This window comes from Miscanthus floridulus, chromosome 1 (assembly GCF_019320115.1).
Source record: "Miscanthus floridulus cultivar M001 chromosome 1, ASM1932011v1, whole genome shotgun sequence".
Lineage (NCBI taxonomy): Eukaryota > Viridiplantae > Streptophyta > Magnoliopsida > Poales > Poaceae > Miscanthus > Miscanthus floridulus.
The window spans coordinates 5,965,367-6,037,455 of record NC_089580.1 but is presented as its reverse complement, the minus strand read 5'-3'; the positions used below and the strand labels follow the sequence as shown (position 1 = coordinate 6,037,455).

General features: G+C 43.6%; 2 protein-coding genes across 2 annotated transcripts; both read left to right on the top strand.

Annotated features, from left to right (window-relative positions):
* Positions 1–30,130: 30,130 nt before the first annotated feature.
* On the top strand, positions 30,131–34,707 carry LOC136531007 (cytochrome P450 85A1-like). Its single transcript, XM_066523981.1, has 9 exons — positions 30,131–30,464; positions 31,006–31,327; positions 33,025–33,174; positions 33,266–33,514; positions 33,608–33,694; positions 33,780–33,858; positions 33,953–34,059; positions 34,147–34,271; positions 34,364–34,707. Exons 1-9 carry the CDS (start codon positions 30,274–30,276, stop codon positions 34,449–34,451), a joined length of 1,398 nt encoding a protein of 465 aa, XP_066380078.1. The 5' UTR covers positions 30,131–30,273; the 3' UTR covers positions 34,452–34,707.
* A 3,757-nt stretch (positions 34,708–38,464) lies between these two features.
* On the top strand, positions 38,465–43,867 carry LOC136531880 (fructokinase-like 2, chloroplastic). Its single transcript, XM_066524794.1, has 6 exons — positions 38,465–38,622; positions 38,857–39,149; positions 39,268–39,923; positions 41,058–41,529; positions 42,545–43,518; positions 43,621–43,867. The coding sequence occupies exons 1-5, from the start codon at positions 38,561–38,563 to the stop codon at positions 42,805–42,807; spliced, it is 1,746 nt and encodes a 581-aa protein (XP_066380891.1). The 5' UTR covers positions 38,465–38,560; the 3' UTR covers positions 42,808–43,518; positions 43,621–43,867.
* Positions 43,868–72,089: the final 28,222 nt, after the last annotated feature.

The window sequence follows — 72,089 nt, the reverse complement described above, 5'->3', positions numbered from 1 at the left end:
TGGAAACCATATGCAAACATTGTGATGAGCTAACTAATAAAGTTGCTAATCTTGAAGCCGTTAGCACAAACCCCACCAAGGCATCTAAAAGGAAAAGTTCTATCTTTAACATGTCTAAAAAGGATGCCTCTACTTCTTGTAATGATTTATGTTTAGACTCACCTTTGTGCAACCAAGTTTGTGTTGAGAAAGTTATTGTAGATACATACACACAAGAGGTTGCAAAGGAGAATGAGCAACTCAAGCAAGAAGTAGCTCGCCTCACCAAGGACTTGACTCAAGTGAAAGGCAAGGCAAAGCAAACCCAACTTCATCAAGATAACACCGTTAAGGGAGTGAAGAAGCTTGATGAAGGACAAACCGTGGTTTGTTACATGTGCCACAAGGAAGGTCACAAGTCCTATGAGTGCAAGGTGAAGAATGGGGGAGGAGCAAAGAAGAAGGAGAAAAAGCAAACAAGCAAGCTCTCCAACACCTACACCAACAAGGTGGACAAGAAGGCCTCCACACCTTATCTCTTGAAGAAGAAGAAAAATGACAAGGTGGTGGCCATCAAGGTGAACAAGCAAGCCAACAATGGGGTCAAACGCTTTTGGGTGCCAAAGGAAATCATTTCCAACATGAAGAGCACCTAGAAGGTTTGGATTCCGAAAGGGAAGTGAGAAGTCCGTCGGATGTCGGGGAATTTGGAGACTTGGCAAAGTTTGTGTGCATTTAATGGGGTGCATCATGATGGACAAAGTCATTGCCATGTAGGTTAGAGAATACTATGGACCCAAATTTCCCCTTCCCATGTTAGGTAACTAGATGTCATTACTTTCAATTAGTATTCACTTCAATTAGTATTGTTTTTCAATTGATATACTCTTAAAGCATCTAGTTATCTTTCATGCCTATGTTTGCATTTACATGCTTAATCTTCTCTCATGCATTCAATAGGTATATCATATGGTAGGCTTGCTCGGTTTCATTATCAACCCTTGGAGCAAACCTATATGGTTTAAAATTGTTTAGGAGCACGGCACGTAGCTTGTTTTACAATTATTTATCTAATATGTGCCAAAGTCCAAATTGTAGATAATCTCTCCCAAATATCATCTTTCAAGTGGTATTTTGATACTTAAATCAATGTGCACAAATTTTACAAGTATTCAACACTTGTGTGCACAAATTTAGGGGAAGCTTAATCTACAAGTTGGATGCTTTGAGACTAACACTTTTTCAAGATTATCTTGTGTGTAGTAGTCTCATTGCAAGGAAAATAGAGTCCCCGGAGGAAAGCATTATACTTCAATTGATAGAAATCAAATTGATTTTCACATGTGGTATTTCTAAACCGATATCACCATGTTGATCTCACTCTGATATTTATTTGCTTTCTCCATGCATTATATAGATTAACCTCTCTTGTGCAATAAATTGCTAATTTTGCATATGCTTTGCTTTTTATCACATGTATGCATATATTTAGGGGGAGCTTAGTCTATATAATGTGATAGTCAAATTTTGTGATCCATTTCACTCTATATACAAAGGATCATGAAATTTGACCCTCCCTTGTGCTACTAATGTCTTCCTTTTCGGTGTTTGATGCCAAAGGGGGAGAATTTGAAGGACCAAAGGTAAGCATCAAGTTGATGTCTACAAGTGGTAATGGTCCGAGAAAGGGAGGAAAGTGAATTATGGATTAGTCTAAGTAATGGGAGAATTTTTTTAGAAAGCTAGGCTTTAATCCATAATATCACATGGGGATATTTGCAAGGGCAAGACAAGCTTTTAAGTAAAGTTTCAATTGGTATCTATCAATTAGTATCATATAACCTTGCCCTTTGCATTCCATCCTAGTAAGTAGGTAGTTTTTATCTTTCAAATTCTTATTATTTGCTTGCTTTGGTTGTATTGGCATCAATCACCAAAAAGGGGGAGATTGTAAGGAAAATGGACCCTTGGCCCATTTACTTTGGATTTTGGTGTTTGATGACCAACACAACCAAATTGGACTAATGAATTTGCAAGTGTTTGTTTTGTAGTTCAATAGGGTGCAAGACGTAACTTGGACGAAGGCGACGTGACGATCCGATAATCAACACCTCAAGCAAGACCTTAGGAGCACAAGAGAAGACCCAAGAGATCAAGCAAAAGTCCAAGCATGAAGATTGGAACCAAGTCGTACGCAAGATCGTGAAGAAATGAGCTCACTGTGGTGACTGGAAGCTGGATAAGCGACCGGACGTTGCGACCGGACGCTGGGCAAGTGGCTCGGTAGACAGATGACCGGACCCTGGGGGTTCTGCGTCCGATCGAGTACAGTAAGGTTCCAGAGCGGCAAATCTGCGACCGGACGCTGGCCAGCGTCCGATCAGTATATTGCTGGCTTAACGGTCGGGACGACCGGACGCGTTCAGTCAGGACGATTCAGCATCCGGTCAGTAGCAGTTTCGCGGGAATTCGACCCCAACAGCTACTTTCTCAGTGGGGCTTATAAATACAACCTCCAACCGGCCATTTGAGAGTAGTGGAGCTGAGGAAACATACTAAGGGTGTTGATACACCATTTTAGTGATCTCCACATGCATAGTGCTTAGTGTTTCATTAGGTGATTAGCATAAGTGCTTTGCGAAGTGCTTAGGTTGATTAGACCACCGCTTATGTGCTTGCTCTAGATTTATGCCTAGTGTTTAGTGAGGTTTGCATACCTCTTGCCACCCCATGCTTGGGAGCACAAGTGTTGTACATCGGAGGGGCTTGAAGTCTTGCGAGATTACACCAACCGCGTTTGTGGTGTGGCCGCCACCGTGTACCGGAGGGAATAAGGCCCGCGGCGTTTCGGCCAGAAGCTTGATAGTGAAGATGGCGGGGAGCATCTTGGAGAGGCTTGCCGAGAGGCACATCGGAGACCCACTTGCACGTGGGGAAGGCCCGAGGCTATCCACGGAGGTACCCGACCAAGAGCTTGGCCTTTGTGAGGAATTCCTTGCGAGGGGCTCTAACGAGGACTAGGGGGAAGCTTGCGCGCTTCTCGATACCTCGGTAAAAATACCGGAGTCGTCCACGGGAGTTTGCATATCTCTACCTTGCTCTTTAGCTTCCGTATTTACCTTAATTGTATTACTCCTTTTTGCGGTAGAGATAGCAACACACTAGCAAAACCGTAGTTGCACATCTAGATAGTTTATCTATTGCATAGGTTTTGCTAGGGTTAGAAAAAGAGGCCATAGTTTAGAGTTAGAATTATAAGTTGCCTAATTCACCCCCCCCCCCCTCTTAGGCGTCATGGTCCCTTCAGCCCCGGAGATTGAAGCCCCTCTGGAGAGACGTCATAACAGAGAACACGTGTTCAGAATGGTGAAAAACATATGCGTCATCTATGGAAAGAAGAATCCGGATGGGACGAATAGAGATAGAAGCACACCTCCTGTCGAAGGCATACCTTTCAAGAAACAATCGATCTTCTTTCAGTATCTGCCTTATTAGCCAGACTTGGAGGTCCACCATGCCATTGATGCTATGCACGTGCAGAAGAATGTCTTTGAGAGTCTCATTGCTACCTTGATGGATACAGGCAAGTCAAAGGATGGTCTAAAAGTATGGAAAGACATGGTGCAGCTAAACGTGATGCCACAGCTTCACCCGGTACCTGAGGCTAATGGAAAATACACTCTGCCCGCGGCGTGCTTCAACCTAACACCAGACGAGAAGAGAGCTATTTGCACTTTTCTAAGGGGGATGAAAGTCCCAACTGGGTTTTCAGCAAATGTGAAGAAGCTAGTGTCGATGAAGGACTTGTCAATAACACACTGCAAGGCTCACGATTGCCATGTGATGCTAACAGTGTTTCTATCTATTGCAATCATGGCTATAAAGCTAGAGTTCTTGAAAATGGCCATCACCCGCATGTGCTACTTCTTTTTGAAGATCTCACAGATGACGATTGGTAAGCAAGAGCTGAGTGACCTACATGAATTTGTGGTGGAGACACAAAACCAATTGGAGATGTGTTTACCTCCTGCTTTTTTGATATAATGCCACATCTCATGATTCACATGGTTCATCAGATACAGGCGTTGGGCCCTTGCTACTTGCATGAAATGTGGTCCTACGAGCGGTTCATGTCGGTTCTAAGTCGATACGTGCATAATCGAGCATACACAGAGAGTTCCATGATAGAGGGTTACAGTACTGAAGAAGTCGTCGAGTGCTGTCAAGAGTACCTAAAAGTACAGAAAGGGATTAGTAAACCCAATTCTCGTCACAAGGGTAGGCTGGCTAGGAAGGGCACTAGTGGTAGAAAAGTGTTCATCGGCCATGATTATAAAGAGGTGAGTCGGGCGCATTACAGTGTCTTGCAGAGTACACAACTGATGCAACCGTACATTGATGAACACTTGGCTATCATTATGGCGGAGAGAAATGACCGTTCAGATGATTGGGTCATGAAACAACACAAGCAACGACTAACTACATGGTTGAAGGACCAAAACATACCGCCTGGAGAAACCATAGGCTCTATTACCATCAGTAGGTTGGTGGAGGGGCCATCGAGACAAGTGACATCTTAGAATGCTTATTACATCAATGGGTATACGTACTATACCCACACAAAGGATAGTAAATATGTGAACCAAAATAGTGGCGTTCGAATCGAGGCTCTCGATGGATTGGGGCGAAAGATCCAATACTTTGGCATCATTGAAGAGATATGGGAACTTGACTATGGAAGGGATATAACGGTGGCCCTGTTTCAATGCCGCTGGATCAAACAACACCAATTGAACGAGATCGGATTGAGAGTCCTAAACCTCAAGAATCTAGGCTACCAAGATGACCCTTGGGCGCTCTTGGTCGTGGAAGGTCAACCGGCATCACTGTCATGTGGTAGCTATATATGTGTGTGGAGGAGCCCCAAGCGATGTAGCTTGCTACTATTGCACGACATGTCACCTGTCGCGCATGTTTACCATATGTATTTGGCATATATATGGTTGCCCTACATGTAATGTTCTATCGTGTCGACAAGCAAGTATATCACGGTGATATAAACATGCTACGATTAGACCTTATTGGGCACGGGTTCTCCATCGCTTCCTGAAGCCATTTGGTGCCAAACGAGGGTAAAATCAAAAGGCTTCACCTATGAAGCCCCCTAAAACCTGCTGAGACAAAGGATAGATAGAGGGTGAACCAAAAATAGTGGCTTTACCTCGCCATGATGGGCCCTAGCGAGGCTACTGGACCGATTTGCCCCCAGCCAAGGCGCACGGGCATGGGCGTGGCCGCCGCGGCAAAGGCGTGTGCAGCCACCGAGGCACATGGGACCGTCGGGCGCGCAGACATTGCCCATCGGGGCGTGAGGCCCGGCCATAGCCGTCGAGGCGCGGCGCTCAGGGCGCACGGGCTTCTCTCATCGGTGAAGAGGAGGGTGGGAACGCGGGCGTCGGTTAGATGCATGAGGAAGAAAGAGAGGTTGTGAGGAGAGGAGATGGGAAAGAATAGAGGAGAAAAAGAAAACATAAGTGTATTATAGTCATTTTAGGGTTTAGGAGCTGTTTTGCCTAACATGAGGAGCTATTTTTTCAAACACTTTACTAAAAATAGCTCCAGCTCCAGCTCTACTGGCAGAGCTATTTATGGAGCTGAAGCCCAAATAACAACTTCGTTAGTGAAATGGAGCCATACCTGTGGCAGAACCGCCCGAAATAACACACCTTCGGAGGCGCTCGTCTTCCGCTAGACACTAAGCACCCTAAAAGTTGGCTACATTGGATAGTTCCATCGAGCACACTCCAAGGGAGAACTCGAACAATCCACATTTTTCATCCAGAATCCAATAATGAGAACAAGTTTATAATACTTAGTCCATTTCATACAACAAGAGTTCTTGGAAATACATTATTACAATACCAAGTTCAGAGTGAAGAATTGAAATAAACATCTAACGATAAGATACAAGGATCCGTCTGTGCCCACCAAAAGAATCCTCCACATAACAACCACTCCTCAAGCTGCACCTGCAACAGGGGTAAATAAACCCTGAGTACACAATGTACTCACAAGACTTACCCGACTAGTGGGAATAATTTTCTGACTCCAAAGGATATGATAAGCTTTATAGTTTGCTAGGTTTCCTTTTTGTGAAAAGCATTGCTAGTAGTGAATTCTTATGTATGTGTTTTATTAGCAGTCATGATTAGTTCATTAGTTAATCATTCTATGTAAACACATGTTCTACTTTCAAGCAAAAGTTGAGCAATCAGATCCATTCATCCCCTTTCATCTTCTAGTTCTTACTATGGTGCTAGACCATAGCCAAGTCGTACCGTATCACACGGCGATTTGCGAACCAATGTATCACAACTGGGTACCCCGAAACACACGCCCCGCTTATACCCCATGCACAAGCAAGACCAACTCACCACTCTCCTGTCAAGGGGTCTAGGCCCCCGTCCAAACTTGGACTCCAAGCCCCCACTCCTGAGTTCTCAACTCAGTGTGGTGCTTAGACCTCCACCATCCCCACCTCCAATCATCCGGTCCGAAAAGTGCCAGAACCCACGACAAGAGAGCAACGAGCCTTCCTGCTCCCATAAGCAAGTATGTGCTCAGGATAATAAGTTTGTGACCTGACTATCATCCACAGCAACGGACGGTCCTTAACCAACACGGATAGGGAAAAACAGTGTAACCAAGCTATGTCCCATTGGCCGCGGGATACAACCTATTACACCCACCAATACCCGTACCATATCCCTGCCCGGTCTCTATTTCGTTTCACCATTTTATCATGAGAGTAATAATAATAATCACCTGTTGTGAGTAACGGTAGATTACTCATGCTACCGATAGCCTAAGCATAGCGGCTACTCGACCTATGCTAGTAGGACTCATAGGTAGGTTTATCTATGCATGTAGTTTCAATATAAATCCTGGACCATGCCGAGGTGACAGTTGGGGAGGAAGATGACGGAGGAAGGCTGGCCACATGCGGGCGAGCCGTGCGGCCGTGCCATCAATGGCAAGGCGACGTCGACACGGCCACGTGCGCGCAGCGTCAAGGCGGGCCAGCGGCGCAGCTTAGCGACAGGCGTGCAGCGTGGTGATGCAACGGTGGCGGTAGCGGCGTCGTCGCGGCGCGGGCGCGGAGGCAGGGGCGGTCAGGCGTAGAGTGGACCGGCGGCCTAGCGGTGCGGCTAGAGCGGCCAAGCCGTGGCAAGGCCACGGCAGCCACCCGCGCGCGCATGGCACAACCGCGCGGCCAACGGCGCCAGACAGCACAAAGCTATGACATGCACGAATTTTAAAGCGTTGATTACGACCAAACCGTTGCTCCTAAACCTAAACCGGCTTCACTACACTCAAGATGGCATATGGAACTACTAAATTGAATCATAGCACTACACCACTCCTCAACCCAATCTCTCCTAATAAATTGCTAAATATAGCAGCGTCTAGCTGTCCACAATCTTAGAATTTTTCTAAGTGTTTGAGCTAATCTTAATTTCATATTGCATTTCTAAGCTACTGAAAATATTACTTAGCAATATTCTTTTTCAATACCAAGTATTTCATTGTCATCTATAAAGTTTGTACTTCAAACTTTATTTAAGTGACACATACATGTTATATAGCATTTTTGTTCGATAAAAAATAGTTTACACCCCTACTCGTTAAGTGTACGAATCGTGGAGCAACTTTCGTTTCACATTTTTGTTGATCGTTTTAGTTGCAATGCATTATCTACTCACTTTACCACATGCATTAACACACAAGTATGATGCTCATGACATGTTTTAGTAAATGATTTAGGGTGTAACACTGAGGGTGTTACAATACCAAACGGGGCCTTAATAGTCGCTACATCATAATTCAGACTAGTGATAAGTTTGAGGAGATAGAATCCAGAGCATGTTGCAATCTATAGCTAGCTTCTATATACAAACTCCAATAAGCTTTGTAAGAGAATAAGGTACGGTAGATCAAGTGTTGTTGGGTAGTCTATCTGTAGTCAATTATTATATTATATTAATTGGCTACTATAGTAACTTACTAACTTATTAATATGATATGAAACAATATATATAGCCAGCAGTACTCAAAATAACTTGTGCTGGACATATGGACACTACCTTTTGTCTTGAATTGTTAGTGGAGTTTGCACTATACAGAGGATACTTCTAGGCTCAGTAATAAAAAATAAAAAAGAGTACTTCACAATTGACATGTTTCATGCAGCATATGCATGGTTTTCCATACATATGTCAATAGTGAAAACATTGAAGATTTAATTATGTTCTATTTGCTATTTGATAGGAGGTTTATTACCATCCTCAGTGAACCACGTCATCAAGAAACCACGTCCTTTCAATGGAACGCATATATTTTTTGGTTGAAAATATGAACACACGGAATACCACAAACGATGGTAGAGTGGGTGGTGTTTCTTTAGCTCCCAACATGCCACCCTTCTTCATGATACATTACTCTCGTGATGTGAGGTTACGTGCCATCACCATCATGGGTACTAACTCTTGACATGCATGTATGTTATTATCCGGCTGGCCAGTAAAAACAAATAATTAATAATAGTTAGGATTGACCAACATAAGAAAACAGGGTATCGTATTTAGGGATGCAAGTGCCAAGTGGGCTAACCCATGAACTCGTATAAGATCTGAAATGTCCTCTTTTTATAGATGTTTAAAATACTAGTTCCACCATAACTGAACACATTCTTCTATAGTCTGTGCATATTAATATATACACTAGATATATGCCTGTGTGTTGTCGGGGCCACAAATTTTTTTTCCACATCTACGGTGACGGATTTGCAGAAAAAAAAACTAATAAACGATTTTATAATTTCACAAGGACGAGACCTTACTAGATTGATTGTGGAAGGAGACGGCATGAGGGGCTACTGTGCTTGGGGAGGAGGTCTGTTCATATCATACTTTACCCCAGTAATCGGACACAGACGCGTGAGCTCCGAGGATTTCGTATCGGGCACGGACACGTGGATCGATCTGGTCTTTGTATCGGAATTATGTAGGACACGGACGCATGAGCTCTAAGTGAAGGATGATTCGCGTATCAGATGCGGACACATGAGCAGGGGTCGAGACTTGGCATCACCGAGTAGACGATGACATTACAATGTCTTTTTAGGTGTAGAGATCTGAGTCCTTGGCCTAGGAACTCAGGGTCAGAAAATCTTGATGCTGCCCTGTCTTTGTTATGGTGTGGTGCATATATAGTGCTAAAGCTGTTAGAACAGTACATATTACTATCCAGATAAGCTCAAGGTGAGTACTACTATCAAAATAAAGTTGCCTTCACAATGCAAATCAACACACCGAGAGGTGTCTGAGTCCACGTACATGCATCTGTTTGTGTGATGGAGGTTCTAACACGAGTAGCGCCTTGGAACGACACACAACTATCGCCATTGCGTAGATAAACTCTCTTCTTCAGCTTCAATCGTAGCTTTTCTCCTTTATCCTTGGAAAAGGTAGCCAAGCTTTACTCAATTAATGGTCAATTTAAGCATCTTAACGTGTGCACCATCGATCGGTGCGGTGGTGGAGCTGTGGGTGCGTGCATGAACATCCGAATTATATTAAGCCATCTTTGGTATGGCTTCCTCTAGCTCCAGATCCGTGCTATAGTAACGGAGGAATTGGAGACAGAGGAGCCACAAGACATGCAGCATGTTCGCTTGCTCATATACGATCGTAGATTATAAGCTGGAACTGTATTTTTCTCTCACACCAAATCAACCAGCAGTAAATAATCCACGATCGTTTACGGCCTGCCGAACAGGCTGATGATTTTTGCTGGCTCCCAGTTTATTTCGTCAGGAGAAAGAGAAAAAAGGCTCATTTGAATAATACTGCTACAATTGCTGTTGTAGAAGCCAGAACCATAACAAACTATACCAAACAGGCCCTTAATCCTAGTGTATATTTTCATAAATTAATATTTGTTTTGCATCTTATCTTAATGAGCCAAGCTTTCGGACAGAAGAAAAAATACTAATAGATGTCTCGATAATTTTGGACGACACACTAGCTCTTGGACCATGTATAAGAAAACCGGCCCTCAGTGTCAAAACACCATCATTAAATATATTTTCATAGTATGTCTATTTGAAATCATAAATATTGATAATATTTTAATAATTCTGAGAAACTCAGTTAAAGATTTGAATCCGGTTTAAAATTATATTATTTCTAGGACCGAGTATAGTATGGAAGAGCTAGCTAGACGGCTCGAGCTAGTGCCGAGTAGTACCAGTGTGGAAGCTTGGCCGGACGTGAGAGCGAGATGGTTAACCTCAACCAGCAGGCAGCAGCAGCGTCCGTCCGACCGTCCCTGCCCTGTCACTCTCACACGAGTGGATGGGAGGGATGATCCCAATCATGCAATGGCCCCGGAGGAAGTAGCAATTTCATCATTCATTCATGATTGGAAGCTCTCTTGCCACCTTTCTAATTCAATGTGTGATGGTTACACGCAGCTTGCATTGCATTGTTGGTTACACGCGTAGTTAGGAGTATTATTCATTAATTCGGTGATCCACAAGGCACAACTAGCTATTTGCGACGGCCAATCGTGTATCGTACTTCCGCCTCCATCTTAGAAAGAATGCAATTCTTGCTTTTTAACGAGTCAAACGGTTCTAAAACTAAACATATACAAAAATGGAATAATGTTTATAATATCAAATAAATAACATTAGGTTAGTTAATATTTTCTAGAAAATAAATTAGTCAAACTTACTTTTTTTGACTCGACCAAATACAGAATTATTACATCATTATGAGACGGGTGGTACAAATTTCGCCGTGTATTTAAAGACATACTGGCTGGATTTTGGATAGGAACGGCACCCCTACCGTGACCATGATATCTGCTATGTCTGTGTCCATCCATCCGTGCACATATATATGCTGGTTTTGAGAGAGGTTTAATCGTCCAACAGCTCTTTTAGAATTTGTATAGCGAAAAGTAGGCTCGATGTGCTATCTGCCATTGTAAAATAGGAAGCTGATTATCTCTTGATTTTTTATGGCCATATAAAGTCAACCACAGACACGGGCTATCTGAAGACGAGAAATAATAAGACTGTTGTAGATCTCTTCTTTTTAAAAAGTTTTCTATTTTATAAACGGGCTAAACTAGTAGAATTTGGCCACTATTTTTTTATCGCTAAAACGTTGGAGTTGCTCCAGTAGTACTCGTAGTCTAGTCGTAGCATCAGTGGCCAAGCAAATGCAAGCGACAGCACGCACACCGCTTGATCGATCCGATCCTTCAAATGATTTGATAATGATGAGCGCGTCTTCTCGTGACCAATTTAATTCACTTTTTTTTTTGCGTCCATGAAAGTAGCTGTCACGACTTTAATTAATTTTGTGTAGTCTGTGCACACACACTGGTCACTGGAGAGCTTGTTGCTTTCCCTGGCCCGGCCCTCTTGTCATATGTGATCGTCAAACAACCGTGGTTTTTGTTGGTTGCACGCACGCTGCAGGAAGCTGCCTGCCTGCTCCCGTGCTGCTACTACGATATACTACGTACTTAGGTACTATGCGGTGAGTGGGATGTCCATTCTTCTTCTTCTTCTTCTTCTTCTTCTTCTTCATTTAGTTACGTGCTACAAGGCCTAACGTACGGTAGCTTTATTTCTTCCGATCCAGTGGCACCTAATAGTAGCATGACCTGGAGATTGCAACGTGCCACTATACAGCAAGCTTAGCTTCTTGCATCGCATCGCATGCATTTGCTCTGTTTTTTTGCTAGGCCGGCCGGTAGTAGCGAACTTTTGCTCATTTCAAGAAAGCCAGTCTTCCCTTTTGACAAAAATTCATGTAAAATAAAAGCTCGTATATGACCTCCAACGGCACTCCTTTTTTGATCATGGTCCTATTCGGCTGGCTGAAAAAATAGCTGATGCTGATTTATTATGAGAGAAAAATACTATTATTTCACTGAAACGGTACGACTGATAAGTTCGAGCGAACAAGGCCTATGTATTCGGTGCCTCGCTCCATCCGTGCATCGATATGATCACATGCACGGGAATCCTATTCGAGAAAAAAGTTACAAACAAACCTCAGTATGGGGTAGTAAATGCTTCCTTGATGAAGTAGCAGCAGCAGCTAGCATCGTGGATGATGCACGATAGTCTTCTTGTCTTTTACTATAGGTTTTCGTTAGGCCGGCCTCCACGACGAAGCTGGGAAAGAACTGGACCCGTTGCTCATATTTGGCACCACTCTTCGTCTACTCTAGGATCCGGTCACTGAGTACATACAAAAGAATAATTAAATTACTCACGGGTGCATGTGCATGTCAATTGTGAAAGGGAAAAAAAACGGCACGGAATTAGGCTAGAGTTTGTTCCTACCCTCCTGCTAATGGGAAAGGTGTAGCAGGTAGATTTGACCCGTAATTTGTAACGCTCCGCTAGTGCGCGGCGGGCGACATGGATTATACAGTAGTGATTCGGACGAATTGAATGAGAAGGTACGGCAGCTAGTAGTAGAGCTTTAGGGTGGCAAAGTAGGACGAACAGAAAACCCGCAGGTCAGGACGCAGGAGCAGGAACAGATCACAGACGAGATGATGATAATGATGGATATGATAAAATAAAAATCTGCCGGTGGACGTCGCGCTTGCAAGCAACAACTTAACAAGTGGTATTCGGTACTCACTCCACGCCATAACAAGTGCACTTATTTTGAAACAAATTTTAGAATTTCTAGAAAAAACCCATCTAGAAAATCAATTCGGTCAAAGGTATAGCAAATTTTAGGATCTAAATTTGCACTTTTAAAAAAACTTGATGGGTTTTTAAAACTCGGATTGAATTTCTAGAAAATCTCATCAAGATTTTTGACACCAAATTAGTATCATTAGATGTGCCCTAATATATTCATTTTTTGTCGTAGATGCTGCTACTTTTTTCTATAAAATTAGCTAAACTTAATATACTTTGACTTGCATGGATTTATAGTAATTGATTTATCCGGAGACCGGGTGAGTACTACGACTCCTGCATACAGTAGAGTACAGTAGTAGAGGATGGGCACGCATGTGAGTGATGGACGCATATGCTCGAATTTTTTACTATTTAGCCCTTTTTTTGAAAGTTTCTCTCAAATAGACCCCTGGCGGAAACAATTCCAGAAATGGACCCTTGGCTTGGCGCCAGAGTGAGTGGCGCCGAGCTCGGCGCCACGGTGACTGGCGGCGAGGTCCTGGGCACGGGCAAATGGCATGCCAGGGGCTCGGCGCCAGCCACTCTGGCGCCGAGCTCGGCGCCAGTCTGAATGGCGCCGAGCTCGGCCTAAATATCTACCGGCCATCTTCTTCCCCATCTCCGCGCCCTAGCCAGCCGTCCTTGCCCGCGCCGTCGCTGTTGCCCGTGGATTAATGTAACGATGACATACGTGCAGGTTGGATCGTCAGAGGAACAAGAAGATTTTTGACTGGGAGAGGCACCACCGGTCCTACATTGAGGAATGGGAGGAGATGCACGACAACCTGGACGACAACAACGAGCCGCACACGAACCGTGAGTTCAGGCGGTACCAAGCTTGGTACCAGTGTTCGACAAGGTGCAGGCTTAGGCTACAGTGGACCAAAGCTGACTACGCCGATATCGAGTCCTCCGACGATGAGGACACGACGTACGACTGGTCCACTCGTGCAGGAAGGCAGGTGGAGGCAGGACCGATCTTGGACAGAGTGGTAAGCCAATCGACTTATTTTGTTACGTTTAGTTACATAACAATACATTAGGCGTTCTTGGACCGACATTAGGAGTTATCTATTGTAGTTATTGCAACCTTCGAGCCGTATAACCCTTATAATAAGTTACATTCTTGTACAAAAGAAAATAAAACTAAATGATATCTGTTCAGAAGTCTTATTATTGAAAACATTGTTGCAGGGCAATACACTGAGAAGCTCAGTTGAAGAGATCGAGCGTGTTCGGCCTAGAGTCAATGATGACTACATACTTGGCTTCCTAGATGTAAGATTAAAAATATTCTTTCAAACAAATCATTAATACATTATATTCTTTCAGTTAATATAGTTTTGTACAACAGAGGCTGTCACGTCGTCTACGCCGTGCGGCTGGTCGTTGTGGTTGCAGGACAAACACGACGCATGACGTGTACGATCCTTCCGTAGGAAGAGGAGCCTTGGGTTCCTCTAGTCAAGCAGCTACAGGGGACGAGGAGGAGGACGAGGAGGCCGACGACGATGATGACATGGACAAGAGGCACGATGAGCTTGGGCCCTCTCAGCTCCATGACGCTCCATCGACTCATCCTACACCGCCTCTAGGCACTAGGCGACGCCGTCCGCGTGACCCTTATACTCCAGGCACTAGCGCTCTGGGTCACAAGGGTAGGGGCAAGAGTAGGAGACAGTGAGGGACGTGGTAGGTGTTACTATGAACTATTGTGAATTTTGTATTTACTTATCTTTTACTATTCGGGACTGTATGGACATTGTGGACTATTTGTACTTTGCATGACATATTATGTTGGTTGTGATATTCGTTGTGGTTGCATTATGATTGTTGGATGATTAAATATTTAGAATATATATTGATGTCTCTGTTTGTAACTGTGGATGCTTCTAATACAAGACCGTATCTTGCGAATTTTTTGCGTGAACCTTTAATCATACTATACTTGTACAAAGGCACAAATGTAGTACACAGATTAACTATAAATTTATTACGTTTATAATCCAGGAATATTTGTACATACGCTGTGTACAAGAATCTAGGATTACCAAGCAACAGTGAACGAATCTATGCTTTTCAGAGAATAAACATAGACTTTTCAGATACACGGACAGCATCGAATTATCACATCACTGATATAGACCTTTCAGATGCAAGGACAACATGCAAGGAAGCACAACTAAGCTCTATCTCCACCATCCATCTTTATGATTGTTTGATCCAAGGGCTGAGGTAAAGAGGCACATGGATCGCTGACATGGCACATTGACAGGCCTCCATTCCTCCTCTCAACCTATAAATAACCACCCACTCCCTCTCATTCACACAAACAATAAGGAAGAAGAACACTCCTCAGTATTTGCTTTCGTTGTAGTACCAATGTCTGGAGGATCGTCCAGAGGGAGAGGAAAGGGGAAGAAAACTACCTGGGGGTGGGAGGGTCCTCTTGGTCCCGATTTCTTTGAGGAAGGTCTTTATGAGAGGTTCCCAGTTGAGAGCAAAAGTGATTTCACCAAAGAGACACCACTGACAGGATACGATGAAAGGAAAGAAGAGTGGCCAAAATGCATGCATGGTGAGGACTGCCTAGTGCAGATGTTCACCGAGGGAATAGATGGAGGTCGTTGTTTCTTCAAATGCCCGCGAGCATGGGTAATTTCTATTACTATTTGTTTCTTCAGTATGTTTGTCTTGTATATCACTTACACGACATACTTTTTGTAGTCTTCCTTGGCCGAAGAAAACTGTGGGTTCAGTAGGTGGGTCGATCCTCGACCTATTTATCCGCATGCGGAGTACATCTACTACCTACAAGACCGTATCTTCGATCTAGAAAGGGAAGTTAGCAGCGGTTACAAGGACGACGAACAGGACGACAACAACAATGGTGCCGATTCACAGGAGGCACTCTGCAATGATCCATATTGCACCTGCCCTAACCACAAGAAAAAGGGGTCTCCCCCATCACCCCCGCCACCACCACCACCAACAATGGGAGGCTACTATGGAGAAGGTGCAACACAATTTGCTATGTGGCCACACTACTAGGATGACTTTATGTTTTTCTTGTGGAGAACCCCAGGTTGAATTACCTAAGGCATGTTAGGTTTAATTACCGAAGGCATGGTTTAATTACCTAAGGCATGTTAGGTTTAGTCAAAGAAAACTATGTACCCAGGTTCGGTACCTGTAGTCACATGCCATTTAATGTGTTTCGTGTGTTGATTTCTATAATGTCGTATGTCGTTAACTGTTTTTTGCAGCACGTGTTCAAATGGAAATAAGTCCGTATCATTAAGCGGAATATTAAGACCATTGATAATGAAAACAACCACATAATGAAAAGTTCGATACTATGTCACATTACACAACATATTAATAGTATAACTAAGTGCCGACAGTAGACAAAGGGGCAAATGCACTTCCAAATCCTCAATCTGAAACGTACTGAGTAAGCAACTCATCATCCGAGTACCAGTACTCTGCTACAACCCTGTTACTGCGGCTAGGCTCAACTGTGTTGCTCTGACCTGCCTGTCGCTTGTAGTAAGCGGCCTCCACTTCGTCTGCGGCCTGAGTGAAGAACGCGTCGTCATCCTCCTCTGCCTATAAGCCCGCCTCTGCTAGAGCGATGAGCTCGCTCAGTCTGCCAGTGTCGTCGTCAGCCTCCTACGCCTGAATGCCCGCCTCTGCTAGAGAGATGAGCTCGCTCAGTCTGCCAGTGTCGTCCTCAGCCTCCTACGCCTGTATGCCCGCCTCTGCTAGAGCAATGAGCTCACTCAGTCTGCCAGTATCGTCCTCATCCTCGTCTCCATCATCACACAGTACAATCGGTGATTGAACGGTGCGACCAGCTCGTGATCTATGGGCATCTAACTTCTTCTCATCATACCTTGCATGAGCCACCTCTACAGCATGTTCCCCGCTGCAACCAATCCCTTGATGTATAAAATGCAATCAGTTAGCAACTCGATAATATTACATTTAAAACCAGGCAACGAAAAAAGGTTTTCAAGCACTCACTGGCACATAATGTAGCAACATGCTCGTTTAAGACATGCATCTGTACTCTTGTCTCCTCCCTTGCCTCATTCCTTGCCCTCTCCTCCTCTAACGTCGTCCACCTCTCCAATCCCCATTTGTTAAGCCCAACATCGATCGGGTTACAAATACCGCGTTGTCTAGCAAACTCACGCATTTTTTCTTTGTGATGTTTAACGAATAGGTTGACGTAGTCAGGTCCATATCCCCTCTTTCGTGCAATTACTTATCTCTTCTTCAGTTCATCCAAGAACTTAGCTTGACCATCATAACATTCCCAACTGCATTTCCTAGTGCTCTGTTCAAAACAAATATTATATCATATATGCATTAGGAAAACAAACAAAATACGATTTCATGTTTACCAGAAAAATTACGAACCTCATCATACTCAATCATATGGCCGCAATAATGACCTATTCCAAGCTCCGAAGGGACTAGGCCATAGTTAGATTTTACACCACATTCGCACATGACAGGAGGTGCTTTGTAGATTACCCATTCTTTCTTCTTTTCCTTAACCCTCCGCGGTTCTTCCGGCCATTGGTTCTTAGGACCATACAACCACTCCTTAAAACGACACTTCGCCATTGAATACACCTAAATAATGAGACATTAGTACATAAACACATATAGCTCAAGATTTTAACACATACACTTTGCACTTACTTCATGCTTGTTTGGACACACAAACTTCAACGTATTCTCAGGGTTTATCACAGCTCGATCTCCATAATCACACAGAGGAGGTTCCTCGAGTCATCTAACTGCGGCTAGGTGCTTCTCCTTAGCCGTCATTGCCGGAGGGTTAGGGGGGTGGAACCCACCGCTTGAAGTGCTCACGTGGATGTCTCCCTCTAAACCAATCGTCGAAAAAGAGGTACCTAGGATCAAACTTGTCTGCACTATTGATCCACTGAAAGAAAAAGCACCTCTCATGGTCCTACACAACGAGATTCCAATAAAATATTAGTATCATACTTAAACAAATAAAGAAAAAGGATAGTACAAACAATTTCTTACATTAAACCGACTATATGTGTAGAAGCAACGCGCGGCTGTGTCCGGATGTTTCGATTGAAAAACATGGGCCGGGAAACCACAATCACAGTTAGGGACATGAAGGTCAGGGGGAACGGGGGCATCTTTGCTAGACACGTCGGGGTATAATTCTCGAGGACAACCCTGTTTTCGCCAAAACTCCTCCCGAAACATTTCTTGCATCTAACAAATAGGATGTAATTTAACAAACATAAATAAAAACATCAAAACAAAATATCAATGAGAACCATAACTACAATACAATCAATTTCGTTCTAAGAACCAAAAGCAGTTAACATTATACCCTAAACCTAGGGTTTCTCATTTCATCCACAACAATAAACCCATAACATAACTACATGCGGCTTGGTTTGCTAGCTTTTTCCACGCCTTGAAATGAACCTACGGTTGTATAATACATATATTGAGGGATACAATGAAACCCTAAGTGATGACGATTCTTAGGTTCAAAAATCCGACTAATATGTACCGAATCGATGCGAGAAAAACAAGGAGGTGAGCGAGTATACCTTGCTCTCGAAGATCTACGGATCAAATCAAGGTTTTCAAGGTCCAATATGTCGATTCGTGAGGTAGGATAAAGTGGCGAGAAAAAACCCGAGGAGAAATAAGAGGAAGAACGCTCGGGGAAGAAGTGCAGGCTGGATTAAATGCAGGTGGCTCGGCGCCAGAGTGGCTGGCGCCGAGCCCCTTGCAGGCCATTTGCCCGTGCCCAGGACCTCGGCGCCAGTCACCGTGGCGCCGAGCTCGGCGCCACTCACTCTGGCGCCGAGCCAAGGGTCCATTTCTGGAATTGTTTCCGCCAGAGGTCTATTTGAGAGAAACTTTCGAAAAAAGGACCAAATAGTAAAAAATTCGACGCATATGCATATCCATGTGGAATCGAGGCCGGCCGGGGAGTGTCATCCCATCATTCAATTCAATCCCCCGCTCGTGCGCATATATTATTATTATTATTATTATTATTATTATTATTATTATTATATGCAAAAAAAAAAGGATCGATTCCGACTCCGGTCCATTCCTCGTGTACGCGAATGGTTTCCCTCTGCATCTGCACTGCATGCATAGTACCTGGTTCTACAATAAATCAGCACCAGGCAGCCCAAACCAGCCCAGAAATCAACCAGCGAACAGGCCGAAGATCTCCTGTACGGAGTATGCGACATGCTGCTAGAGTTGCCGATCGATCGACTGGGGTACAGTACTCCGGTGGGTGGTGCAGGTGCAACCCCGGCGACTAATAAATGGAATGGAAGCGTGCGGCGTCCGTCCAGATGAGTGATCTCGATCGGTGCGAGCGCGACCGTGGCCCTGCCGCCCCCGCCCCGCGTCTGCCACGCTACGCTTCGCACCATGTCAGCGCCGCCTGCCTGCATCTGCCGTGGACGGGACGGGACCCGGCCAAGGACCACACGTGCGGTGCGGCGGTGCCGGTCGTCGTCTACTCCAACTCCAATACCGTCTTGCCCTTGCGGCTTCTGTCCACTGCCCAACCACCATGCGGGCGGGTAGTTTTTTCGAGAACGCGATTGTCGTTGCAGCTAGCTAGTGCTACGAGTCACTGGTCAGGACTCACGGTCGGACCACCCAGGAGCAGGGGCACGGGGCACATCCATCGATCGACCGACAAAATCTGCATTGGCAATGGCAACAATGCCAACGCGCAGCACGGCCTTGGTGAAGGCCTTTTTGTTAGAGCAAGTACTAATAAAAGGGCTATAAGCGGAACTAAAGTGGAAGAGAGAAGGAAAGAGGGAAGACAAACCGACTGCAGGTTTATAAGAAACTCTACGAGAGAAGTAAAGTGGGTCATGAGCCAGCTATAATATATATATATATATATATATATATATATATATATATATATATATATATATATATATATATATATAAGAGCACTCCCAATGAAGAAATCACGGTAGTTTCTATGGATATTAATTGCACTACCAACTAAGCAATTTACTAATGTGACATGTTATTTATTGGAAAGAGAGGGGGAGAAGGAAGAGACCGTTTGTTCTAAGGCCTTGTTTAGTTGGCGAAATTTTTTAGGAAATGGTACTGTAACACTTTCGTTGTTATTTGGCAATTAGTGTTCAATCATAGTCTAATTAGGCTTAAAAGATTCGTCTCGTGAATTTCGTCTAAACTGTGTAATTAATTTTATTTTTTATTTATATTTAATGATTCATGCATGCGTCCAAAGATTCGATGTGACGGGGAATCTTAAAAAATTTGGCAAAATTTTGGGAACTAAACACTACCTAAGGAAATGATGTCTCCGTTTCTCTCGAGAAACAAGAAACCACTGGTGACTGCGTTGGGAGCGCCAGCGTCATTTGTATCGGACTCCTCTAGATCCTGTGCGTACCCAAATCACACCGCACCTCGCCCCGCTGCACATCGCATCAACCGATTGTTTGTCGTCGAACACGTCGTCGGTTGTCGCGCGTGCATCTATTGGTGGCTTCGCCATCCACCTCGCCCTTGAACGATGTCTTTTTGTGTGTTTTTATGTCTAGCTCGTGAGCCAAACGAGCCAGGTCAAGCTTGTAAATGAGTCGAGCCGGAGCCAGAGCTGGCTCGTTATCCAGCCCTAACCGTCGGTCACCTCTTATGGCTGCCCAGATTGCGGCCGTTGGGCTTCAACTCCATAGATCCACAAATCTTCCGTCTCGCGCTACCCCATTCCTCTCCAACCACCACCAAGAGAAAAGCTTGATTCCGTGCTCTATTGGCTAGGGTTCGAGATCACCTAGTATTAGGGGGAGGGGGGGCAATGAATTGAGAGAGCGAAATGTGTGTGAGTGAGGGAGATAGAGAGATGAGACGATGGGTCCAACGTCTGGGTGAAGAGGAGGTCATGGCCTTAGTGAGAAGGGCATGATTGACCTTTCGGCGACAAACAGTATGAGCAGTGGCGGAGCCAAGAATTATGCATAAGGGGGGCCGGTCAAAGAGTTTCAACATATGAGAACTGAGTGTTGCTTAATTTTTTACCTTTTTGCTCCGTGGTTAAGCTCTATTTTCCTGGATTTATTCTAGTATTTGATGGTTTAACCATGCTTGCTATTTTCCCGTGGTAGATGAACGTGTATGTCGACAGTGGGCACATATGATGACTCATGAATATTAAAATTTACCGGCTTATTATCTTGGAAGTACTCATACCCGTGGTAGGTGACCATTCTGTCAACAACAGAGTGCGTGCGATGACTCATGAATCTTAAAATCTACCGTCATAGTATTTCGAAAGTGCTTATAGTGGAGTAGGATGTGTATTTGTTTGTAGAGGTGAGTGTGCGTGCATATATATGAACGTCTACATCTATAATGCGATTCACAATAAAAAGATATGATAACTAAATTGTTATGTTAGTTAAGTATACGTTCAGTAAAATATAAAGTATAATAAAACATAAGTATTCTGGTAAACAAAAAATTTCAATAGATATATATGTCCTAATACGGTAGACAAACAAATTTAGATAAATCGAAATATTTTATTGTAATTGTATTCTATTCAACTTTGTTGTCTAGAGGATATTAGTAGACATATATAACAAGCTCTATACACTTTTAATATAAACATAGACTATTAAACTATACTCATGTATATTATTATAAAAAGTCTGTATTGTTAGGGGGGCCATGGCCGCCCCTGCTGCCCCCCCCCGCTTGGTTCCGCCAGTGGGTATGAGTGACTGAGTTAAAACCACGCAGGCAAAAGTTGACGGATGTGGCATCAAAGAGTTTTTTTTTTGAAATATAGTATAGGAGTCATTATGAGATTTTCTATGGCATCTACGGCATCTACTGCACGACAATTTTTTCAGTGGCACACGGTAGTTGTCTCTACTTATTGTGAATTTTTAATGAGGTGATTTGAGTTTTTTTTACAAGATTTGAGTTTGTATATCCCACGTATCCTTTCGTCAGGTTCCGGGGCCCTAAATCATAAATCCACATTATTCTGTTCGGTGAAAATGAGAAAAAAAAGGTTCACAAGCAGTTGGGGGGCACAAGGACTATTGTGTGAGCCACGTCGGACATGACGGCCTTTGACTAGCCCCTGTCTCTGCTCTTCAGAGTGGGCGTCGCTGTGCTCTGCCTGCCTACTCACCTCCGTCCTCTCCGCTCTCTCTCTCTACTAGCCTCTAGGAGAGGAGACTACAGTCAGCATCTGCCGCCGCGCGTGTGCCGGCAGGCAGAGGCAGCACAGGGCAGCAGAGGCCGAGAGGCGAGCCGGATCCCCCGGCCGACCCGAACCCGACGACGGACGACAAGCCCCTGCGGTCGCCGTCCTCCGCGATCTCCATCGGGGCCTTGTTATCACTTCAAAGTTCCAAGTTTTTTCACTTTTTTTCGATCACATCAATTTTTAGACGTATGCATGGAGCATTAAATGTAAATAAAAAAATAATTAATTGTACAGTTTGGTTGTAAATCACGAGATGAATCTTTTGAGCCTAGTTAATCCATGATCGGACAAAATTTATCAAATACAAACGAAATATACTACAGTATCCAGATTGTAAAAATTTACAATCTAAACTGGGCCCGGATCAAAAAGATGGCCTTGGCCTCTCCCATCCATCCATGCTGTTGGATTTGATGGATGTGCCGCAACAACTCACAGCGCAGCACAGCACACAGGTGAACTATTAGTACTTGCGCATGCATGCTGCTCCTCTCGTACCACCCTATCATATCACGCCATGGATCATCATCCATCAGCGGCCGGGCTTATACGTAGTGAATTATAAATTAAAATATTATTTTTCTCTTACGCAAAATCTATAAATCAGCTAGTAATAAATAATTTACGATACTTTACGACGAAATAAACCAGTCAAACCAACGTGCTACTCCTAGAGGTCTACTGCTAGCTCTAGGTAAACAAAGAGGACGTTGTGTTGTGATGGATCCATGGCATGGACATGGATCGGCAACGGGCAAACCCATCGGGAGCACTGTGCCCTCCGGGCTGAATGGATGGGCATCGCCTTGTCCTACGAATCCGTCGAAATCTCTCCTACAGTCCCTGTAATCAAATCCACACAGTCCTGGTCCTCCCATCTCCCATCTCCCATCTCCTTAACACAACGCAACAAGGATACAATGCTCTGCGGCCGTGACAATTTGATCTGCGCCGACTTGTCTCCGCATAGGACTCAGTTACTCCCTCCGTCCAGAAAAAACATGCAATTCTAGCACAGTATTATAGTTTAGTATCTTAAATTTGATTAATTATAGATTAAAAATATTAATATTTATGATGTCAAATAAATATCATTAGATTAATTACAAAATGTATTTTTTTAATAAATTAATTTAATATAATAAATGTGAATACTATTCACTAGAAACTTGTTCAAACGTAAACTATTTTTGTCGGTATGCAACCCGTAGTTGCATATTTATTTCTTGGACAAAGCGAGTATTATGCCAACAGAGGAATATCATAGGCAACTTGCGGTGATCGATCTAAACTCTAGATTTAAGTGTCACAACAAAAAAAACTACATAGGAAATAAACTTCGTCCAAATTAAAATAAATTAACTTAAACTCTAGATTTAAGGGCATGTTGGATCAAAACTAGTTAGTTACTAGTCCGGATTAAAAATTAGTCCAATTTAGTTGAGGTTGACCAGACTTGACTAATAAATTAGCCCACTTATTAGCCCCTTATTTGGATAGACCGGAGCTAATTTGGGCTAGATATTATATGGCTGCAATTAGCCTTATGCATCCAAATAGGGCCTAGAGTAAGTGCCAGTGTCAACAAAAAAAAAAAGAAACACATAGAAAATTAGCTACTAACCTCTCCGTCCCAAAATAAATCAATTTTTTTGGTGTCGTAGATGTTAGTTGTTACTCTTCCTCGTAAAGTCGGTCAAACCTAAAATAGTTTGACTTAGTGTGACTCTACGAGTTGGTTTATTTCAAGACGGAGAGAGTATATCACAAATCAAAAGGACATGTTTGGTTGATGGCCTATAATTGCTAGTGTCGACACACTTCCATGCCAAACTTGGCTAACTCCCGGTCAAGAAAAATCTTGCCACGAAATAGGAATTCAACCTTTCCTTGCCGAGCCTTTTGAAGTCAAAAAAAGGAGAGCGACGAAAAAAGGGACCCTAGGTCTTCGGTCCCCGCTGCCATGATCAACGGTCTTCCTTGACTCCAATGGCCTTCGCGCCGCGTGGAGGAGAGGCAGAACATGGATTCCTAGTGGGCGGGTAGGTTAGGTCCTAGTTTCTCTAGGTTTGTTGTCCAAGGCGGCGATGTCCAGTTGGTGGTGGTCGTGCACCTTCGAATAAGTCCCTCCGGCATCGTCACCATCTCATTGTCGCGTTCTCCGATGCGGGCGAGGTGCCTATGAGGGTAGTGTGTCCACTAGGTCTGAAGTCTGTCCACCAGATCTAAAGTCGGCACTGACGACTATTCTCTTTTAGATCCTGGTGATTTCTGTTTAGGAGGTTCATGGTTGGTGCTTCAACCAGATATGGCATCGCTACTAGTGATGTGGAGCAGAGGGATGCCTGGTAGGTTGGAGGTTTTGTGGTGGATGGACCCGTGCTCTGATCTCGCTGCTTTTGCCGACGATGTGCACAGGATCTTGGTCACTAAGCGTGGGGTGCATTCCTGCCGATGTTTTTTCTTTCGTTATCTCATTCCTATCCTCTGGGATGAGACACTGTTGCGGCTCATTTCAAAGACTTCATGCGATAGTGCTTTCTCCAGCCTTAGGGTTCTTGTCGACTTCTCTTTTCTCTAGTGGTGGCATCGACGACGATGAAGAAGAGTGTAAAACTACATCTTTAGATAGCACAGAAGATCCCAAGGGCTTATTTGCCTTTTGTTTTTTTGGTTTAGGGTCTTTTGTGTAAGAAGATTTGAGCAGTTATGCCCTCTGCGTTTGTATCCCTTTTCGTACATTTTTTTTTACAAAATTTCACAGGTCAGTTTGTATAAAAAGAAAAAGCTTGCCATAACTTGGCTTGTCTAAAAAAAAATCTTGCCACATCCCTATGGCCGTATGACACGTGGGTCCTAGCCAGAGTGAAGTTTCGCATGACCAACTGACTAAGATTTGTCAAGAAACCAAACACTAACTTGCCTAAGAAACTAGTGGCAATGTTTGGCCCTGTTGACATGAGGTTCTGCGAAATTTTAGTGACACCATAACAGCAGTTTTGATGGAGTATTTCAATAACCAAGCACCAGTATAGCCAGTAGCTTGAGCGGTAGATAGTACCAGTAAAACTAAGTGAAAGTGGGCGGGAACAGAGTTGGAGCAGGAGGAGCAGAGGTGTGCACGAGTGGGCAGTGCACGGCAGGAGATCCAGTGGAATCATCAGCCGTGTAGTAGGGCCAAGGATTTATTTATGTGCTGCCGCCAACACTCACATGCACTCAATAGGTGAGGAGCCACTCTTTGGCCAGCCAGGGGCAGCAGGGTCCTGGCCTCCTGGGTCACACCCTCTCTGCATGCAGCCCTGCACCTCTTCGTAGGAGTATCATCATCTAACCATGCATCTTCCTGAAAGGCAAGGATCTCATCTCTGTTAAATCACAGATCTAACTAACCTTACTCCAAGCTACTTGATATGCATGTGAGGTGATTGCTGGTGTACTGATTTGCTACCAGTTCCATCTGGCACTTATAATTGCTCATTGTTGCCTCAAGTACTTTTGTACTATGCTCAATCAACCCTTCCCACAGCAATGGTCCAATGGAAACCACCCCATGTGCCACCTCAATTGCACTGCTTGCAACCATCTCTCTCTCTCTCCCTCTCCCTCTCCCTCTCCATGTATGTGTTTTTTAATCTTTTGATCAGTTTTACTACTAAGTTGTTTTGAACCTATATATGCTACTTCATCCCTCCAAGAAAGAATACAATTTTAGTACAGTATCACGTTTTAGTATCTTTATTAAGTTTAACTGATTATAGATAAAGAAGTATTAGTATTTATAATATCAAATAAATATCATTAGATTAATTATAAAATTTATTTTTATAATAAATTGATTTGAAACTATAAATGTGAATATCAGTCATTAAAAATTTGATCAAACGTGAACAACTTTAACTAGCACGCAATACATAGTTTCATTCTTTCGAGGGAGTACACTACACTAGACTACTGGACATGGATTTATTATTCTACTACTCTAGTGGTAATTAATATCAAATCTATCCATGCATCTAAAATCTCATTGAGCACCGCACTGTGCATGAGCAATCAGTAGCTGGACACGGCCATGTATGCTGCACATGGCGCCGGCCGTCGACTACCCATGCATGCATTCCTTTTTCCGCTAGTATTTTTTTTTGTTGGACATCTCATGATTGATGGGATCAGCCCCACTCACAAACAAATCTCGTTAACAGGATTGAGGATACAGCATCGATCTCCTTTCAAGATGAAAATATATTGAGCTTAACATTCTCATGCATGCACCAAATGCATGATCACTTAACATTCATGATGTTTCGGGGTTGAGCTTTGCAAATCAGTACCTGTATTTGGCAGTTGACAAACCCCAGAATGGAGAATCTTGGAGCACATCTCCACTGATACTATAATGATAAACAACCCTTCTGGGTGTGCAGCAAAACATCTAGTCATCGGGTTGAAATGATGAAGGGTTGAGCTATGTAGTTTTAATTTGAAGCCTGGTTTGTACTAGGAGGCATGAACTATAAGTTCTTGAATAATGTTTCGATTCCAGTCGCATGAGGCGGAGAATTTCGATTTACTCACATAGGTTGTATGATGATATTATACATTCCCAAACTTGAATTCTATATCTCAAGTTTGAAGATTTTATATAAGTATTTAAATTTGATAGTCAATAAATTTAAAAAACCTACCATGTGAAAATTTGTAATGTAAAAGTTTATATAGAAAATAAGTGATGTTTTAGACATTAATATGGTATTATACTTAACTTTTACCATAATATTTTCCCAATATGTCTGTTTTATACAATAAATGTATACTATACGAAATTACTCTTATACTATATACTGCAAAGATCCCAAAAAAAACCAAAATGTTATGGTGTAGTATGGCTTTAGAATGGTTAACCTAAGACAATCCAAAATTTCACCTATTTGTGGTCGAGGAGTATATTATTGTGCTTGCTAGTTGGTGCTCTTATTATTTGTTAGGCAGTACACGATGTGCCTAGCAATAAACCATGATTCTTTTCAAGGCTTTAAATAATGGACTAAGCCATTTAGTGGCGACCTTTTTCAAAGCTATAGAAAACTATAACGGGATACAGTAGAAGCTATTTCATCTAAACTAGAGAAATTTCATGAACTCAAATACATGTACTCTTATATGCCACTAGGGGAACATGTCTCAAGTCTATCACTTAAATTTACTAAATCAATGAACATGCCCACAACTACGATTACATCCAAATTAATTCAAGAATCAACAATTGCATTGGTTCATTACAACATTGATTAAGTAAATACCACAACAGAGAGGCATAAATTATAATCATCTCAAGTAAAGAATGAGTATTTGCATCGGTTCGGATTTCTGGTGCTAAAAAAATATTTCACGGCTAAACCAAATAGTATTGTTTAGTAGAGCTAAAATTCCTTTAACAGTAATAGTGGAACAACTCTAACATCTAAATTATTAGTTAGACATCCAACTAATAATTATCTCATTAAACGACTCCAACATTAACAATTATCTCATTAAATGACTCCAACATTTGAATTGTTAGCTGCATATCCAGTTAAGCTAATAGTTTAACGGGATGTCCAGCTAACAATTGCTAGTTAGGTCCTATTTGGTTCATGCCCAAAGTTACCATGCCGGAAGTCAGGTGTGCCACGGTTTCTTAGGCATGTGTGTTGGTTCACTGTTGTAACTATATTATGCCACATTTTCTGAGCACCCTGTCCACTCATTTTCTTGCCAAAACCTGCTACAAGTGTAGCTTCATTTTTGCTTGCTACACTTTCTATGGTTGCCACAGTTTACCGAATGTTCGACGTGGCAAGTTTGGGCATGAACCAAACATGCTCTTAATTTATTGTTATTATTGTTGTTATTATTTTGGTCTATTTAGATCTATCACGGCTAATTTTTAGCAGGTACATACAGTGACGGTTAGTTGGCCGGATCCAATACCTCCTCTTAAGCAATTTAGGACATGTTTAGATCGGTCCAGTTTTTGCAAGTTTTTAAAAATCTAGCTTTTAGAAACTGGTTGAATCCAAACAAACTAGTTTTTATTCTCGATTTTTTTTTGTCAGATTCTTAAAAACTAGGAATCCGTTGGTACCAGTTTTTACCGTTTTTTTTTGTAACTTCACGAGTAATAAATGAAGTCTGATTCTTAAAAACGGAAGGTCCCCCGTTTCTGCTCAGAATGCAGATTTAAGAGGCCGGAGACAAAAACAAAGCGGTGGCATACACCACCATGTGGGCGGTGTGCAGGGCCAGAAAACAAACAAGCAAGCGTGCGCCGCGCAGGCGCGCACACATGGGGGTTGGGTGGGCTTTGACTGCCCTGACCCTGACCAAAGCGGTTGCAGGAGTGGCACCGCGGCGCGAGGCAGCGTCGTTCCCAAGGCCGAGCATGCGCGCCCGGCCACTGCCACTGCACACGGCTGCAGCAGACTTTGGGCTAGGGCCTTGTTTAGATTACCCCAAAATTCCAAGTTTTTTCACTCTCTCTCTATCACATCAATTTTTAGCCACTTGCATGGAGCATTAAATGTAGGTAAAAAAAAAAACTAATTGCACAGTTTAGTTGGAAATCACGAGATGAATCTTTTGAACTTAGTTGGTCCACGATTGGACAATATTTACCAAATAAGACGAAAGTGCTACTATTCATCGGGTTGAAATTTTTCTCAATCTAAACAAGGCCTAGATTGCAAAAAAATTTCAAACCGATAAATAGTAGCACTTTTATCTTATTTGGTAAATATTGTCCAATCGTGAACCAACTAAGCTCAAAAGATTCATCTCGTGATTTTCAACTAAACTGTGTAATTAGTTATTTTTTTACCTACATTTAATGCTTCATACAAATGGCTAAAAATTGATGTGACGGAGAGAGTAAAAAAACTTAGAATTTGGAGATGATCTAAACGAGGCCTTGGATGGATAGCTCGATAGAGAGGTCATCAGACGCTGCTGCTGCCGATGCTCCATTTTTTTTCTTTCTTCGCCGTTGATCTCTTCCGTCTCCGTAGCAGCCCCAGCCTCCCTGTGGCATACACACAACCTGCTCCGCTGTGCTGCCTCCCTGTGGCGCTCTGAGCTCTGACGCTTGTCGTGACCCCACGGTCAAGCCTCACTCCTCCGCTCCGCATTGGAATGTGGACCCTAGCTCCTCCTCAATTTACTTCTTCCGTCCAGAAAAAAAATAAGGCCTCATTTAGAGGGTGTTTGGTTCTTATAGAAAAATTTTAGTCTCTATCTCATCAGATATCTGGACACATGTATGAAGTATTAAATATAGACGAAAAAATAACTAATTGCACAGATTGTGGCTAATTTGCGAGACGAATTTTTTAAGCCTAATTAGTCCATGATTTGACAATATGGTGCTACAGTAAATATGTGCTAATGGCGGATTAATTAGGCTTAATAAATTCGTCTCGTAAATTAGTCTCCATCTATGTAATTAGTTTTATAATTAACTCATATTTAGTTCTCCTAAATAGCATCCGAACGTCCGATGTGACATGGACTAAAATTTAGTCCATGGAACCAAACGCCCCTTGGTTGCGGAGGTACTATAGCGACACTGTAGTGCACTGTAACGTTTTGTTTTGTATTTGGTAGTAATTGTCTAATCGTTGACTAATTAGGCTCAAAACGTTTGTCTTACAAAGTACAACCAAACTGTACAATTAGTTTTTGATTTCGTCAACATTTAGTATTCCATGCATGTACCGCAAGTTTAATGTGACATATAATCTTCTTTTTGCATAGCGACAAATTTAGAAATTTGGGGAACTAAAGATGGCCTAAACATAATTCACTTTGAGCCTGCACAAACATAATTCACTTTGAGCCTGCACACGAGGAGTAAGCGATACCGTAGAGAAAGTAAATGAAAGAAAACGAGAAAAAAAAATGAAAAGAGGCCGGGTGGCAATTAATAAAATAGTTCCTGGTCTCGTCTCGGTGACCTGGTCTGCCTGTGGCCTATAAAGGGGCTGCTGGGCGCCCCAGTACAACAGCGAGCAAAGCAAGCACCCCCTCCTTGCTCTGCCTGGAGTCGGAGTTGGAGCACCACCACCACCATTCCTGCAGCAGCAGCAGCAGCAGCTGGAGCCTCGAGGAAGCAGCCTCCCCCTCCTCCTCTTCCTGTTGGAAGCACACGAGCGAGCGAGAGTGAGAGGAGATGGCGCTGCTGTTGCTCCTGGTGGCCGTGCTCGGCGTGGTGCTGGCGAGCAGCCTGCTGCTGCGGTGGAACGAGCTGCGGTACAGCCGCCGCCGGGGCCTGCCGCCGGGCACAATGGGGTGGCCGCACTTCGGCGAGACCACCGAGTTCCTCAAGCAGGGGCCCAGCTTCATGAAGCAGAGGAGGCTCAGGTACCAACCCCGTCCGCATTCCGCTCGCCGTCCTCCCGTGCTCTGCCTCTTCACTTCACCCTTGTCTGTCTTCCTAAGAGCAGAGGAGTGCGTCCGTCCGTGCCCTGCTATGCTTGCCTTCGCCTTGCCAACTGCAGTATGTCCATGTCTGTCACCGGATCAATCATTCGTTAGAAAGAAAGTATAGTAGTGCTAGAAAGAAAGAAAAAGAAAAAAAAAAAGCGGCGATCCGGAGCGAGGAGAAAGAAGAGAGACGAGGCATCAGTGTCGTGTTCCCCAAAAGCTCGCAGCCCCGCACTGTTGCTGTTCCAGCTCTCCTCTCTGCTGGCTGATTATCATCCTCCTCCTAAAGCACCACCACCTTATCATACTGCCACTGCTGCCGGACAGAAAAAAAAAAGACACCGTCTTTCCATTATATACAGAATAATAAGTAGTAGGAGCATATAGCTAGTCATGGTAAAATCATTTGCTAACAGTAACAGCAAGCAAGCACAGAAGCATGGAGAAGCTTATGGTAAAATCATTGGCATGGTGGCAGGTACGGGAGCCTGTTCCGGACGCACATCCTGGGCTGCCCCACGGTGGTGTGCATGGAGCCGGAGCTGAACCGCCGGACGCTGGCCAGCGAGGGCGCCGGCTTCGTCCCGGGCTACCCGCAGTCCATGCTCGACATCCTGGGGCCCAACAACATCGCCGCCGTGCACGGCCCGCTCCACCGCGCCATGCGCGGCGCCATGCTCGCGCTCACGCGGCCCCACATGATCCGCGCCGCGCTCCTCCCCAAGATCGACGCCTTCATGCGCGCACACCTCCACGGCTGGGCCGGACGCCGCGTCGACCTCCAGGAGATGACCAAGGAGGTACGGTGCTGTATACACTAGTAGTTGTTGTGTTATGCTCTCTTCTTTTCCTTTGCTGCCTCTCTGTTACTCTTGAGTCTTGATGCTGTGCAAGCCTTCTGACTCCTGAGCTCTGAGGAGGGCAGCAGCAGCAAAAGCAACAAAGCCTTTAAGTTCCAAGTTAGGTAGACTAGGGCCTTGTTTAGATACCCTCAAAATTCCAAGTTTTTTCACTCTCTCTCCATCACATCAATTTTTAGCCGTTTGCATGGAGCATTAAATGTAGGTAAAAAAAATAACTAATTGCACAGTTTAGTTGGAAATCACGAGATGAATCTTTTGAGCTTAGTTGGTCCACGATTGGACAATATTTACCAAATAAGACGAAAGTGCTACTATTCATCGGGTTAAAATTTTTTTCAATCTGCCATCCAAATTCTAAGTTTTTTCACTCTCTCTCCATCACATCAATTTTTAGCCACTTGCATGGAGTATTAAATGTAGGTAAAAAAAATAACTAATTGCACAGTTTAGTTCGAAATCACGAGATGAATCTTTTGAGCCTAGTTGGTCCACAATTGGACAATATTTGTCAAATAAGACGAAAGTGCTACTATTGATTGAAATTTTTTCGCAATCTAAACGAGGCCCTGGAGTTAAAATCCAGCGAAAGAGAAAAAAAACAACAGCAAGAGAACAGCCGGCTAGAGCTGGGTGACGATGGAAAAAAAAGGAAAAAGCAGTAATTGTGTGGGGCCCACGGTTGAAAGATTACTGATTTACCTTGACTATGTTGGGTTTCAATGGCCAAATTGCCATTGCTGTTGACATTGGTTTGGCAACAAATCTGACTGAAAGTATTTCTACAGCACCTAACCTACCGGCACCATTTTTCCAACGTGTTTAGTTGTGGAAAGTTACAAATTTGGTTACGGTAGCACTTTTGTTTTTATTTGGCAATTAGTGTTCAATCATAGACTAATTAGGCTCAAAACGTTTCTCTCGCAATTTCCAATCAAACTGTGCAATTAGTTTTTTTTTCGTCTACATTTAATGCTCCAGGCACGTATCGTAAGATTCGATGTGATGAGTACTCTAGCACTTTTTGGGTTTCCGACTTTCGTTTTTATTTGGCAATTAGTGTTCAATCATGGACTAATTAGGCTCAAAACGTTCGTCTCGCAATTTCCAATCAAACTGTGCAATTAATTTTTTTTCGTTTATATTTAATACTCTATGCACGTATCGCAAGATTCGATGCACGTATCGCAAGATTCGATGTGACGAGTACTTCCATAGGCTGGCCGACACGGCAGAACGATGGTGCCCCTTGAAAACTGAGGAATTCATCGACTGTTGATTTCAAAAGAGTTGCGAGCAAAAGGAAGGAATCTTCCCCATCCCTTCCTCTCTCTACCAAAAGGGTAATCTTTGGCTTTCTAGAACCTATACTGCACTGCTGGATAGGCAAAAATTTATGAGCCGAAGAAAAGGCCAGACAGAGGGGAAAGGCAACCCCCTCCCCCCCTTCTCCTCTCTCTCTATACACATTCCAAAGTGCACAACAAACGCTCCATGCAGCATCATCACCATCACATGTCTCAATGCAAAAGAAACACTTGGCTGGGTGCTGAATTCCATACCTCTTCCATAGCGTAGCATGGCAACTTATTATTACGGAATCTTATCTGCCTTTGTTTTGTTTTTTTCCCCATCAGATGGCTTTGCTCTCAGCCCTCAGGCAGATTGCTGGCATCTCTGCTGGCCCACTCTCTGATGCCCTAAAGGCAGAGCTGTACACCCTTGTACTTGGCACCTTCTCCCTGCCAATCAACATCCCAGGAACCAACTACAGCAAAGGGCTCCAGGTACTGTTCATTGCTTGCATACCTGAAAACATCAGAACAAAGAAAGTCGAGCTGAACGAGCCCTCTAACAGCAGCAGTGTTTGTCTTTCAGGCAAGGAAGAAGCTTGTGGCAATGCTGCGGCAGATGATCGCAGACAGGAGGTCCTCTGGTTGCGCTCAAGATGACATGCTGGATGCGCTGTTAAGAGGCAATGAGGGTACCAGGGCGAAGCTCAGTGATGACCAGATCATTGACCTTCTTATCACCCTCATATACTCTGGGTATGAAACCGTGTCGACCACCTCGATGATGGCGGTGAAGTACCTATCGGACAATCCGAAAGCTCTTGGACAAATCAGGGTACGTATACTTTGCAACCAAGTTCAATTCCACACCAAAACAATTAGTCCTATAATCCATGAGCTTAAGGGGATGATCTGTTGGCTGTGGCAGAAAGAGCATCTTGACATCAGGAAGGCAAAATCACCAGAGGATGCCCTTGACTGGAATGATTATAAGTCAATGACCTTCACCAAAGCTGTAAGTTGGAGATGATACACCCAGAAAGCAGTCAGTAGAATTGTACTATGGACACGACAAACTAATTTATTCTTCTAATATGCAGGTCATTTATGAGACTCTAAGACTAGCTACAGTTGTCAATGGGTTGCTGAGGAAAACTACCCAGGATGTAGAAATGAATGGTGAGAATCCTGCAGGATCCATACTTCTACTACTGATAGCATGTTTATGCAAATCTCAAGCTAGTTCTAATGCAATATTATGTATTTATTTCAGGGTATGTTATTCCAAAAGGCTGGAGAATTTATGTCTACACAAGGGAGATAAATTATGATCCATTCCTGTACCCGGAACCAATGGTTTTCAACCCATGGAGATGGCTGGTAAGGAATAGAACAAGCGTCTCAGATAATAAATAGGCACCAAGATCTGTCACAAAATTCTAACCTGACAATGCTTGCTGACAATAGGAGACGAACCTGGAATCACATCCACACTTCATGTTGTTTGGAGGAGGTGCCCGGATGTGCCCAGGGAAGGAAGTAGGAACAGTTGAAATCGCAACTTTCCTTCACTATTTCGTGACGCGTTACAGGTCTGTTCCTGTCACAAGTTTTTGATACTAGCTATACAAAAACCTCCAAAGCTCTTTACTGACAAAGACTTGTTGCTGATCTTCTCTTGCAGATGGGAGGAGGAGGGAAACAACACAATATCAAAGTTCCCCAGAGTGGCAGCTCCCAACGGGCTACATATCCGAGTTCAAGATTACTGAACTTGTGAGACGTTTTGCGAAGTTTAGATAGGATTCAGACTCAGATAGAATAACCCTGCGATGCTGATGCTGCTGGCCTCTTGAAAGGATTAGAACAACCATTGGTGCTTGTAAAATGTGTCCATGCCAATAGGAATATTATAGGGAGGATATAGGTATGATAGGTTTACTAGGAAATTGATGTAGAAAGGCACCAGATGCTCCTGTATTCTTTTGGTCCAATTTTCAAATTTAAACAGAAGTATCATTGGGCTTCTATGCTTTTGAACATGATACATAACCAGCTATCCATATGCAAATTTCCAGCTTGATGAGCCCGTTGAATAAAAAATGCCAATAGCCAACTGATCTAAAAATATGGATGGACACTGACTGCAAAACACACAGACGAGGATATGCTAAATTGGTAACTGCTAATTGCTAATGGAGGAACAAAGTAAGAGTAGAGGCTTCCAATTGCTTATATATAAAAAGGCAAGAAGGAGCTCATGTTCACAATGCAAGTTCCTTCAATTGGTTAGGCAACACATTGATGAAAGCAAAAGCACTCTCTTCCCCCCGACGGCACAACATAATGGAAGGCAATATTAACTGCTGCTTCAAAAGATGCCAATAGTTGTTGAAATCTAGAAGCATCACCATTGACAATGTTCGGTGCAAATGAAACTGTATTGTCCAACGTATTCCGAGAACAATGCTGCTAATGCGCTACTAGCAAATCTCAAAATTGTAGATAATACAAGATTTCAGCTTTCGGCGAGGGGTAAAATTTTCCCTGGAACAACCAATATACTTGATAAGCCATGTAAATAAATAGAGCGCAAAAAAGAATCTAACAGAGTTTTTGTAACTTGATTCTATCTGTTTCAACTCTGTTGCAGTAAAACCTATCATCATCAGGGCATCCATAATTGGTGATCTCATTTCACTTCAGTTTAAAAGATAAATAGTTCTGTTCGTTCAATAAATGAATACTTCTGCACTTTTTGTTTTCTCTGGCCTACCAGGAACAAATTGTGAACAACAGAACTCCTAACACTAAAGAGAATGTTATGTAATTCATAAAAAAAGCTTTATTCATACACAAGCTATTACAGATTGCAGGGTAATTTTTACACATTGCATCAAGTACTGAAAAAAGATCGTGAATCTGAAAGTAGAATGTCCGGAATCAGTGCTTAGAATCTAATTTAGGTATCTTCTAGCTGAAATACAAAAAAATTGCAACAAATGCTCAAGCAGTCAAGCTTGACAGTAAATGCCTAGCCTAACTGCTTTCCACATCTACATGAAAATGACCAACCCAGAAGATACAAATCAGACCGGCCACATGGACAAGAAATACAGGCAGAGTGTAGGGCAACCACATGCATGCACTCACAAGAATTGACATGCAAACTCCATTCTGTAGTGCACTGGCAGAAGAGAGTTTCTGTCAGTCCACATTTTTCCACGCACCATCTATGATCAGAACTAATAAGTAACAACAGACAACGACAGTCGCACGTTGTATGAACAATCGTGCACTGGGCACAAGAGTTGGTACATACTCAAGCAGAAGAAGGCATATGCAAAGTAACAACCTGCCATGATGGCATCCCATGTGGTGAAACAAGTACAAGAGATGCAAATGCGTTGTATGTTCCCCAAATTCTGTTGCACCTGGAAATCAGTGGACTGACAGTTACTGACATGGAGCAAGGCAAGCATATGCACAAGTCAGAGTGTACAGCCGTCTTATTCACTAACAAGAGATAGTTTATATTGAAAAAGGAAATAGCAATATCATACTAATCGACAAGTGCAAAAGTCTCCATAAGAGAAAAAAAAACAAGGGCAAAAGTTTCAGACTTTGGTGTCAAAAAACTTCCCCACTTTTATTTGCTTCAACAATGCATCACAAACCTTTGTAGTATCAACGTCAAATCTACCATTGCATGTGGGATTGACACGGTTACACATCCCACCTGGAAATCCTTTTCCTGGATGGTTCAAGTAACATATTAGTACATGTGAAGCAATAATGCTTCCTTGACACATCTCTCTTCTGATGGATGACACACCAGAAAGAAGTTGGAGGTTCTGTTAAGAATACTTTGAAAAGAACAATCTCAGGGTCAACAATCATTCTCCACGAAGGGATCTCTGCCAGTTCCATTGAGCCATAAAATTGTGTGAAACCACCCCACCAAGCTCGGTGTGATGTTCTTGTTTAGCTCTGCTTCAGTTTTTTTCCTCTACATTTTTTTTTGGGTTCTGACTCTTCTCTGTTAATAGAAGAGATCTCCTCATCTCTTGCCATTCTGTTCAAAAAGATCTCTGCCAGTTCCATATTAGACACTTGAGTATTGCTCAGAGGCTATATAAACCGAAATTGTATTCTCTCTGCAATGTGAATACATCCCCTGCCATATACACAATATGAGGAACAATGAGGTTAAGACACCCAAGAGATACATCATTGACTATATATACTCCTCAATTTACAGTTTCTCCTGCACTTTAACATATAATTGTATTCATGGATAATAGCTTCTACCTATCTCAAGTATCTTTGACAATTGCACCCAGCACAAGGAATCAACCTTTGAAGCTCTTCATCCTCTGAGAGCCTTGTCACAAAATGGCGTGTGGATTGAGTGCCAATGTCAACTGTGTCTGCATGTTCAGATATTAGCAATTTGATCTCAGAAAAGACAGCCTCCACTTCAAGAATTTCCGCCCATCACTAAAGCTATCTGGCTTCAGGTTAAGTATGTCTATGAGGCCATGACCCACAGGCAGCACTATTATTAGGCCTTATTTTATGATCGAACAAAGGCTCTCCTTGAAGGTTGTTCCACAGTTTAAAGAGCACATTTCAGCATATTGAGAGTGAATGCCAACTTTGCACTGATCCAAGGATCAGGAGATCCTAGAAGATCCATCAAAAAGAGCTACAAAAATATGGCCTCTCATATTTCCGTTCGTCTGATGCTTATATCATAGAATATCACATCCAGATCAACTGTTCTGGGACTAGATCTTCATCAGTTTTGGCATACATCCTACTCGATTTATTTGACTCATCTAATTAAATCATGTCGTCCAAGCTTGTTTGTCCATCTTACAACAGAATATATGAACAGTGGTTGATCAGGTGCTGTACTGATCGTATCATCCACGTTGCTCCCTAAAGCAATGACAATCACTTGGCCTTGGGAGCTTGCACTGACATAGGATTCCACAAACGAATGGTGCCTCGGGAAATGCATGCCTGCTCTTGTCAATGACCCAACAAGCTCGGTACTGCCAACATGAGAAGAAAATTAGCTAACTGTTTCAACTGTCAATTTAGGAAAAAAAATGAAGGACAGGTTACATCAGAATGAGCATTTGAAGGTAAACAAGCCTTTGAAACAGTAATCTGCTGCAGAGGGGTTTTCATTTCACACATCTGTAGCACTGTGTCAGTAACAATGCGAAGACCCAGAACAGCGGCAACGCCGGCAAGATAGGATTCCAACAGAGCAACAGTGGCCGGTGCTGGAAATTGATAAGTCGGAGCCGGACAAGAATGGCGGAATCACTGTGGCCTCGAGGCAAGAATGCGACAGGGTTCTTATACAGTAAACAACACGCCGACAATAACCGCTAAAACTAGTTGGGAAAACTTGTGGCAGGCAGGATAGGAATCAAGGGTTCTACTGCAAATGTCAGCATGGATGTGAGAAGAAACAACTCGAGTGCCATTCGACGGGGGCAGCGAAGAAGAGATCAATACCTCCTGAGAGGAAAAACTTGGATCGGGGAAGTGCGGAGGAGGCCGGATTTCTTTTCATTTGAGGCGGCGCAGGCGGAGAGGAGAACAGCGCTGCGCCGTGCGCCGACCGGGGAGGAGAAACAAGAGGTTGCGCGAACAGACTAAGAAAGCGAACTCATGGAGTACGCCTTCCCTGTTATGACGTTTCTGCCCCTTATCCTCAGAACTATGGGCAAATAAGTATTTTGCTCCAGCAGCCAAGGGGTTTTGCTGTTCCTCGTTGCTGAGCAGTGAGCAGTGGGCACAATCGCTCTTCTCCCAGGAGGACTGGAGAGGCTACTGGGATTTTTGCTACCCCCCTCCATTGATGGCTTCTCTTCTTCTCCCTCCGCAGTTCACTTGCTCCCTGCGCCCTTATCATCGAATCAGGTAATCTCTCAACATAGTGAATCCGCTGCTATACATCTCAATTATTCAATGCGAGTCCGCGTGATAACATGCCGGTTTCCCCCCGTTTGGTCGATGCAGTCTGTGGTGCGATAGAGGAGATTAGGAGCCAGAATTGTCTTTTTGTTCATTCTGGGATTAGAAATGCGGCTATGTCCTGTGATTCATGGACCTGAATAATGCTTGGTCAATTCATTTGGATTGTGTTGTGCGCAGGGGTCAAATGCATTACAACACGAACGTTTTGGGGAAGAACATGACTAAGTTTACAGTGAGATTGCTTAACCGCAGTGTTAGTTTTGCATCAAGGACTTCTCAAGATGCTGTGGATGGGTTAAGCGATGAAAGTGATGGTGAAAGCTCAACTAAAAAGAAAAGCGCCCCAAGACGTGGAAGAAAGAAAGCCACCGCTGAAACTTCAGGAGGCGAAGGAGACGAAAACCAAATCATCACTGGACAAACGGCCGCTGAAGAGACTAAGGTAGTTAAGAGGAGAGGTCGCAAGAAAGGTAAATGTACATATTGGTTGCATTTTTGCAGCACTTCTGTTTCTATATGCTGCAGTTTTCATGAGTTTTGTTCACTGGGAACCTTAGCAAGTCACAATTTTTCTCTGTTCTGTTACAGCTGCTGTTGCTGCAAGCTCAGAGGAGAAGGATAAGGCCAAGGAACCGAAGAAGAGGGGAAGGAGAAAAGTTAAGACTGTAGAGGAATCTAGTGATGATGATGGAGAGCATCGGAGCAAAGATTTGATGCTCTATAATGAAGGAGAAGATCAGACTCAGTTACTGAATTCTGCCAATGTTTTGGAAAGTAAAATAGAGACAGTTCTACATGAGGATATTGGAGACGTTGACGATTTAATTCCGCTAGTGTGCTGCTTTGGACCTGCCAAATACTCCTTTATTCCTTCTGGAAGACCAGCCAATAGGCTGATAGATCATGAGATTCATGATAGAATGAAGGACATGTTTTGGTCTCCAGATAAATTTGTGAGGGCACCAGGAGGGTCTTCATCCAATGTTGCTCTAGCTTTAGCCGCGATTGGTGGAAGGGTTGCATTCATGGGAAAATTAGGTGATGATGATTACGGTCAAAGTTTGCTGTATCACTTAAACATCAATGGAGTTCAAACTCGAGCAGTTTGTATGGACCCTTCAGCGCCAACTGCTGTGTCCTTGATGAAGGTCAGAACCGAAGGAAGTCTGAAGACAAACTGTGTTAAACCTTGCGCTGAGGATTGTTTCCTGCAGTCTGATATCAACCCGGCAGTTCTAAAAGAGGTAAATATCAAACGATCATCAAATATAAATCCTGTGATATCATATCCTATGTATAATACTTTATGTTTTAGATGCAATGTGCGACATTTATTTTTTATTTATTAATAATGATATGTGATTCTTGCGTGTTTATTTTATGATCCTGAAAAGAGTATAGCTTTTCACTCTGTACACATGTAGGTGCAGGTCCTCTTCTATTTCAGAACATAAGGATGCATTTTCAAAATATTTCATAATGCGCTTAGTCATATTCTGAACTTGCATTCAGACTTTTTCAGTTCTCGTATCTGGGTGCTCACAAGTCACATGTTGTGTGAGTCACTCCCTAAAGGATTTAGTACTCCCTCCCCTTAAGGCAATGTCGTGGGTGCAAAACCATCACAAGTCAGTTCTCGTATCTGGGTGCAAATATTCATGCTTAATCTTTTATGGATGTTTTAGTGCCACAAACAAAATTTTAGCTCAATAATTCTATAATTTATCAAAATATACTATTTTGAGAACCTTCCTTTTGCATTAAATTTGTGGCATGCTATACTTCTGTTGATAATTTACAATACTAGAACTCCATCTTGATGTTGTTTTATTGCAGAGATGTCGCTCTGTACATATACTGTTGAATACCTAAGAATAACCAGAGCTAGTAACGGAGATAATGGCAATGGTTTGGAGCAAATAATAACAGTTAGCAGGTAGATCTAATAAAATTTGGCTACTCAGCATGACTCATGTCGATTCAAACTTGATACAGATTATTTCCATCATAAATGGATGAATATGATTATGATATTTAAATATTTGATGCATAGGTCACGGATTACTTTACTTGTTCACAGTTAGTCCCAGTAAGAACCAAATGCAGCAGCTGCTGATTGCTCTGCTTTACTATCTGGTTTTTACGCAGGCCTTTGCTTTATTCTGTAATAAACATTTTAAAAACAATGTGCCTGTAAAATGTTCTATTAGGGCTCGCTATTCACTGTGTTCCGATATCATGTGTGAGAGAACAAATAAATGATACCAAATTGGATAAGAACATTTTAGCGGCAAGGCACTGACAGTTGCTGCACATAAAGTATAGAACATGTACGATAATTTATCTTTACTAACTGCTACCTTTTGCATCTTATACAGGCTAAGATGTTTTACTATAATTCTTCTGCTTTGCTTGAGCCCACTACAGAGTCATCATTGTTGAAAGCTATTGATGTTTCGAAGAAATTTGGTGGTACAATATTCTTTGATCTTAATCTTCCACTTCCACTATGGTCATCCAGTAAGGAAACCAAGTTGCTCATTAAGGAGGCATGGGAAGCTGCTGATATTATTGAAGTCACAAAACAAGAACTTGAGTTCCTCTGCGGCATTAAACCATCTGAGAAATTTGACACAAATGATAATGATAAGTCCAAATTCACACACTATAGTCCAGAAGTTATTATGAAATTGTGGCGCAATAATCTCAAGGTCCTCTTTGTGACAAATGGTACCTCCAAGATTCACTATTACACAGAAAAGCACAATGGCTGGGTCCATGGTACAGAAGATGCACCGATCACTCCTTTCACCAGTGATATGTCACAATCTGGTGATGCCATTGTTGCAGGTACCTCATTTGTTCCCCCTAATATACTTCTAAAGGATATGTTATTGTTTCATTAATGAGACCATACATTAGGCGGTGAACGATAAATGGGCTGTTTGGTTTGAAGAATGAGGTAGTCCTTATCTTCTGACTCCTCACCTCTTTTTTTGTTTTGTTTGTGGAATGGAATGAGTTGATCCATCACCACCTCATTTCTCACAAGCTAATAATTAGTATAGTATGAGGAATGGAACCATTCTACCAAATTTGAGGGAAGGACTCGTGATGCACCATCTCATCTAGAATGAGGTGGTTCCTAAAACCAAAGACCCCCTAAATATTTCTTGTCACTTTTTACTAGGTGAGAGGATACTGTTTTTGTTTAAGATAATGGAAGGAACTTCTGGTCTGTGCACCATGATGCATAGCCTAGTGCATTACAATGTTTCATTAGTAATAGGTGTTATGATAACTGAAAAAAAATATTGAAGGAGACATTGCCTATTACTTAATGTCCATCTGTGCTTAGCAAAGTACCCCAGCCCAGGACCGTAACATTCTAAGTTCTGCACGCTGTGAGGGCCATCTTTGGGCATCCTACAGCTGCAACAAACACAATCAGCCTGATCGGAATTGCTGTTTGCAGCAGCACTGCTGCAGCCAGCCTGCCTACAAGTACTGTGCTTTGTAAAAAAACTCGACCTGCGGGGGGTTATGACGGCCCCCGGGTTTTCCCTTTAAGAAGAAGATCTTCTCACACAGATCGAGAAAACCCCCGAACCCCCGCCCCCATCCTGACGCAGGAGGTACTGTGCTTTGTAGAACAAAATAAGCAGCCGAAGCCGCTGCAGCGTCATGAAAATCACATCCGAGCGGACCCAATGCCACTTTACTTTGGTGAGAATTATTCCAGTTTGATTAAAAACTGTTTGAACCTCACTTTATCTTTTTCTGTTTGTGGGACTCTTAAGGCTAGTTTTACTAGTCTGACATGCATTCAACTGCTATAACATTTGGTGTCTTTTTGTCTTTTCAGCCCTCATGAGGATGCTGATAATTAACCCTCACCTGGTCACAGACAAGGTTTACTTGCACAAGGCAGTCAAACATGCTATTAAATGTGGTGTCATCGATCAGTGGATGCTTGCGCGAGAGCGGGGCTTCCTTCCCAAAGAAAGAGCAGATCCAACCAGTGAGCAGTATGAAGTGAGGTCCATCACAGAGAAGGAATACCGCACACTTCCTGATGCCATGCAATCAGAAAACTCGTCAACCAGTGAACTTGCATATGTGGAGTGAAAGGAGAGGCCATCAGTGTCTATATACTGAATTCCTCTATTTATTTATGGAAACTGGCTTGTCGCTGCAGTTAGCTGAAGTTGGTATTCAGAAGAATTAGCTTACACATGCAGATTTTAGGTTGTTCGAGTAGGTTGATAGCCCCCCAAAGTAAGACTAACATATTGATAGCATCAAATTTTCTATCGAGACAATGCAAATGTGACTGATGCCAGGAAATTTGCCTAGAATGCAACCTTTATTCATTCTTGATTTCTCTGCGACCCATGTTCTGTTAGATCGCCACCTTATGTCAGTGGCACCACTACTAGTTGTGGAATGGAGCTCCTTTGATCTTATCGGCTATGCACCAAATGTTATTTACCATGTATCCAGTGTATCAAAAATATATTATGTGACTGACCTGACCAGTCTGTTTCCTTTTCAGGTAAAAGAGAATTTTTTTCTTAACACTGAATGACATATTTATTGTGTTCCAAATTGAGTCTGCTGTTGGCTGTTCTATGCCTATTACAACAAGGCATGGACACCAAGGATAGATTTTTTAAAAAACTCGACCTACCAAGGATAGATTTTGTTGTTTCGCATTCGTGCTTCACTGAATAGTGGACATGGATCATAGGGACAGAAAAAGAGGAACAGAGAACAATGTTCATTGCAAGAAAAAAAAAGGAACAATGAATATGGAGGAATTGTTTTACTTCATGCAAAGTAAGTTTCTGGTAGCTGTACCTATATTTGGTAGTATGCATTACATGTTCTGGTTTCTACTACTAATAAAGCACCTCATATATACATTAATGTTGGACCCAGGGTTTCAATTTTCAAAAGGCAGAGCTAATTGGAAGTATCAAATCGGATGAGATTTTTAAAGTCAGCTGTTTAGAAAATATAAGTTGAGCTTTCTTTCGTGAATTGATGTCATTTGTCCTTGTAAACATTCCAATGTTTCTCAACATTATCGTGCGCATTGCTTATTGTCTTTTGTTCTTGTAAAGTGTCATGCAATTGCACTAATCATTTTGTTGTATAAGTTGCTGCGAAAAAAAGGGAAATTGAACGTCAAGTCGCCAACAATCTATTCATTCTTGAGCAGTCGTTCATTTCTAGGCTCAGTGAGATGTATTGTATGGATTTTTAATTTTTTTTGGTGTGTGTGTGTGTGTGGTGGGGGGGGGGGGGGGGGGGGGGGGGGGGGGGGGGGGGGGGGGTTGTTTAGTTGTGAGCTAGTGGAGCCTTGATACTCTCTTTGTATTATTAGTCTGAAAACTACTTTTGTCCCTTCAAAAACTCTCTCCAAAATCGTGGAGTAATGCTCTCCTGGGTTTGATACCATGTCAGTAAGTGTCTTTCCCCAATCATTTCCTCTAAAATCTCAAGCTGTAAAGGACTAAAGGAGAAAGCATGGCATAAGTACATCCTGTAACTAGCCATCTTGTTCTGGGTGGTGCTGATGACATCGTAGTGCCAACCATTTGTGGGTGATAAGATTAAGATAGTATCAGGTATCAAATTTTAGTAGGTCATGTCCTGTATTCAGTACTCATGGACAGACCTCTAAATTCCTTCCCAGCCATTTAAAATATGTCAACTCCCAGTGAAGTGTCTTCTAACAGTTGTGACTACCTTTAATCTGAAGGGCACTAACTTCTCAGAGTGGGAAATTGATACTCCGCTTGTCATTATTACTTGCATCAGCAAAGCAGTGGTATACATTGAGTAATAAAGGCATTTACTGTCTGTTGAGTCGGCATGCTTAATGAGCCAGTAATAGTGTGACATGCTGATATGGCATGAAATTCAACCAACCACTACCATATATATACTTGTCAACTAGTATACTATCCTTTGGAAAAGGTACAAATGATTTGTTTACGAATCTTGCTAAGTTTGTGCTATGATACACAGGGGATAATGAGTGCTGAAATATTTTCCAAGGGATGCTGGTGATACATTCAATTTTTGTCTGCAACACCGAGACAAAGCCGAGTGACAAACTGACAAGGGTATTGCCCATCTCCATTGTTAGCTCCCATTGTTATCAGGTTCAGCCTAGTGAACTGCACAGAAACCACAAGGGTATTGCCCATCTCCATTGTTAGCTCCCATTCTTATCAGGTTCAGCCTAGTGAACTGCACAAAAACCAGCCCCCTTGGCAAGCTCTGATCTCCAGAACGACCACTGTATTCATAAGCAAGGTATATCGGCTAATCTAGCGCCCGGACGTCCGGCGCACCACGCGCGTCTGGACGCCCGCTCAAGTGCTCAACCCCTGGCCCAGTCCGCTAGCCCTTCGGTGAGCCACGCGCCCCACAGCCTGCCGCATCCGCCTTCGCACCGCCCCACGTGCGTGACGAGCACGCCCCAGCACCCCTGTCCGCCGGCCCCCAACGCCTCCGTCCACTAGGCCCCTAGCGAGCCACACACCCCCGTCCGCCGGCTCGACCCCCGGCCGAACAATATAAAACGCTCGAATAAAACACTTTCAACACACATGGAACAACTGCTGCAACATGAGACTGAAGCGGCTGGAACATATTATTGCAACATTTGTGTGAAGCATATGAAACAACGTTCGAATAAAACACTTAAAACAACATGGAACAATTGCAGCAACATAAGACTGAAGCAACTGAAATATTTTGAACATATTATTACAACATTTGTGTGAAGCATATGAAACATCCAGATCAGAACGATTGCAACATACGTCTAGAAACAGGTGAAACATTTGAACAAATGCTTGCAACATGCATTTGAAACACTTGCAACATATGCAACATTCCCTGATCTACTTTTGCAACATCCTTATGAATTCAACCGCAACATACCTCTTAAACGTCTGAAACAATTGAAACATACAATTGCAACACAGGGGGAGAGAGAGCCTGGCGAGGGGAGCGCCATGGCCGCCGGATCTGAGGGCGTTGGGAGCTCCTTGTGGGGGAGGACGCATGTGTCGAGGGAGGGGCGCCGCCAGGGTGGGGGAGGAGGACGCCAGGGTGGGGGAAGGAGCCACCGGTGTGGGGGTGGAGGACGTCGAGGTGCGTGAAGGAGCTGCCGGTGTGGGAGAAGGCACCGTCGGGGTGGGGGAGGAGGATGCGGCGGTGGGGGGAGGGCGCCGCCGCTGGCCAGGGAGGGAGCTGGCGGCGCACGCAATGGAGAGGAGCGAGCCGCTGCCGGTCATGGAGGGTGCGAGCGACGCACACGATGGAGAAGAGCGGGCGCACACGATGTAGAGGAGCGGTGTCGGCTGGGAGGAAGAGAAATGCGTCCGTTCTCAACGATGGAGAGTAGTTTTAGATGGGCCATAAGGGGGAGCGGGCCGCGCAGCTCCGCAGGAGGTGCGTCCGGACGGGACGGTCGCCCGTATCCAATCATTATCGAAGGTATATTGCTGAAAGGTATAGCGCCACATCAACAGAGAGTTTTGATTGGTCAATGCAAATTCCTCTCACTCGCGGGCTACCTCTTGATCACTGTCTTATGTTTGCTTGTTCTGCTGCCGCATGTGGCCGCCCTGTATCCATTTCCTTTCCTCCAGGGAAGGTTTTGAGGGCGCGGGTATACATCACTCGTGTCACAAAACATAAATATGTAGGCTAGGCTATAGGAGCAGGCCACGTCCCAAGAACTCGACCAGAGCACGAGACCCACGTTGATACCGTGTTCCTCGTGTGTCGCAATGCTCCAGCAAACACTCCTGCTGTAACACACAACAGGAAGAGAACCACAACGCGCGAGGTAGAAGATTCCTCGTCCGCGGAGGTGAAACTAATGTTCCGTGGCCAGGTAGCCATTGTGAAGGTTGGGATGCTCCTTCCCAGGACTCGGTCCAGGAATGGCCTGCTGCGCATGCTGTGCACGCAGGAGGTAGGGGCGAGACTTGTTGCAATTCCTGCCTTCCCGGTGCCTCCGATTCCTATTCCTACTCCCATTCCCTTTGAGGACTCTCTTCTGCTCTGCACACAATATCATGGACGACATCACTCATGCTTCTCCATCTCTTAGCTGCCAGTGATCACCAGACGTATACACACACACACATGTTGCTGTGATACCAGCGGTGTTGGTGGCACATGCAAGCGAGCAATTTACTGAAATTCATTCATGCATGTTACAGTTTGCAGCATCATTCACTCTACCATAAATAATGAATATGAAGATAGTGTCTTACTTTGTCGTACATACTGTACAATTGCGTTTATCGTCTGATTTAGGACAGTTCCCATCCTTTATTTCTTCAGTCTACCATTACTTCATCACGGCAGTTCCCATCCTTTATTCCTTCGGTCTGCCATTACTTGTATCAGCAAAGCTGTGCTGATACATGGAGTAAGAAAAGCACTGATACATGGAGTAAGAAAAGCGATTACCGAAGGAGACTCCGAAAATAAACTAAGTAACCTTTTCAAGAAGCTTAGAAATTGATGCTCATTTTTCATTGACCACGTGAGAGAGCGATTTGTCGTATTTTTTTAACACTCCACTTCATTAATTAGTTAGTGGGTCATCGAAAGTTTTTGGGGCACGGGTATACACCACTCACACCAGAAACACATAGACTGAAAATTTCTTCGGTTTTATATGTTTTTCCTGTGAAATTCTTGTATAACTCGTGTGAAATTCTTGCATTCAAAAGTGGTCCTAAATTTGTAGGCTATAGGAGCGAGCAGGCTGCCGCAAAACATATAGCCCCCTTTGGATTGCTGAAATTTCTTATGTTTTTTTTTGCATTTTTTCATGTGAAATTTCTATACAATTCCTATAAAATTCTTGTATTTCAAAGGGACCTAAATCTGTAGGCTATAGGAGTAGGCCACGTCCCAAGAACTCGACCAGAGTGACCCACGAGGACATCGTGTTCCTTGCATAATCCCTCTCTCCCAATCCCCATGGTTTGAGGGGGATTGAGGAGGATTTTGATTTATAGGGGATTTAATCCCCCTCAATCCCTTCCAATCCCCATGGTTTTGAGATAAAACGAACATGGCCTTAGGGGGAAGATTTCTCATCCGCAAAGGTGAAAACGATGTTCCGGGAGATGCTCCTTCTCAGCTCTTTTTTTATGTTAACACTCCACTAGAATTGTTAGCATGCTTCCAAAAATAAGTACCATACAATATCCATGCCGTACTGAACATATCCCAGCAGTCATATAGGTACCATAGAAGCCATACACTCTAGATTCAGTATGATCAACGGCTCATTTGTTGTGAGAGACCAGCTGAAAAGTACTGTTCGCTGATTTGTTGTGAGAGAAAAATACTGTTCCTTTGCTGAAAAAGTACGGCTCATAAGACAAGCGAACACGGCCGTATATCGCAACACAGTTATTCACTTCGTGGCCCCATCACGGCCTGAGCATTTGTTTTGGGCCCTTCCTTCAAAACAGCTGACAGCCAAATGTCTTTAAGGAGCTTAAGTCCGTTCAACTCAGCACAGAGCTTTTGGTACTTGATGTCTGTCTCCTCACGGTACTAAGTACTGACCAAAGCACTCACTCGTGTACCTTAGAGAACTGCTTGGAGTCAGCACAGACCTTTGGTACCTTTCTACGAAGAAGGTACTGCCCAATCAGGCAATCACACTAAGGAGCAAGCGGTGAGACTTGTTGTTGTTTCCTCGCATTCCCCGTGCCTCTGATTCCTATTCTCCCTTTGAGGACTTCCTTCTGCTCATGCATACAATCTCATGGAGGAAATCACTCGGTGCTTTTCTATTTCTATCTCTTGGTTGTTAGTGATCACCAGACGTGTATATATATACACACACATGTTGATGAGACACCATCGGTGTTGGTGGCACATGCAAGTGAGCCACTTATTGGAATTCATTCAGGCGCGTTACAATCTGCAGCATCATTCACTCTGCCATAAATAAATAAAAATAAATGAATACAAAGATAGTGTCTTAATTTATCATACATATAGTACAATTGCTTTTTAACACAGCTGTAATCTTCTAAATGCATTCTTTTCCTTCTCAGCATATTCCTTGTACTTAGTCTATCTTTGAGAACTAGCCAGAAGAAAACTTTGTGTTTACCTTGACAAGAGGTTTTCCAAAGCTTTTTAAATATCGGATCAGCATGAGTGTGCCCTGCGAGCAGACTGTAAGCCTTGGATGAGGCGAAATGTGATGACCCCCAGATATAGGTCCAACTGTCATTTGAGGGGATGAGAGTTATAGCAGAGAACTCAGCCTCCAACTCTTGCAATTGCTCAAAGGCTTCCATTGAGACAGGCAGATTAAAAAGATCAGAAAGAGTGTCACTAGCGTGAGCTTTACTTAAGCTGATCCATGAAGAGTTCACTAGCATGAACTGAAACTTTCTGACTTGGCCATTCCAAAGATCCTCCAGAGTAGACGAGATTTTCCATCAGAGATGAGGACTGATGCCATCCCCTTGTATTTTCGCCAGCAACTTCAGGACATATCCCCAGCAACTTTTTCCAGCAAAAGTACATATCGCATTCCCGGTGCCTCTGATTCCTATTCCCAATTTCCCATTTCCCATTTCCCTTTGAGGACCGCCTTCTGTGCATGCACACAATCTCATGGACAAAATCTGCTTTTCTATTTCTATTTCTATCTCTTGGCCGTTAGTGATCTGATCACCGGATGATATATATACACACACATGTTGCTGAGACACCAGCGGTGTTGGTGGCACATGTGTAGCACCCGGTTTTAAGAATAAAACCAGATACACATTATATGTGAGTTCAGAAAGTCAAATATCACACATACCTATAAATAAGGGTAATATCATAAGACAATGCTTATTACATAGCGTATTAGTATAAAGAATACAACCTCAGAGTATAGACAGCGGAAAGACAATTCCGATCTTCAGGCAAAGACTCCACTTCCACATGGACAATTGACTGGTTGATCACAAGTCTAATTCCTTCAAACTCTAGCAATCTGGTACCCATCCGGGATTTTTATCCAAATAATTGAAAAATAAAGCGTAAGTACATATCGTACTCAACAAATATAACATGAGGTTTATGAGGCTCAAAAGGCTGACACTAGTTTAACTGCGATTAGTTTTTAATGAGTCATGATTTTAGCAATTGAGTAGCAACAAGTTTATCACATGCCCATATAAACACATGATCAGGTAAACATGAATAATGAATAGCATAAACAGTAATCATTAGTGAGCATCTTCATCATCAATATCATCAGTGTTCATCATCATTAACTATTAGTGATCATCTATTCTGTAAATGTTCCAAGGCCGCTCGTGATCGTGAGCACGGCTGATATACCAGTTTTACACTCTGCAGAGGTTGTACACTTTCACTGTGAGTCGTGATTTACCCTTTCTCCCGAGGTAGCTAATCTCTTGACCCATTTACAAGGAAGGTCGACAGGGTTCACTATGAAGCCTTTCAAAAGTTCATCTAACAAGTTAGGGCCATTAGATTCAGTCAGCAAACAGATGTAGAGCTCTCCTTCCCGATGGCACAATGACGTGCAGCCTATACACAAGGGGACAGAGGCCACACTATACCCGATTCGGCAAGCCATTCTTACACCAATAAAGATAACCACTAACAAGCTAGAAAAGGTCATCATACTGAGTTAAAGCCAGAACCATATATCCCTCATAGTTGTACTGTAAGTCATGAATGATCACTTACAGATAAGTCCTTAGGGAGAGGAATCTAGAGCACCATAAAAACAACCCAATGCTCTAGCCCCCTTGTTCCATGTTGCTAAAAAACATCTTTTAGTGTTTATTGCATATTACATTAGTTAAGTTACAAGATCATGGTTGTTGTTGAGCACTAGCAAAGCTACCCAATGTAATAACCCAAGGTATCAAGGTACAAGTACAAAAGACTAGGATATCCTTAGTGGTAGTGTGGGGGATATGACCTCTGGTATCCACAAGACAAGACATGGGCCGCACCATCGGAGGTGGCCCAGCCCAAAAAGATCAAGGCGTGCACGGTGCACCGTAAAATATTGTATAGTACCAAATATAATACTTTTCTTGTAACCCTACCCCTCCAGAGTATATAAGGAGAGGCAGGGATCCCCTAGCCGACAGATACTATATCTCAATACAATGCACCAAAGACACAGGACGTAGGGTATTACGTCGATTAGACGGCCCGAACCTGTCTAAATCGCTATTTCTTCGCCTTGTGTCACCATCCGATTCCTATCACGCACACCTTCACCGATCAATCTACCTTCGTGGAATACCCTTCGGAGGACTATCGAGCATCTTTTGTCGACAGGTAGTCAAGGTAGACACATACAGTATGAATTAAATGATATTAAGATAAATAGGACAACAAGAAAGATCCCATGCTATACTTGCCTTAAAACTCTGATCCATCTTCTAGTCCAAACCTTCAAAGATCTGCTTCTTGATTTACCATGTATAGCTCACCGACTGAACATGTTCATAAAGCACCACACAAGCATCCATGCAATCATACACGAAGCAAACAATAGAACTAAATCAGAACATTACACTAAACATAATAAACAACAAGTAAAAAGGTTTAAAAGATGTTCTAGATGTCGCTACGAACACACAAACACGAAAAGCACGCTAATCAGAACTACGGTTGCAAAGAAACGACTATAGGATTTTATATTATAAAAGAAAAGATAAGACTATAAGCTTGATTTATGTTTATTAGAAAAAATCATGTGAGTAGCATTAATTTAGATTAAACAAATCATATTTATACTTAAAAACTGAGTTGAAGCTAATCATATTTTATTTATAAATATTTTGATATCATTTATGCCAATTCAAATTTAACTTGCAAATACAAACTGTCATGTGAGAACATCTAATCAAATTAGATATGTGTGTTTAGAATAAACATATTATAATTTAGAAACATATTTATGTTAGCAACTAGTCATGTTAAAACTTATTTGCAAAAGAGCATTGTATATAAATATGTTGCTTTTATTTATAAAAACTAGTTGCATGCATATTAATCAAATTAATATTTAAGCATATATATATATATAAGTCACTTGACTTGAAAAACAACGACACTAGCATGTAGATCACATTTACACGAATCTAACGCGATTGGAACGACTCGAAATAGACTAAAAACGAATATACGACGACGATATTACGAACCAGTGGTAATTTCGTAATTACCTCGTCTTCATCCTTTGGCCTCCCGTATAGCCACCACACGGTCATGGCAACAGCAGCTGCGTAGGGGTGGGCTCAACTTGTTGCACGAATGAGAGGATGGCTGGATTGGGCAGCGCGACGGCGACAACGACGACGAGAGGAGAAAAATCTAATTTACTACACGAGGGATTTCCTAAACTAGGGGCTCCCCTTACGGTAGTTTTGGTGTGCTTTGCCCAAGAGGTTGATACATATTTATTGGGAGAAAAACTCCCCACATCTACATCAACTAGCAATATTGTACTAATTGATGTTGCACCCTCCACATTTACTAATGGGCCTAAATAATCATTAAAGTCCATTACTAAATAAATGCATGGGCCTTTAGGATTTATGAGGATTATTGCACATGGGCTTTGAGCGTTGGAAAAAATAAGAGATTTATTATTTTCAGAATTAATTAATTTTGTTGATAAAATAATTTCAGAAAAGTCTAGAATTGATAATTAAGCCACGAAAAATAATCCGAGACCTTCGAAAATTTGGCGAAAATTCTCAGAGACACTTTGGAACATGATGAACCCAAATAAAGTATTTAGAGCTCAAGAAAAGATAATTTGGAGTATCTAAAAATTAAATTATGCTCACAGACAAGTAGGAACAAGTTCTAGAAAAAGCTAGAAAAATTCCCGAGAAGTTGGTAGAGATTGATTGACGGACGAGAAACTAAAAGGAGTGATTTGCATTACAAAGAAAAGATTTTAGGAAGCTCCAAACGAAAACTTGAGCCGAGAAACAAAGAATTTGATTGTAGAAAAAAATAAAGGCGTGCCGGAGAAGGAAAATCGACTTACTAACACATTTTAAAGACTTTGCTCACTCTCAACACACAAAGAAGCAACAAGCAAACATCACATCATCCAAACGTACGTCAAAATTAGAAAACTTTGAAAATTCATATTTTTCCTATAACTAAATTTGCGCTAGCTCAAACTAAACTTGGTAAATTTTATCCAAATATTAAAATAATTTATTTTATTTAGTGTTTTCTATACCCAACCCAAAATCGAAAATTTTGGGATGTGACAACATGCAAGTGAGCCACTTGTTGGAATTCATTGAGGCATATTACAATGTGCAGCATCATTCACTCTGCCATAAATAAATGAATACAAAGATAGTGTCTTAATTTATCATACATATAGTAGAGTTGCTTTTATCACGATCAGATTGATAAGATTCCTGGGAGGTGGTGCTTGTCCATTTGGGCCTAGTCTCCCTCTCTCACCATAGGTGCTTGTATTTCGGCTAATATGAATGTAAAACGCCATTTAAAAGTTGCCGCCATCTTTCAAACTGAAGGGTTCTGAGAGTGGGACTGAAATTGCATATTACCCACAAATTAAGTTTTTTTTTCTTTCTAGAATACTTCTTGCTTCTAATAGCTTTTAGATAGGAATAATTCCTTACTTTATCCCAAGCTAACAAATAGCAGATAGCGGGTCTGTAGCGGATTGATGTCTATATCGCGGATTGCGGTTAGTGGATGCTATAGCGGACACTAAGTTCCAACAACATTATCTAATAATCTCATATAATTTAGGTATATGTATATCTTAAAAATGACTTTCTTACGCACATTAAAAAATTAACTAAATACAAATCAATGATAGACTAATAAAATATAACTTAAATAGTGTAAATAGATATTTAATTGTATTCGAAGAGCTGATTCTCAATAAAAATATATCTTAATTTAAGAATTGGGCTGCTATAGCGGACTGCTATATCAAATAACAACCACTATAGCTTGCTGCGTCAAATAGCGGGCACTAAGTTCCAACTCTCTATATATGTCCAAGCCGCTACATTGTACCAGTAGCGGTTAGGGGCTGCTACCGCTATAGCTGCCGGCCGGCCGCTATAGCGGCCGCTACGAACGCTATCTAGTACATTGCTTTATCCAAGCAGGAAACCCTTGTTAATATAAAATAACCAAAACTGTGGAATTTTTTAATCAATAAACTTTAGTTAATTAACTGTAATAAACATATAAGCCAATGTGTTATCATCTAATCTAGGGCACTTCCCATCCTTTATTTCTTCATCAGTCTGTCATTACTTGCATCAGGGCAGTTTCCACCCTTCATTGCCTGCCATGACTTGCATCAGCACGGAGCGCAGAGTTCCAATTGGCCAATACAAAATTCCACTCACTCACCGGCCACCTCTTGGTCACTGTCCTATGTTTGCTTGCACACCTGCTGCCGGTGTCCGCCCTGTATCCTTTTCCTTTCCTCCAGGGAAGGTTCTGGGCGCGCAGGTATACATCACTCGCGCCACAAAACGTAAATCTGTAGGCTACAAGAGCAGGTCACGTCTCAAGAATTTGATCAGAGTATGAGACCCACAAGGACATCGTGTTCCTCATGCGTCGCAATGCTCCAGCTAACTCTCTTGCTCAATGCTCCTACTGCGGACACAAGTGGGAACAGAACCACGGCGCGAGGGAGAAGATTCCTCATCCGCGGAGGTGAAACAAATGTTCTGAGGCCGGGTCCCCAGTGCACGTTCGGGATGCTCCTTCTCAGACTTGAACGACGAGCTGCGTATGCTGTGCACGCAGGAGCAAGCAGTGAGAGTTGTTGCTCTTCTTTACCTTCCTGGTGACTCCGATTCCTATTCCTATCCCCACTCCCTTTGAGGAGTGCGTCCTGCTCATGCACACAATATATTTGACGACATCACTCATGCTTTTCCATCTCTTGCTTGTTAGTGATCGCCGGGTGTGCTTATATATACACACATGTTGGTGTTGCTGAGGCACCAGCGGTCTTGGTGTGGCACATGCAAGTGAGGCACTTACTGAAATTCATTCAGGCATGTTACAATCTGCAGCATCATTCACTCTACCATAAATATAAATGAATACCAAGATAGCATCTTACTTTGTCATACATACACCACAGTTGCTTTTATACCACATTCAGATTGTTAATATTCCTTGTGATGAAAGGAGACTCTTTACCTTCAAAAATGAAAGGAGACTCTCCGAAAACAATCAATTACTTTTTCAAGCAGCTTAGAAGTTGATGTTCATTTTCCATTGACCAATAAAGAGTGACTTGTCGCATTTTTTTTAACACTCCACTTCATTAATAGGTGGATAACGTGCATATAATTTTCCTTATTAATGATCACATCAAGTACCCACAAAACGGGTGAGAACTGACACCACGAGGAAGATTCAAATGATGGGTGAGCAAAAAGAACCGCAACAATTACAACAGCGATGACAACATAAGAAAACAGGGTGAATGGCTTTGCAGGCAGTTGAACTACCTAGATGAAGGAAAAAGTCGAGTAAGAGTAGCAAAGGTATGATCGAGCGAAATGATACAATATGCAGCGAAATGACCCAGAGCTTTGATTTGTTTTCCTGAAAAAGGATGATTGGATGACTCTACCGAGCCGGCGGAGGGCAGTGTAGGCGATACTGGGCTATAGCCCCCTCCTTGCCCCCTGAGTTCTCTTCGTTTGCATTCATACCTTCCGGCTGTCATATTGTTTGCTTGCATTGCAAAAACTAAAGTATGGAGAAGATTAATAAGATGCAAACTACTAATTATTGACCCCCTTAGTTTACCTGCACGCTCCGCTGCTGGTGAGGAGCAGTGCGAGGGACGGTGGTAATCTGCCTCAGAAGCAGGAGCCATCGGGTTAATTTTTGGCTGCCCAAGCTAAGCCAGTTGTTAATCTAGGGACTATATATATGGTGACATATGTTATTGGATACTACTATTCTAGTACTAGCAAGCAACGGTTATCTAGGTTTAGGTATTACTTAGTACCTCAAGTTCTGGGGTTTAGGATAACATAATTGTTTGCACTTACCAACTTATTCAGTTATTCCACAGAAAGCAGAGCACAGTCAGTACTCAGTATGCTGATTGCGCTACCTGATTATATATCACGATAGTGATCATGAAGCCTTGCCCCTAATTCAAAGGAAGATTGTGTAAGTGCTTCACAAGAGCACTAGTAGCATGGGTAGACCTATTACAAGAGAAGTACTACAATAATCATAAATTACCAAGCACGGTTAAAAAAGGATCTTTCTGGTGTAGATACGTTTCTTTAAAGTGTCAAATCAGTTCAAGAGGCTCTAGCGTGATCTTTGGGCAAGTCAGGTATATATCCAAACACAGTTACCCTCTGCTCTTTTCTTTTGCCACAAGTCCACAAATAACAACCTCACCTTGCAGGAAGGCATTAGCAGCCCACGGAATGCGATGAGACAAGGACACTAGGGCATTGACATGGTGTCTTTCTCAGGAGTTTCGACGCTGCAGGCAAGGTCCGAGTGCTAGAGAGAAGAATCCTTGTGGCCAGAGGCAACAAGATGTTAGCAGAGTCTGGGGAAGGAAGCAGGAATTGGGGAGGAATCGGAAGAACAGCAAAGGGTAGGCAGGACGAGTGCTTTAGCAGAGTTCAGTTATGGTTTATAATTTTCATAATCGTTTCCCTCTCCTCCTTCTCCCTTAGGGCCCATTCGGTTACAGCAAAACCAGTCCAGGAATTATTCCAACTGATGAAACTTATACAAATTTAGCTAGTATTCCCGTCAGGAATTTTTCCAGGTGAGCATTCCAGATGAAACGAACGAGCCCTTAAGTACTACTCCTACTAGTTACTCCAGGTTGGGCCGATGACGAGTGTATTGGGCCTTCTCTTCCTGGCAACTCTGGCCTCCGGCCTGCTGGGCTCGGCTTCTTCTTCTCTCGCGAGTTCTGTTGCCGGATCAGGTACAGTGGCAGAGGCGGTGCTGACACAAGAGTGCCCCAGACTTGGGTTGCCACTTGCCAGTGTTACCTTACAGATGGTCCTTCTCATCGCCAGCTCGACGTGCTGCCCAGGCTGGTACAGATTGAAAGCTTCCAGCCTTCCTGCTACCTCCAATTCCTATCCCCCTCGATCGAGGACTGCTATTCATGCACGCCACATCATGGACATCTCTTGGTCTTTTTGGTCGCCAGTGATCACCCGAGGAGTATATGTATGTATATATGTTGCTGAACACCAGCAGTGTTGGTGGAACATGCAAGCGTGAGCCACTTATTGAAACTCGTTAAGGTGCATTACAATCTGCAGCATCATTTGCTGTACCTAAATAAATGAATATGAAGATAGTGTCTTACATTGCCATATAGTACAGTTGCTTTTGAGTGATCAAGATAAGCAGCCTGAGGGAGATAAAGAGATGGAGGACGCAGATGATAATGTCCATCCAAACCCGCAACAAAATTCGAATGCTCCAGAGAATTCTCAGCAACCCCCTCAGCAACCTCTCCACAAGCATGCGGCTTTGGTGAACGAGGTACTAGATCTAGCATGTGAAGAACTTTTGCAAGAAATCAGTTTGAAAGCAATGCTAGATAATGACAGTGACCTCACATGGAAGAAGTACTCACCACCGAAGGAAGTGGCTGATTTTGTTTCTCATAAAAACATTCACGACTCTTCTTCTTTGTTGACCGGGGTGAACGAGACAACGGCCGTTGCTGTCCCCAACGCCATTCACGGTGGGGGCAAGGAGTTGGGGGGCTCTACTTCACCAATGCCCCCTAGCTCGGTACCTTCCACGCCACCATACCATTCCAGGAGCGCAGGACCGGTTCCTACACCGGTAACGGCAGCAAGGGTGGAGGACGCTGAAGCAATGATGGAGGGCGCCGATACGACGGAGGAGGGTGGCGCTGCAGCTGGGGACGGTGTGAGCTGCACCCCGCACTCTCAGCGTCTCCCGCCTTTGAGCTCTACATCGACATCTTCACCCCCTGCCCCGACAAACATTGAGCCTGTTGGAGTGGAGGGAAGCGGCCTCTCTGTGCTGCCCTCCGCTGTGTACGTTGAAGCACTGGTGGAGAGCGTAGCCACGGTGAAAGCGGGGCCAGCAGCTGACACTACTACTGGTGGGTGTGTGGAATGCACCACGCCCAACACGACGACGACTTCACCTCCTGTCCCGGCAGCCACTGAGCTTCCTGTCGGGGTGGGGGGAGTTGACACGGCTCCGACGACCGAGGTGAAAGGTACCAGGGCCAACACGCCGCTTGCTGCAGAACCGGAGGGAGGCTCTCCTACCTCTCCACCGGTGTCTCCTGCAGAACCGGTGCTCACACAGGTGACTGAGCCGCCGGCGTCCAGCACTACTGTAGCATGCGCTACTATTACTGCTACCCCTACAGCGGTTCGGCAACCTACAGCACCGACAGCACCAAAGAAAGAACTCCGCCGGAGTACCAGAAACGCAGCGGGAGCGGATATCAACACCCTACAAAAGGCCGAGTGGTTAGCGGCAAAGAAAAACCTTGAGTTTCCAGGTAATTCCTTTACTAGCTTTACAGATTCCAAAATTACTTCAAACCTTGGTAGGGTAGGCATCAACCTAGAACCTTTAGCTGTTCTTTCTCTTAAAAACATAGAGGTTGATAGGTTAAGTCTTTGTGCTATTAAAAAAAAAAAGAGTAATCCTAATTCTAAATACTCTAGTTTGCACATAGATGATGAGCAGGAGAACCGACTTGACTCAATTCTCAGCCACGCTTGTGGTGATTCAAGAGAGGATATTTTAGAGTCAGAGAAGGATCAAATCATAGATCTTTCTCCGATACGTCGGAAAGACAAATATCATAATGTCAAAAATACCAAAAAAGGTAGACTGCTCAAAAAACCAAAGACTCCCTCCAAACTTACTGTAAAATGAAAGGAGTCTTTTGGAATAGCAGAGGTCTAGCGGACTTGGCTAAACATAGATTTTTGGCGGAACTAGTTAAGGAAGAGCAAATTAATTTTATCGCTCTTTCCGAGACTGGACGAGACTCCTTCCCAGATCATTTTCTTAAAAATATTTGTGGAGGAAATGATTTTATTTGGCACACCATGGCACCACATGGTAGGTCAGGGGGTATTCTATTAGGGGTTGACCTAAAGGTTTTTGACATTGGAGCCATTGATGAGGGAGATTTTTATGTTAAGTTCACCCTTAGATGCAAAGCAAATGATTTCAAATTTGCACTTTACACAGTCTATGGTCCAGCACAATTAATTAACAAGAGTGCTTTCCTAGCAGAGCTTGCGAATACATGCTCCAAAGAAACTCTTCCATATATAATAGGAGGGGATTTTAATATTATGCGAAGGCCTGAGGATAAAAGCTCGGGAGACTTTGACCATAAGTGGCCTAACCTTTTTAATGCTGTCATTGAATCTCTGGATCTTAAAGAGATTGAAATGTCAGGTCGACAATTCACATGGGCAGGGCCAGGAGAGAATCCGACCTTCGAAAAGTTGGATAGAGTTCTAGTAACCACTGAATGGGAGAATCAATTCCCATTAACTACAATTGAATCTAGAGATAGGAACATTTCTGATCATGCTCTCCTTTTGCTAAATACTGGATCTTCTACCCATCACGCTAGTATCCGTCCCTTTAAATTTGAGAGGGGATGGTTATTACGTGATGGTTTCCATGACATGGTAGCACATATCTGGCAAGCTCCATGTTTGGAAACGACCCCGCTTGAACGCTGGCAGTTCAAGATCCGTAGACTAAGACAATACTTAAGGGGTTGGGCTAAACATACAGCAGGGTCTTATAAAAAAGAGAAGAAGACCCTCCTAGCTCAGTTAGATACTCTCGATAAGAAAGCTGAGAGTGTCCAGCTAACTGATCAAGAAATTGATCTAAAGCACTATCTAAAAGATCGTTTGGTCAGCCTACTGAGAGAAGAAGAACAAAAATGGTATGAGCGTGCTAAAGTTAAGATGCTCATGGAGGGTGATGCTAATACCCGGTTCTTCCACCTCGTGGCAAACGGTAAACACCGTAACCAACACATATACAAACTTGAGGATGATCAAGGTACTATAGTTGGTGACGATCGTCTTAAAAGCCACATCACGAATTATTATAAAGGACTCTTTGGGCAACCGGAAAATACTGAAATCACATTGGCGGAAGATCATATCATTGATATTCCACAAGTATCTCCGGAGGAAAATGATATACTAATTAGTCCATTCACCGAATCTGAGGTGAGAGATGCGGTTTTCCAAATGGAGCACAACAAAGCTCCAGGTCCGGATGGTTTTCCGGCTGAATTCTATCAAGTGTTTTGGGGAATAATCAAAGAGGACCTTTTGCTACTCTTTGAAGATCTACACAGAGAAGCACTTGATCTTTACAGTTTGAACTTTGGCATTATTACCCTAATCCCAAAAGTAAATAATGCCTTAAGCATTCAACAATACCGTCCAATCTGTGTCCTCAATGTGAGTTTCAAAATATTCACGAAGGTAGGCACAAATAGACTCAACCTAGTGGCAAAGACTGTTGTCAGCCCAACACAAACTGCTTTTATGCAAGGCAGAAATATAATGGAAGGGGTCGTGATCCTACATGAAACTATCCATGAGTTACACACCAAGAAAAGAGATGGAATCATTTTCAAGATTGACTTCGAAAAGGCTTATGATAAAGTCAAGTGGTCCTTTCTACAACAAACCTTACGTATGAAAGGTTTTTCACCTAAATGGTGTAGGTGGATTCAAAGCATGGTTTCAGGGGGAAGTGTGGGGATCAAAGTCAATGATGATGTTGGTCCATATTTCCAAACCAAACGCGGTCTCAGGCAGGGGGATCCTATGTCACCCATCTTATTCAACATCGTTGCTGATATGCTAGCTCTTTTAATTAATAGAGCAAAAGACGATGGACAAATAAGAGGAGTTATCCCCCACCTAATTGATAATGGTCTCTCTATACTACAATATGCAGATGACACCATTATCTTCTTAGATCACGACCCAGAGCAGGCGAAAAATCTAAAGCTATTATTATGTGCTTTCGAACAATTGTCTGGGCTGAAGATCAATTTCCACAAGAGTGAAATCTTCTGTTATGGGGCAGCCAAAGAGATGGATCAATATTATACAGACCTCTTTGGTTGTAACATAGGTGAATACCCATTCAGATATTTAGGAATCCCTATGCACCACAGACAACTCCTAAACTCTGAGTGGAAAAAAGTGGAAGAACGGTTTCAGCAAAAACTTTCATGCTGGAAAGCGAAACACCTATCTTATGGTGGTCGTTTGGTTCTGCTAAACTCTGTTTTAAGCAGCCTACCCATGTTTATGATGTCCTTCTTTGAGATTCCAAAAGGGGTCCTTAAGAACCTAGATCAGTTTAGATCTAGATTTTTCTGGCAAGGTTCTACTGGAAAACACAAATATAGACTTGCCAAATGGGATATCTTATGTCGCCCCAGGGACCAAGGAGGATTAGGTATCCTAGATTTACAAATTCAAAATAAATGTTTATTAGCAAAGTGGTTGATAAACCTTATGAACACAGAGGGTATTTGGCAAACACTTTTATCGAACAAGTATCTTAGTTCGAAAACACTTACCCAAGTAACTGCCAAACCTAATGACTCACACTTTTGGAGAGGCCTCATGCGTATTAAAGATGAGGTACTCGGGAAAGGTTCTTTTCATATCAAAGATGGAAACAAACCGAGATTCTGGGAAGACACATGGGTAGGAGATAAGCCTCTAAACGTGATTTACCCTTCTCTTTATAATATAGTAAGAGATCGTCATGCGACAGTAGCAAAGGTGATGAATGCTACACCACTGAATATCTCATTCAGAAGAGCTTTGGTGGGTAACAAGCATTTAGAGTGGCTTAATTTAGTAGCAAGAGTGTCAAATGTCGATCTGGTGGCTGGTTCAGATTATTTTAAATGGAACCTAACCAAGTCAGGGCTCTTTTCGGTCCGCTCAATGTATCTTGATCTGATAGATACTGAACCACCTTTTCGACATAAGAAACTTTGGAAAATTAGAATCCCACTTAAGATAAAAATTTTCCTTTGGTTCCTCCAGAAAGGTGTTGTACTAACAAAAGACAACTTAGCCAAAAGAAACTGGAAAGGAAGTCATAAATGTATCTGCTGTAACATGAACGAGACTATTCAACACTTGTTCATTGACTGTCCTTTGGCCAAAACAATCTGGAGAGTAATTTTCTTTGCTACTAACCTATCCCCACCTAAGTCTATCTCACACATGTTCGGTACTTGGTTAATGAATCAAAACAAGGACCTGAAAGGGCTGATATGGGTTGGGGTAGCAGCCGTCTGTTGGGCTATTTGGAGATGCCGGAATGATGTTATTTTTAACAAACTCAAAACTAATTCGCTTATGCAGATGATTTTCAGAGGCGCATTCTGGCTTCGCTCCTGGGCGCAACTGCAGCGGGGTGAACATGCTAAAGACATCCTCTCAGGAATCAGCAAGAAATTAGAAATGATTGCTTTAGAAATTTCGAATAAAGGATGGAAACACTTATACTATTTGCTTTAGCATGTTTTGTTTGTTTTTTGGACTTTCCTGGAGATTTTTTACTCCAGCACTTTGTAACAATTGGCTGTGTACATCTTCGGATGTAGAGGCCGGATTTTATATCCTTTATCTAAAAAAATAGTACAGTTGCTTTTATCACAATCAAATGATGTAGTTAAGCTTCCTTATGTTGCAGCTTGTCCATTCGGTCTCTCTCTCTCTCTCCCTCCCTCTTCTCTCTCTCTTTCTCACACACACACACTCACCATGGTTGCTTGCATTTCGGTTGATATGAAAATGAAGCGCTACTTAGCAGTTCTTTAAATATGAAGGGTTCTAAGAGGAAACCGACACTAGAATTGCATATTATCCTCAAATTAAGTTATTTTTTCTTTTTATAATAGTTATACTGTATGGAGTATTCATCGACGGACCTATAAATTCCTTCCCAGCCAGTTAAAAATATTTCAACTCCCAGTGTCAGCTATCTTCAGTCTGAAGGGTTCTAACTTCTAAGAGTGGGAAATCGATACTGAAATTGCAGATTTATTCACATAGTTTTTTCCCCTCTTCTAGAATAGTTCTCACTTCAAATAGCTTTCAGTTTCAGATATATCTTTACTTAATCCAAGCAAGAACTCGTTTAATTTAAAATAACACAAAGCTTTAGAACTTCTTTTATGTCATTAAACTTAGGTAACTGTAAGCATCTAGGTCAGTGTGTCTGTCATCGCAGGGCTGACTCAGGGCAGTTTCAATAATCCTTTATTTCTTAAGACTGTCATTACTTGCATCAGCAAAGCAGTGCTATACATGGAGTAATTAAAGCATTTACTGTGTGTTGAGTCGTCATGCTTAATGAGCCAGTAATAATGTGACATGCGGACATGGCATGAAATTCAACCAAACACTAGCGTGTATATATACTTTTCAACTATACTATCCTTCGGAAAAGGTACAAATGATTTGTAATATCAATCTTGCTTAGTTTGTACTATCATACGCAGGTGGCCAATTACTGATGAAATAATTTCTACTACTGCTGGTAGTACATCCAATTTTTGTCTGCAATTGCCGAGACGAAGATCAGTGACAAACTGGCAATGGTATTGCCCATCTCCATTGTTAGCTCACATTATTATCAGGTTCAGCCTAGTGAACTGCACAAAAACCAGCCCCTTGACATACTCTGGTTTTAGATGGGCATCATGGACGGTCCGACTCCAGGACGAGAACTGGATTCATAATAAGCAAGTATCAAAGAATGACACTCCAGAACGCCACATCCGCACGGAGCGCAATGCAAGGACAGAGAGTTCCGATTGGCCAATGTAAAATCGACTCACTCGTTTGCTTGCCTTCTCCGGGATCGCTGATGAGAATGATTACGGCGCATAACGACCTTGTAGGGTGTCCGCCCAGTATCCTTTTCCTTTCCTACACGGAAGGCTTTGGGGGTGCATGTATACATCACTTGTAGGCCACGGTCCTAGAGCTCGACCAGAACACAAGAGACCCACGAGGACATCGTCTTCCTTGCGGTTGCGAGACTTTACGCTCTTGATCGACGCTCCCGCGGAGGACACAAGCTGAAGAGGGCTACAGCGCGGAGGAGAAGATTCCTCACCCGCGGAGGTGAAACGAATGTTCCGAGGCCGGGTCCCTACTGTGACGTTCGAGATATGCTACTTCTCAATGGCTGGATAGTCGTGCTGCGCATGGTGTGCACGCAGGAGCAAGCGATGGGTGTTGCTGTTTCTGCCTTCCTGGTCCCTCCTATTCCTATTTCTATCTCTATTCCTATAGCTATACCCATTTCTATTCACTTTGAGGACTGTGTTCTGCTCATGCACATAGTATCATGGATGGCATCACTCATGCTTTTGTCATCAGTGATCACCGGACGTATATACACACACACATGTTGCTGAGACACCGGCGATATTGGTGGCACATGCAAGTGAGCAACTTAGTGAAATTCATTCAGGCACGCTACAATCTGCAGTATCATTCACTCTACCATGAATATGATAATAATATATTTGTCATACATATAGTACAGTTGTGTAACACCCTGGTGTTACTCATGTAACTTAATCCTTTTCAGAGCTGTAATGTGGAACTTGATCTTCAAATTGGAAGGTGTTGATGTTGTTTTATGGAAAGGAGGAGAGAAGAAAGAGAAAAAACAAAAAGGAAAAGAATTTATGTGTGTTGTAGGAAAGGAAAAGAACAAGGCAAGGGCAAAGGCCCATCTCCGCTTGGGCTGTGGCCCAGCAGACCCGTGCCAACCTAGGCACCTTGCCCAGTTAAAAAAACCATGGGTAGACCTATTAGAATAGAAGTATTTATTATATAGTAATCATAAGGACACCGTTAACGCGCGACCCGTCGCGCAGACGTCGAGCGCGCAACACCGGCCCTGGTCTTCTCTCCCCCCCCCCCCGCGCCGTGCACTCTTCCTCCCTCACCCCCGCCTCCTCCCTTGCTGCGGGCGACGTCGCCCACCGCGCGCCCCCGCCCTCCCTAACTCCGTCGCGACGTGCCTCCGTTGTCCTCGTGGTCATCCCCGCCGCCGGCCACCGCACCGCCGCGGCCACGCTAGGGTTTCGCTGCCTTATTCCCCTCCCCCATCCCGCCGCAGCGAGCTCCGCGACCATGGCGCCCCCGCCCCTCCCTGACCCGGACGCCTCTAGCGCCACCAGGGCCCCTAACCGCCCAGCCACCTTCCCCATCGCCTGGCCGCCCTGCTGACGAGATCCTAACATATGGGTATGTTAAGCCTCAGGATCAAGGGTTTCCGACCAAAGGGATACCCCGACCGACCCCTCCAGGATCGCCCGGGTGCTCGGGGGCTATACCCATTGGGTACGCTCGCGTGCACCCTCCAACAAGGAAACTAGCCCGAGCCTGGACACGCCGCAGCCCCCGCTCAGGGCTCGGGGGCTCACTTGAGCCTCAGGCTCCTGACCGACGATGCGCCCGAGCCTCAGGCTCCCGATCGACGATGCGACCGAGCCCGGCCTTTGGCTCCTGCCCGGCATCTGACGCCAGCCAAGGCCCGGGCGCAAGAAGACGCACCCCAAGCCGCCAAGGCTCGGGGGCTCCCAGACGCCGCACTCCAGGCGCGGCCTTGCCGGCCGCTCCCGCGACAGGGTCACGCACGGGGCGTGACACAAGAAGACAAGTTTCCCTCGGCCTCCAGGGGCTTGGGAGCTCCCGGGCCCACGCGTCAGCCCCTGGAGCTGACCTCCTTCGTCACCAAGAAGACTCTAGAAGGTCCACCTGGGGGAGGCCGGTCTAAGCCGACACAGCCTGACACGCAGAGTGTCGGAACAGAGCAGCCGCACGACGCCCAAGGCTTCTTTGGCTCCACGGCACCGCCATGGTCCACAGAGCGCCGATGCAATATCCTCCTGGACTCCTGTGCATCTAGACCGTAGACACATCCCCAAAATTGCCACGTAACCGACCTATCTCGGTATATAAGGCATAAGGTCGGACCTTAGAGAGGGGAGGACAATCCAAGACAGATCATTCCACTCCTCATCGATCTGCTCCTGCTCAGCACCGAGAGCAGAGCAACCCAGGCAGGGGCACAGAGAGTTCCCCCGCCGCACCCGTCGTCTTCCTCCTCTCCGACGAGAGGAAGGCTCCACCGGCGGCGAGGCAACCATAGGATTAGCACCGAGTTTAATCCCCTACCAAATCTCTCTCTACACTCTGTTGTAACCCCCTGATTTTGGGTGCTCTTGAGTATAAGGATCATCAGCTGCTGGACGTAGGGCATCGATCGGCCCGAACTAGGATAAACCGTTGCGTCCCCTCTGTGATTCTTGTGTTCCTGAGTCCGACCGAGCCACCGGAGACACGTACTCTGACACCGACTCGAACAACAATGCTTGTCGCGGTTTTGACCCCGCGACACCTACCTCCCCCCTGCCAGCCCCTTCTAAGCCCGCCGGAGTTGGGGAAGAAGAAGACGGCTCGCTGGAACCCTAGCGCCTCCTTCTCCGGCGAGGGCGTGGGCGTGGGCGCGGGCATGTGGGAGACAGAGAGGGAGTGTGGGGTCGCATGGGAGAGGGAGGGAGAGTGGGGTCGTGTCGTGTGGGAGAGGAAGAGGGAGAGGCGGTCACGCCGTCACGCCATTGCGCGATGGTCGTGTGTTAGACTTTGTGTAATCATAAATTACCAAGCATAATTAAAAAGAGATTGGCATATATCATTTTCTAAAAGTACCAGATCAATTCAAAGGTGATGGCGTATATCATTTTTCTAAATGTACCATATCAATTCAACCAACGAGTAGCTTCAGAGCGTTTGTACTTGTCAATTATACTATCCTTAGGAAAAGGTACAAATGCTTTGTATATGAATCTTGCTTAATTATTTTTTCCTATGATACACAGGGGCTAATGAGTGCTCAAATATTTTCCACCACATGCTGGATTCAATTTTTTGTCTGCAACGCCGAGACAAAGATGAGTGACAAACGAACGATTGTATCTCCCATCTCCATTTTGTTAGCTCCCATTGTTATCAGATCGATTCAGCCTAGTGTTGAACTGCACAAAAACCAGCCCCTTGGCATGTTATGATCGTAGCTCGGTAGATGGCCGGTCCAGACTCCAGAACGGCCACTGGATTCATAATAAGCAAGGTATTGCATCAAGCAGCAAATATCAAAGAATGACAGTCCAGAAAGGGTATAGGATTGCAGGAGGTATTAGCGCCACATCCGCATGGAGAGCAGCTACAAAGAGTCAGAGAATTCTGATTGACCAATGCACAATCCACTCACTCTGCCAGCCACCTCTCTCTCGGTGACTGTCCTATGTTTGCTTGCACTGCTGACGCAGGTGGCCGCCTGTATCCTTTTCCTTTCCTCCAGGGGAGGTTTTTGGGGCGCGGGTATACATCACTCATGCTGCAAAATTAAATATAAAATGTAGGAGCAGGCCATGTCCCGAGAACTGACCAGAGTACGAGACAAACGAGTACATCTTCAATGCTCAGAGTACAAGACCCACGAGGACATCGTGTTCCTCGCGCGCCGCAACGCTCCAGCTAACGCTCTTGCTCGATGCTCCCCCGAAGGACACAAGTCGAAGAGAGCTCACGGCGCGAGATGTGAAAAGAGTGTTCCGAGGCCGGGTGGCTAGTGTGGCATTCGACATTCCCTTTCAGAACTCCCTTCTGCCCATGCACACAATATCATGGACGGCATTACTCACGCTTTTCCATCTCTTGGTCGTTAGTGATCACTAGACACCAGTGAACAGTGATGTTGGTGCTATATACAGGTGAGCAACTTATTGAAATTCATTCAGGCACGTTACAATCTGCAACATCATTTACTCTACCATAAATAATGAATATGAAGATAGTGTCTTACTTTGTCATACGTACAGTGCAATTGCGTTTATCGTCTGATTTAAGGCAGTTTCCATCCTTTATTTCTTCAGTCTCTCATTACTTCATCACGGCAGTTCCCAACTTCCCATCCTTTATTCCTTCAGCCTGCCATTACTTGCATCACCAAAGCTGTGATGATACATGGAGTAAGAAAAACAATTACTGGCGAGTCATGCTTTTATTAGGCCAATAATGCCACAAACTGGTATGGCATGAAATTCAAATTGACCTCTCTACTTATTATCCTTCCAAATGGTAACAATGATTTATATATGTATCTTGCTCATTAATTTGTACATCATGATTTATATATGAATCTGCTTAATTTGTATATCATACAGACAACTAATGAGTGCTGAAATATTTTTCCACTAGATGCTTGTGGTACATTCATTTTTTGTGTGCAATGCCAAGATGAACATTATTAGCCATGGTCAAACCTAGCTTTTATATTAGGTTGAATCCCACTACCGCGCAACGCGCAAGGCTGACTGGTGGAGGCTTCTCGGGATTAAAACAAAAAATTCTTGCTATCTTTTTGTTCCATTTATTGGATTTCTAGAAACCATATCATCACCACCGGTTCGTGTTACCAAGCGGCGGTGATAATCTATTACCATCACACGTTTCAAACCAGCAACGATGACCATGTTGTTATTATTGTCGACAATTCACTGCCAATTGCCAAATCCAACAGTGATAGGAGATATTGTGATGACATTTTGTAGTAGTGATTGGATCTGGCCACCACTGGTCGGGCCAGGGGCGGCAAGCTTGGCTCGTGCACGGATCTGGCCACCGCTGAGCTGAGGGCGGCAAGCATGGGCACCGACCAGCGGTTGCGTGGGCATGGAGCTAGGGTGCTACTGGAAGCGCCAACTGGTGGAGGCCGACTGCGGCGATTGTCGAAGGGGAGGACACCGAGGAAGGCGAAGGGGAGTGCCAGAGCCTTGGGTGCTATTACGGACAAGGATGGCGTGAGCACCAAAGCGAGCTCCGCCAGCTCCATGGTCGCACATTGCTCAATGGGGGTGGGCACCATACTGTTGTGCGACAGCGCGTGCCAACGTGTAGCGGTGGGAAAGGTGGGCCCGGATGTCATGGAGGCCAAGGACGGGGGAGCAAGGAGGGTGGCCAAGAGTAGGGAGGACGAGGAGCTCTCGGACCTATCATCGGAGACATGAGAGGAGGAGAGGAGATCGAGCGCGGTGGCCATGGTGGAGGATGGAGGAAGAAGATGACTAAAGGGATACTTTTGTCCATACAGAACTATGTAAGCCTACAGCTAGGCCTAGGGTCACGTGAGACGTATAAAGTGGTCAATTTTAGGTATCAGTAGAATTAGAATGGCATATCTCAGAATAGGTGAACTATAAGAGCAAGGCTAGAAGTTGATGCTCCTTTTCCATTGACCACAAATTAAAAGATAGCCATTTGTCGCATTTTTTGACATTCCATTTCATTAATAGGTGGGTCATCCAACGTGCATAGAATTTTCCTTACTAATCACATCCCAGGTACCCGCCAGGTGAGAACTGAGAACACAAGATAGGTCCAATTTCACGATGGGTGAGCAAAAACGACCACAAGAACAGCGACGACAGTAGAAGAAAGCAGGATGAATTAATGGCTTTGCGGGCAGTTGTCAAACTACCTGGATGGATGGAAAAATTCGAGTAAGAAGCGAAGATATGATAGGTGAAATGATAATAAAATGGGCATTGGATCTCGCACCCGCGCGCCACTCTCCTTTTGCTCAAAAAGAATGAGTCAATGACTCTACCTTTGCAGTAGCAGGCAGTGAGCAGCAGTGCGAGGAACGGCACCACTGGAAAACTAGACTTTGCCGAGTGCTTTTTATCGGGACACTCGACAAAGCAATATTTTGCCGAGTGCCGCACCCGGCAAAATAAAGCACTCGGTAAAGGTGGATTTGCCGAGTGACAGGCACTCGGTAAAGCCTGGCTCTCGGCAAAACTGGGCTTTGCCGAGTGCTGCGGCACTCGGCAAAGATCCCACTCGACAAAAGGTGGCCGGCCCGTGACGGCGGCCACCCGCCGTCAGATTTTGCCGAGTGCCTAACGGCTGGCACTCGGCAATTTTTTTTTATTTTTAAAAACTTATTTTGCCGAGTGCCAGCCTAGGCACTCGGCAATTTTTTTTTATTTTTTAAAAACATATTTTGCCGAGTGCCAGCCCATGGCACTCGGCAAATTTTTTTTATTTTTTAAAAAATACTTTGCCGAGTGTAAGCTTTGGGCACCCGACAATTTTTTTTTAATTTTTTAAAACTTATTTTGCCAAGTGCTAGCGCCAGACACTCGGCAATTTTTTTTATTTTTTAAAAACATATTTTGCCTAGTGCCTCCTGGGCCGGCACTCAGCAAAGCCCACTTTGCCGAGTGCCCCGTATGGCACTCGGCAAAATATTTTTTTTTGATTTTGGGCCCAAATTTTTTTTGGGGCCTTGTGACAGTATTTCAAACTCTATTTTAAAATTTGGGGCAATTTTGACTTTTTTTGATATATTTCATTAGTTTATTTCGTTTCGTCGAATTTTTTGGGATATTTCAAATTTGAACTGCAGGTACATGGAATAATGGACTTTGGTCATCCAAAAATTGATACTCATGATATTTAGGGTATGTTTAGGCCGTATCCAGGAACTCACATGAAATCTCGAGCATCTCGTTGACGTAACATGTCGAGGTACTTGCCGGAAATGTGATTTTAAATTATATAAAATGCAAACGAAGTCCGAAAATCACGAAACTTGTCGAGGCATCGTGTTATCGCATGTGGAGACTGTGGTAAAAAATTGAGAAGGTTTCGAGCAAGTTGTGACGTCGGATGCCAAAAACCCAGACATCTCCACATGTGCCGTTGGGATTGTCGGCCTTCGTGCCGTTTTGATTTTCGGCCTTCGTGCCGTTGGGATTGTTGGCCTTCATGCCGTTGTGATTGTTGGCCTTCGTGTCGTTGTTTCTTGCAGGTTGGAAACCTCCCCGTGCAGGGGAGGTGCTGCCGAAATTTTTAATTTTGAGTCTAACACATGCAATCTCTTCTCTTTTGTGCAGCCTCCATCGGCGGGTTCAAACAATCCCGCTACCGTGTCACCGGCGGCTGATCGCGTCAACCCTTCGCCGCAGTTCGGTCCTTCACCGCAGTCCAGGGGGCCACACCTGCAGTCTCCGTCGCCGCAGTAGGGATGTTGAACTTTGTGATGTTGAACTTGTAATAATAAACTTGTGATGTTGAACTTTGGTGCATTTGTGATGGATTTTCGATAGATTTATTAAATATGCGTGTACTTGTGATATATAATGCATGTTGGTGATATAGATGTGATGATATATATATATTGTCTGTTACAATGGAATGTAAATTTTTTTTTTTGCAATTCTCGGGGTTTTTGCCGAGTGCCATGTGCAAGGCACTCGGCAAAGATTTTTAAAAAAATATATATATAATTTCTTTACCGAGTGCCTTGCCGCGGCACTCGGCAAAGTATTTTTTTTAAAAAAATTCAGAAATTCTTTGCCGAGTGCCTAAACAGGGACACTCGGCAAAGAAATTATTTAAAAAAAATAAAAAAACTTTGCCGAGTGCCTGGGTAGAGGCACTCGGCAAAGTAATTTTAAAAAAAAAATAAAAAATTTTTTTGCCGAGTGCCTGGGCTGGGGCACTCGGCAAAGTAATTTTTAAAAAAAATAAAATTTTTTTGCCGAGTGCTGAGTCGGGCACTCGGCAAAATAACCGTTAACGGCCGGCGCCGCAATGGCCGAAAATATTTTGCCGAGTGCCGCCCCAAGCACTCGGCAATTTTTTTTTATTTTGCCGAGTGCCTGGATAAAAAGCACTCGGCAAAGACCCTTTGCCGAGAAAAATTTTGCCGAGCGGACTTTGCCGAGTGCTACATTCGGCAAAGCCTTTGCCGTGTGCAAAGAGCCCTTTGTCGAGTGTAAAAACACTCGGCAAAGCCGCGGCCTCCAGTAGTGCGGGGTGGCGTTGCGCTAGCCGATTATCACGGTAGTCATCATGAAGCTTTGCCCCTAATTGAAAAGAAAACTGTATAAGTGTTTCACAAATCACAAGAGCACTAGTACCATGCGTGTACAAGTACTACAGTAATAATAAATTACCAAGCACGTTAAAAAAGATATCTTTCTGCTGGTAGAGAGATATATGTTCTTGAGGTGCCACATCAATTAAAGAGGATGTTATATGCAGTTGTCCAAGATCGATGCTACGACATGTGCTGGCTTAGCATGATCTTTGGGCAAGTAAGGTACCGAAACACAGTTTCCCTCAACTCCTTTCTTT

Excerpts from the sequence above, each read along its gene's own strand:
- LOC136531007 (XM_066523981.1), top strand. The coding sequence starts at position 30,274 with ATGGCGCTGCTGTTGCTCCTGGTGGCCGTGCTCGGCGTGGTGCTGGCG. Across the intron at positions 31,328-33,024 it reads TCCAGGAGATGACCAAGGAG|ATGGCTTTGCTCTCAGCCCT; the intron begins GTACGGTGCTGT and ends TTTCCCCATCAG. Across the intron at positions 33,859-33,952 it reads CCAGGATGTAGAAATGAATG|GGTATGTTATTCCAAAAGGC; the intron begins GTGAGAATCCTG and ends TATTTATTTCAG.
- LOC136531880 (XM_066524794.1), top strand. The coding sequence starts at position 38,561 with ATGGCTTCTCTTCTTCTCCCTCCGCAGTTCACTTGCTCCCTGCGCCCT. Across the intron at positions 39,150-39,267 it reads GAGGAGAGGTCGCAAGAAAG|CTGCTGTTGCTGCAAGCTCA; the intron begins GTAAATGTACAT and ends GTTCTGTTACAG. Across the intron at positions 41,530-42,544 it reads TGGTGATGCCATTGTTGCAG|CCCTCATGAGGATGCTGATA; the intron begins GTACCTCATTTG and ends TTGTCTTTTCAG.